General features: G+C 56.3%; 2 protein-coding genes across 2 annotated transcripts; one reads left to right on the top strand and one right to left on the bottom strand.

The window, feature by feature from the left end:
- Window positions 1-940: 940 nt before the first annotated feature.
- Window positions 941-33,051, bottom strand: LOC140192311 (uncharacterized). The gene is made up of 8 exons (XM_072249975.1): window positions 32,733-33,051; window positions 20,939-21,120; window positions 8,275-8,781; window positions 6,850-6,889; window positions 6,243-6,722; window positions 4,347-6,198; window positions 3,993-4,122; window positions 941-1,547 (listed from the first exon to the last, which is right to left on the bottom strand). The coding sequence occupies exons 3-8, from the start codon at window positions 8,283-8,285 to the stop codon at window positions 941-943; spliced, it is 3,120 nt and encodes a 1,039-aa protein (XP_072106076.1). The 5' UTR covers window positions 8,286-8,781; window positions 20,939-21,120; window positions 32,733-33,051.
- Window positions 33,052-33,902: 851 nt separating this feature from the next.
- On the top strand, window positions 33,903-46,642 carry LOC140192310 (FACT complex subunit SSRP1-like). The gene is made up of 7 exons (XM_072249974.1): window positions 33,903-34,009; window positions 36,882-37,067; window positions 42,357-42,462; window positions 42,627-42,817; window positions 45,047-45,277; window positions 45,890-45,993; window positions 46,482-46,642. Exons 1-7 carry the CDS (start codon window positions 33,950-33,952, stop codon window positions 46,612-46,614), a joined length of 1,011 nt encoding a protein of 336 aa, XP_072106075.1. The 5' UTR covers window positions 33,903-33,949; the 3' UTR covers window positions 46,615-46,642.
- Window positions 46,643-55,099: the final 8,457 nt, after the last annotated feature.

Below are 55,099 nucleotides of genomic sequence, written 5' to 3'. Positions count from 1 at the left end.
GACAGATACATGGATGGGAGGTGTATGGAGGGATATGGTCCGTGTGCAGGTCAGTGGGACTAGGCAGAAAATGGTTCGGCACAGCCAAGAAGGGCCAAAAGGCCTGTTTCTGTGCTGTAGTTTCTATGGTTCTATGGTAAGGAGTTCTCTCCCTCTCTCTCTGCTTGTTTGGGTTATATTATTGATAAGAGAGAGAACAAACCAATTGGGATAGAGGTTATTCTTCCTCGTGTGTCTGTAAGCAATTGTGTTGCACGGGGCTTTGGGGCAGAAGGCGCGAGGGGGGACAGGAAGAGGGGACGCGATGCTGTGAGCTGGGCGGCGGGACGGAACCCCGAGTCCAGAACCAGAGGCCACAGTTTAAGAATAAGGGGTCGGCCATTTAGAACGGAGTTGAAAAAAACTTTTTCACCCAGGGAGTGGTGGATATATGGAATGCTCTGCCCTAGAAGCTGTGGAGGCCAAATCTCTGGATGCTTTCAAGAAAGAGATGATAGAGCTCTTAAAGATAGCGGAGTGAAGGGATACGGGGATAAGGCAGGAACTGGATACTGATTGTGGATGATCAGCCAGGATCACAGTGAATGGCGGTGCTGGCTCGAAGGGGCCGAATGGCCTCCTCCTGCACCTGTTGTCTGTTGTCCCGCCGGACTCTGTGTGGAAAATAAACTGCCCCCCCCCCCCCCACACATCCCCTCTCACCTTAATCGCGTGCACTCTGGTATTAAGACTGTTCCACCCCGGCAGGGTAACCGTCTGCTCTAATCACACCTCCCGCGCTCTTACAAGCCCCCAGCAGATCTCCCTCAGCCCCCGCCACGGCAGAGACAGAACAACCCGGGTCTGCCTGACCCCCTCTCTGATCCAGGCAGCACCAAGCCAAACCACTCCTGCACGCCCCGGCGCCTCGTCCCGCCCCCACCTCCCTCCCCCTCCCCACTCACCTCCAGGAAGTTGAGGTCGACCAACCTCCCGCTCTGGGGCGCGCCCGCCGCCCCTTCCTCGCCGGCCGCCGGGCCAGGGTGGGGGGGCTCCTCCCCCTCACCCCCCTCGCTCCGGGATCCCTCCGCCGCCTCCGCCCCGCCCTCCGAGGGTGGGATCGGCCTGGCGGGCTCTGCCTCGCCCTCCGAGGGTGGGATTGGCCTCGCGGGCTCTGCCTCACCTCCGAGGGTGGGATCGGCCTGGCGGGCTCTGCCTCGCCCTCCAAGGGTGGGATCGGCCTCGCAGGCCCGCCTCGCCCTCCGAGGGTGGGATCTGCCTGGCGGGCTCTGCCTCGCCCTCCGAGGGTGGGATCTGCCTGGCGGGCTCCGCCTCGCCCTCCGAGGGTGGGATCGGCCTGGCGGGCTCTGCCTGCGCCCTCCAAGGGTGGGATCGGCCTCGCGGGCTCTGCCTCGCCCTCCGAGGGTGGGGTCTGCCTGGCGGGCTCCGCCTCGCCCTCCGAGGGTGGGATCTGCCTGGCGGGCTCCGCCTCGCCCTCCGAGGGTGGGGTCTGCCTGGCGGGCTCTGCCTTGGGGGGCGGCAGCTCACCGTCGGCCGTGGCGGGTTGGCTGAGGAGGGAGGCAGGTGTTAGTTACTCCAGAAACTGACGGTATAACGCCCTCTCTACACCCGGCTCCCCAGCTGTATCACACCCCCTGTAACCATTGACAGTACATCTCTCTCTCTCACCACACTCCTGGTGGTATAACACCCTCTCTAGCCCCTGGTCCCCAACACCCGCTCCACACCGGACTCCCCAGTTCTATCACTCTCTCCAACGTGGGCACGTGCCAAGTGGTTAAGGCATTGGACTAGCGACCGGAAGGTCGGGAGTTCGAGCCCCAGCCGAGGCAGCGTGTTGTGTCCTCCAGCAAGGCACTTAACCACACGTTGCTCTGCGACGACACGGTGCCGAGCTGTGTGGGTCCTAAGGAGCTGGTGGTAGACCTGAGGAGATCTAAGGTACCGGTGACCCCTGTTTCCATCCAGGGGGTCAGTGTGGACATGGGGGAGGATTACAAATACCTGGGGATACGAATTGACAATAAACTGGGCTGGTCAAAGAACACGGAGGCTGTCTACAAGAAGGGTCAGAGCCGTCTCTATTTCCTGAGGAGACTGAGGTCCTTTAACATCTGCCGGACGGTGCTGAGGATGTTCTACGAGTCTGTGGTGGCCAGTGCGATCATGTTTGCTGTTGTGTGCTGGGGCAGCAGGCTGAGGGTGGCAGACACCAACAGAATCAACAAACTCATTCGTAAGGCCAGTGATGTTGTGGGGATGGAACTGGACTCTCTCACGGTGGGGTCTGAAAAGAGGATGCTGTCCAAGTTGCATGTCATCTTGGACAATGTCTCCCATCCACTACATAATGTACTGGGTGGGCACAGGAGTACATTCAGCCAGAGACTCATTCCACCGAGATGCAGCACAGAGCGTCATAGGAAGTCATTCCTGCCTGTGGCATCAAACTTTACAACTCCTCCCTTGGAGGGTCAGACACCCTGAGCCAATAGGCTGGTCCTGGACTTATTAACATATTACTATTTAACTATTTATGGTTCTATTACTATTATTTATGGTGCAACTGTAACGAAAAACAATTTCCCCCAGGGTCAATAAAGTATGACTATGACTAATGCCCTTCCCTTGGACAACATCGGTGTCGTGGAGAGGGGAGACTTGCAGCTTGGGCAACTGCTGGTCTTCCATACAACCTTGCCCAGGCCTGTGCCCTGGAGAGTGGAGGACTTTCCGGGCGCGGATCCGTGGTCTCACAAGACTAACAGATGCCTTAAAAAATCGCCCTCTCTCTAGTCCGTGGTCACTGACAGTATAGCTCTCTCTCTAACCCGGACTTCTACCCGTACAACACCCTCTCTAACCAGTGTTCCCCATCAGTATGTACGGGGTCTTTCATTTTTGCATGTTGAATTTAAAATGGCTGCTTTGTTATGTTATACTTGGGAATGCTTCTTTGTTATCTTAAATGCTGAGAAAGTCTCCAACTAGACATTTGCTTGGGTTAATACAGATAGCAGGGTGCTATTAGCCAATGAGTGTTCCTGTATCATTTTTTTTTCCGGATGATAATGCTGTATCATATGACTGGAGACGGGGCTTTTGGCGGGGAGTCAGAGGAGAGACAGGGAGGACGGCGGACGTGCGGAAAGGATCCGGGTGGTCCTCAGGAATCGACTGAGTTCCAACGGTTGCGCGCGAAGAACTTGGACTTTGATAAGTCTTGGCGCCTCTTTTTTTTCCATTACTTCCTTTTCTGTGTGGAATTTATATTAATGTCGTAGCCTTAGTAATATCTATAAAGTGTACTTGGTAAAACGTACTGGGAATGCTGGTTGATGATTGAGGTTTGGGATTGATTCGTGCGGCAACCAACTCTGTGGGCAGTGTTGAGGCAGGTGCTGGGAACATAGAAACATAGAAAATAGGTGCAGGAGTAGGCCATTCGGCCCTTCGAGCCTGCACCGCCATTCAGTATGATCATGGCTGATCATCCAACTCAGAACCCTGTACCTTCCTTCCCTCCATACCCCGTGATCCCCGTAGCCACAAGGGCCATATCTAACTCCCTCTTAAATATAACCAACGAACTGGCCTCAACTGTTTCCTGTGGCAGAGAATTCCACAGATTCACCACTCTCTGTGTGAAGAAGTTTTTCCTCATCTCGGTCCTAAAAGGCTTCCCCTCTATCCTTAAACTGTCACCCCTCGTTCTGGGTTGGATTTCCCCCTAGACCTATACGAGCCAATATAACTCAGCGTTACAAGTAAAACACCCTCACTAGCCCGGATTCCCCAAATGTATCACACGCTCTCTAGTCCGTTATCACTGACCATGTAGCTCTCTCTCCAAATGGGCTCCCGCCAGGATAACGCCCTCTCAAAGCTGTTCCTGGGTGGTACAAGGGCCTCTCCAACAGGGTAACGGCCTCCCCCCCCCCCCGGGGCAGGCAGGCAGGGAGAGGGACTGCCCAGGAGAACAGGCTGCCTACCATTGCCCACCGTCCCCAGCATCGAGGGGCTCGGGCTGACTGGAACGCCGCTTCAAACTCCGGAGGAGCAGGTCCATCGGGCCAGGCTTGCTCGGAGCCCTCTCCGTCCCAGCAGGTCCGGGCCGTGGAGCTGGAACGGGGGGGGGGGGGGGGGGAGTTGGGAGACAGAAGGTCACAGGTCAGGCGTGAAGGTGGGGGGGGGGCGAGGGAGTACAGGGGGGGAAGGGACGCAAGTGAGAGGGCGAGTTAAAGGGGCGGTCGCGCCGTCAGACTTAAAGGGGCGGTCGCGCCGTCAAGACTTAAAGGGGCGGTCGCGCCGTCAGACTTAAAAGGGGCGGTCTGGAGCCAACTCACCTGGCCACCATTTTCCAGATCGCCCGCAGCCTCGCTCGCACCACCGGCCAGCAGGCTCCCGTCCCCTCGCTGCCCTCTTCCTGCTCCATCTGCCCGCCCGTCTCCTCGCTGCCTGGCGTTGGGCCTCTTCCTGTTCCGTCTGCATCTCCGCGCCGTCCTGCAGCCCGGCCTCTTCCTGCTCCTTGTCACCACCGGTCCGGCACCCGACTTCTCCCCCTCCCGTCTGCCCGTCTGTCCCCCTGTCGTCCCGGCGTCTGGCCTCTTCCCCTCCGCCGCCCTGCGGCCGGTCACCTTGTGGGGAGACGGCCCGTCTGAGTCTCTCCGCAGCCCCTGGGCTCGACCACTCGAAAGACTCAGACAGGCTCCAGTCGGAGGTCACCGAGACGTCGGCCAGATGGCCGGCTGGGTCTTGCTGACTCTCCGAGGAACTCTCCCCACCCGCCAGCCGAGCCGCCTCATCCAGACGTTCCCTCCCCAGGACACTCGGCCTCCAGACGCTCCCTTTCCTGGGACTCGGCCTCCAGATGACCCTTCTCCAGCGTCTCGTTCTCCAGACGTTCCTTCTCCAGCCTCTCGGCCTCCAGACGTTCCCGCTCCAGCGTTTCGGCCTCCAGACGTTCCGCTCCAGCGTCTCGGCCTCCAGACGTTCCCTCTCCAGCGTCTCGGCTTCCAGACGTTCCCTCTCCAGCCTCTCGGCCTCCAGACGTTCCCTCTCCAGCCTCTCGGCCTCCAGACGTTCCCTCTCCAGCTTCTCGGCCTCCAGTCGCTCTCTCTCCAGGGACTCAGCCTCCAGACGTTCCCTCTCCAGCCTCTTGGCCTCCAGATGTTCCTTCTCCAGCGTCTCATTCTCCAGACGTTCCTTCTCCAGCCTATCGGCGTCCAGACGTTCCTTCTCCAGCCTCTTGGCCTCCAGACGTTCCTTCTCCAGCGTCTCATTCTCCAGACGTTCCTTCTCCAGCCTATCGGCGTCCAGACGTTCCTTCTCCAGTCTCTCGGCCTCCAGACGTTCCCTCTCCAGCGTCTCGGCCTCCAGACGCTCCCTCTCCAGCGTCTCGGCCTCCAGACGCTCCCTCTCCAGCCTCTCGGCCTCCAGACGCTCCCTCTCCAGCCTCTCGGCCTCCAGACGCTCCCTCTCCAGCCTCTCGGCCTCCAGACGTTCCCTCTCCAGCCTCTCGGCCTCCAGACGTTCCCTCTCCAGCCTCTCGGCCTCCAGACGTTCCCTCTCCAGCATCTCGGCCTCCAGACGTTCCCTCTCCAGCCTCTCGGCCTCCAGATGTTCCCTCTCCAGCTTCTCGGCCTCCAGACATTCCCTCTCCAGCGTTTCGGCCTCCAGAAGTTCCTTCTCTAGCCTCACGGCCTCCAGACCTTTCCTCTCCAGCGCCTCGGCCTCCAGACGTTCCCTCTCCTGCGTCTCGGCCTCCAGACGTTCCCTCTCCAGCCTCTCGGCCTCCAGACGTTCCCTCTCCAGCCTCTCGACCTCCAGACGTTCCCTCTCCAGCCTCTCGGCCTCCAGACGTTCCCTCTCCTGCATCTCGGCCTCCAGACGTTCCCTCTCCAGCCTCTCGGCCTCCAGACGTTCCCTCTCCAGCCCCTCGGCCTCCAGACGTTCCCTCTCCAGCCTCTCGGCCTCCAGACGTTCCCTCTCCAGCCTCTCGGCCTCCAGACGTTCCGTCTCCAGCCTCTCGGCCTCCAGACGTTCCCTCTCCTGCATCTCGGCCTCCAGACGTTCCCTCTCCAGCCTCTCGGCCTCCAGACGTTCCCTCTCCAGCCTCTCGGCCTCCAGACGTTCCCTCTCCAGCCTCTCCGCCTCCAGACGTTCCCTCTCCTGCGTCTCGGCCTCCAGAAGTTCCCTCTCCTGCGTCTCGGCCTCCGAAGTTCCCTCTCCTGCGTCTCGGCCTCCAGACGTTCCCTCTCCAGCGTCTCGGCCTCCAGACGATCCCTCTCCAGCATCTCGGCCTCCAGACGTTCCCTCTCCAGCCTCTCGGCCTCCAGGCGTTCCCTCTCCTGCATCTCGGCCTCCAGGCGTTCCCTCTCCAGCCTCTCGGCCTCCAGACACTCCCTCTCCAGCCTCTCGGCCTCCAGACGCTCCCTCTCCAGCCTCTCGGCCTCCAGACGCTCCCTCTCCAGCCTCTCGGCCTCCAGACGCCCGGTTTCCAGACGCTCACTCTCCAGGTGCTCGTCCTCCCTGACCTTCGCCCTCTCCACCAGGGCCCAGAGACGGGGGCTGAGCTCACTCGGGGAGGACATGGAGGGCCGGGGCTCGCCGGTGGGAGACGAGGAAGGGGGAGCTGGGGTCACCATCTCTTCGGCCTGGCCGGCATCGGACGGTGAGGGGCCGTCCCCCGACCATCGCCTCTGTCCCGGGCGTGCGGAGACCTGCAAAGGACCAGGGGAGGGGAAGAGAGACGAGACGCTCAGTGCCACGACCCCTGACGTCCGACCCCGCACTGCCGTGACCTCTCCCGGCCTGAATCACCACCCCTCCACCGACAGGGTTACTCACCAGGCCTTCCTGTGGAGTGACCACTGACTCTTCGAAAACCCTACGAGAGGGAGAGAGGGAGAGGGAGAGAGGGGGGGAGAGGGGAGGGAGGGGAGAGGGAGAGGGAGAGGGAGAGGGAGGGGGAGAGGAGAGGGGGAGGGGAGAGGGGGGGAGGGGAGGGGGGAGGGGAGGGGGGAGGGGGAGGGGAGGGGGGGGGGGAGGGGGAGGGGGAGGGGGAGGGGAGGGGGAGGGGGAGGGGGAGGGGGAGGGGAGGGGGAGGGGGAGGGGGAGGGGGAGGGGAGGGGGAGGGGAGGGAGAGATAGAGATAGAGATAGAGAGATAGAGATAGAGAGAGAGAGAGATCGTCACTCAAAGTCTAAGTACGAGGGAACCTCCCTCTATCTGAGTGTGTGACGGGACGGTGCGGAGGGAGATTCACTCTGTGTCTGACCCCGGGAGTCTGTGACGGGACAGTGCGGAGGGAGATTCACTCTGTGTCTGACCCCGGGAGTGTGTGATGGGACGGTGCGGAGGGAGATTAACTCTGTGTCTGACCCCGGGAGTGTGTGTGATGGGACGATGCGGAGGGAGATTCACTCTGTGTCTGACCCCGGGAGTGTGTGATCGGACAGAGTGGAGGGAGATTCACTCTGTGTCTGACCCCGGGAGTGTGTGATGGGACGGTGCGGAGGGAGATTCACTCTGTGCCCGACCCCCGGGAGTGTGTGACGGGACAGTGCGGAGGGAGATTCACTCTGTGTCTGACCCCGGGAGTGTGCGATGGGACGGTGCGGAGGGAGATTCACTCTGTGTTTGACCCCGGGAGTGTGTGATGGGACGGTGGGGAGAGTGATTCACTCTGTGTTGACCCCGGGAGTGTGTGACGGGGACAGTGTGGGGGAAGATTCACTCTGTGTCTGACTCCGGGAGTGTGTGATGGGACGGTGCAGAGGGAGATTCACTCTGTGTTTGACCCCGGGAGTGTGTGACGGGACGGTGCGGAGGGAGATTCACTCTGTCCTGACCCCGGGAGTGTGCGATGGGACGGTGCGGAGGGAGATTCACTCTGTATTTGACCCCGGGAGTGTGTGATGGGACGGTGCGGAGGGAGATTCACTCTGTGTCTGACCCCGGGAGTGTGTGATGGGACAGTGGGGAGAGTGATTCACTCTGTGTCTGACCCCGGGAGTGTGTGATGGGAGGGTGCGGAGGGAGATTCACTCTGTGTGTCTGACCCCGGGAGTGTGTGACGGGACGATGCAGAGGGAGATTCACTCTGTGTCTGACCCCGGGAGTGTGTGATGGGACGGTGCGGAGGGAGATTCACTCTGTGTCTGACCCCGGGAGTGTGTGATGGGACGGTGCGGAGGGAGATTCACTCTGTGTCTGACCCCCGGGAGTGTGTGATGGGACGGTGCGGAGGGAGGTTCACTCTCTGTCACTTACCCATCCTCCATCTTGCCTGTCTCGCTGGTGTTCCCTCCGTCCTCTCCCTCGTTCCTCGCCCTCCGCTTCCCTCCGCCCTCCGGGTCTCTGTGGAAGAAGGAAAACGTCGTGGACCCGAAGCGGGGCCGCCCATCGCTCTCGCTGCTCCCCCTCCTCCTCGCCGCCCCGTCCTGGGCTCCGCGCCCCCTCCTCCCTCGCCCCCTCCACCCTCGCCAGCACCTCCTCCACCGTCGCCCCAGGGAACCTCCCGGCAGGCTCCCTCACTGGCACGGGCCGGACCCGGGAAGTGAGGGAGGTCGCCACGAGGGGAGGCGGGCGAGGTGGACGAGGAGGTGGAGGACGAGGTGGACGGCCGGCGGACGTAAGGCCGTGGCCCGGCGAGGGAGCTGACCTTCCCCACCGAGAGGAGGGGCTGGAGGGGCGGAGGAGGCTGCTTCCCCAGGCAGGCCGGGCGAGAAGGCTTCGGGGGGACGCTGGGCTTGGGCCGATGGGCTGGCGTCAGGAGACCTGTTGGGGGGTAGGACGGGGAGGGTTGAGGAGGAGGGGTGAGTGGGTGTCGAGGGGAGAGGAGGGGTTGAGGGAAGGGAGGGTGTCAAGAGGAGTGGTGAGGGGGTGAGGGGGAGAGGAGGGGGTGAGGGGGAGAGGAGGGGGTCAAGGAGGAGAGGAGGGGTCGAGGGGAGAGGAGGGGGTTGAGGGGAGAGGAGGGGAGTTGAGGGGAAGAGGAAAGGTTGAGGAGAGGAGGGGTCGGGGAGAGGAGGGGGTCGAGGGGGAGAGGAGGGGAGTTGAGGGGAAGAGGAGGGATTGAGGGGGAAGGGTAGGGGTTGAGGGGGGAGAGGAGGGGTTGAGGGAAGAGGAGAGGAGTTGAGGGGAGAGGGAGGAGAGGAGTTGAGGAGAGGAGAGTTGAGGGGGAGAGGAGGGTTGAGGGGAAGGGAGGGGGGTCAAGAGGAGTGGAGGGGATGAGGGTGAGAGGAGGGGTTCGAGAGGAGAGAAGGGGGTGAGGTAGAGGAGGGGGTCGAGGGGGAGAGGAGGGGGTCGAGGGGAGAGAGGGGTTGAGGGGGAAGGGTAGGGGTTGAGGGGGAGAGGAAGGGTTGAGGGAAGAGAGAGGAGTTGAGGGGAAGAGGATTGGAGTTGAGGGGGAGAGGAGTTGAGGGGGAAGAGGAGAGGTTGAGGAGAGGAGAGGTTGAGGGGAGAGGAGGGGTTGAGGGGAAGGGGAGGGGGTCAAGAGGAGTGGAGGGGATGAGGGTGAGAGGAGGGGGTCGAGAGGAGAGGAGGGGGGTGAGGTAGAGGAGGGGGTCGAGGGGGAGAGGAGGGGGGTCGAGGGGAGGAGGGGGTCGAGGGGAGTGAGGGGAAGAGGAGGGGTTGAGGGGGAAGAGGAGGGGTTGAGGGGGAAGAGGGTAGGGGAGTTGAGGGGAAGAGGAGGAGTTGAGGGGGAGAGGAGGAGTTGAGGGGAAGAGGAGGGGTTGAGGGGAAGGGGAGGGGGTTGAGGGGAAGGGGAGGGGGTTAAGGGGAGGGGGTTGAGAGGAGGGGGTGAGGTAGAGCAGGGTTGAGGGGGAGAGGAGGGGTTGAGGAAGAGAGGATGAGAAGAGAGTTTGGGTTAGAGAACGTTGCCTAATAGTGAAGTGATTCTCCCCTCTCCCCCACCGTCTGATTGGGCTTGACAAAACAGGGACGTCACCAGCAACAACCTCTCCAGAACTGAGGCACGCCGGATTACCGGGCCCTGCGGTGAGGTCCCCACGCCTGCCCCACGAATCCACCGAGGCCGGGGAATTCATTGTGCACTCCGGACGGGAAAGTCGAGGGAACACACACCAGCTGTCACCAGACCATCAGACACAGGCAGGGGCAGAATTCGGCGTCTGGCCCATCGAGTCTGCTCCACCATTCAATCAAGGCCGATCCTTTTAGCCCCTCCTCAGCCCCACTCCCCGGCCTTCTCCCTGTAATCTTTGATGCCATATCACTCAAGAACCTATCAATCTCTGCCTTAAATACACCCAATGACCTGGCCTCCACAGCTCCATGTGGCAACAAATCCCACAAATTCACCACCCTCTCCACATCTCTGCTTTGAAAGGGCGCCCCTCTATCCTGAGGCTGTGCCCTCTTGTCCCTAGACTCCCCACCATGGAAATGTACTTTCCACGTCTACTCTGTCTGGGCCTTTCAACATTCAAAAGGTTTCAATGAGATCCCCCTCATCCTTCTGAATTCCAGCGAGTACAGACCCAGAGCCATCAATGTTCCTCGTATGATAACCCTTTCATTCCTGGAATCTTCCTCGTGAACCTCCTCTGGACCCTCTCCAACGCCAGCACATCTTTTCTCAGATGAGGGGCCCAAAACTGTTCACAGTACTCAAGGTGAGGCCTCACCAGTGCCTTATAAAGGCTCAGCATCACATCTCTGCTCTTGTATTCCAGACCTCTTGAAATGAAATGAATGCTAACCTGCACCACCGACTCGACCTGCAAGTTAACCTTCAGGGTGTTCTGCAGAAGGACTCCCAGCTCCCTCTGCACCTCAGATTTCTGGATTTCCTCCCCATTTAGAAAATAGTCCGTACATTTATTTCTACCAAAGTGCACGACCATGCATTTTCAACATTGTATTTCATTTGCCATTTTCTTGCCCATTCTCCTAATCTGTCTAAGTCCTTCTGCAGCCTACCTGTCTCCTCAACACTACCTGTCCCTCCATCAATCTTCGTATCATCTGCACACTTGGCAACAAAGCCATCTATTCCATCATCTAAATCATTGATATACAGCATAAAAAGAAGTGGTCCAACACCGACCCCTGTGGAACACCACTGGTCACTGGCAGCCAACTGGACAAGGATCCTTTTATTCCCACTCACTGCCTCCTACCGTATCAGCCAATGCTCTAACCATGTTCTTAACTTTCCTGTAATACCCATGGACTCTTAACTTGGTAAGCAGCCTCATGTGTGACTCTGAAAGTCCAAATATACAACATCCACTGCATCTACCAAATCTCCTCAAAGCATTCCACAGGTTCATAAGGCAGGATTTTCCTTGAAGGAAACCATGCTGACTTTGTCCTGTCTTGTCCTGTGTCACCAAGTACTCCATCACCTCATCCTTACAATTGACTCCAACATCTTCCCCAATCACTGAGGTCAGGCTAACTGGTCTATAATTTCCTTTCTGCTGCCTTCCTCCTTTCTTAAAGAGTGGACAGACATTTGCAATTTTCCAGTCCTCTGTCACCATGCAAAGCTCCAATGATCTTTTGAAAGGTAGAACACAGAACATAGAATAGTACAGCACAGTACAGGCCCTTCGGCCCACAATGTTGTGCCGACCCACAAACCCTGCCTCCCATATAAGCCCCGACCTTAAATTCCTCCATATACCTGTCCTTAAACTTCACGAGTGTATCTGCATTCACCACTGACTCAGGCAGTGCATTCCACGCACCAACCACTCTCTGAGTAAAAACCTTCCTCTAATATCCCCCTTGAACTTCCCACCCCTTACCCTTAAAGCCATGTCCTCTTGTATTGAGCAGTGGTGCCCTGGGGAAGAGGCGCTGGCTATCCACTCTATCTATTCCTCTTATTATCTTGTACACCTCTATCATGTCTCCTCTCATCCTCCTTCTCTGCAAAGAGTAAAGCCTAGCTCCCTTAATCCTCTGATCATAATGCATACTCTCTAAACCAGGCAGCATCCTGGTAAATGTCCTCTGTACCCCTTTCCAATGCTTCCACATCCTTCCTATAGTGCGGTGACCAGAACTGGACTCAATACTCCAAGTGTGGCCTAACCAGGGTTTTATAGAGCTGCATCATTACATCGCGACTCCTGAAACTCTATCCCTCGACTTATGAAAGCTAACACCCCATAAGCTTTCTTAACTACCCTATCCACCTGTGAGGCAACTTTCAGGGATCTGTGGACATGTACCCCGAGATCCCTCTGCTCCTCCACACTACCAAGTATCCTGCCATTTACTTTGTACTCTGCCTTGGAGTTCGTCCTTCCGAGTGTACCACCTCACACTTCTCCGGGTTAAACTCCATCTGCCACTTCTCAGCCCACTTCTGCATCCTATCAATGTCTCTCTGCAATCTTCGACAATCCTCTACACTATCTACAACACCACCAACCTTTGTGTTGTCTGCAAACTTGCCAACCCACCCTTCTACCCCCACATCCAGGTCGTTAATAAAAATCACGAACAGTAGAGGTCCCAGAACAGATCCTTGTGGGACACCATTACTCACAACCCTCCAATCTGAATGTATTCCTCCACCAGGACCCTCTGCCTTCTGCAGGCAAGCCAATTCTGAATCCACCTGGCTAAACTTCCCTGGATCCCATGCCTTCTAACTTCCTGAATAAGCCTACCATGTGGAACCTTGTCAAATGCCTTACTAAAATCCATATAGATCACATCCACGCACTACCTCATCTACTATGCCTGGTCACCACCTCAAAGATCTCTATCAGGCTTGTTGGACACGATCTGCCCTTCACAAGGCCATGCAAAGATCATTACTAATGCCTCCACAATCTCTAACGTCACCTCTTTCAAACCCCCGGGGTGCAGTTTATCTGGTCCGGGTGACTAATGTACCCTGAGGTCTTTCAGCATTTCCAGCACCTTCTCTCTTGTAACAGTAACTGCACCCACTTCTCTTCCTTCACACACTACAACATCAGGCATATTGCTAGTGTCCTCCACAGTGAAGACTGATGCAAGATACTCATTTAGTTCATCTGCCATCTCCTTGGCCCCCGTTATTGTTTCTCCTGCCTGATTTTCTAACGGTCCTATATCCACTCTCGTGTGGGCACGTGGCCAAGTGGTTAAGGCATTGGACTAGCGACCGTAAGGTCGTGAGTTCGAGCCCCAGCCGAGGCAGCGTGTTGTGTCCTCCAGCAAGGCACCTAATCACACATGCTCTGCGATGCCAAGCTGTATGGGTCCTAATGCCCTTCCCTTGGTCAACATCGGTGTCGTGGAGAGGGGAGACTTGCAGCATGGGCAACTGCTGGTCTTCCATACAACCCTGCCCAGAGTGAAGACTTTCCAGGCGCAGATCCATGGTCTCGCATGACTAACGTGGTGCCTTTATATGCACTCTCATCTCTCTACAGAACATAGAAATCTGCAGCCCATTACAGCCTTTCTGTTGTGCCAACCATGTAGCCTACTCTCGAAACGGCCTAGAATTTCCCTAGTGCATAGCCCTCTATTTTTCTAAGCTCCATGTACCTATCTAAGAGGCTCTTAAAAGACCCTATTGTATCCGTCTCCACCACCGTCGCTGGCAGTGCATTCCACGCACCCACCACTCTCTGCGTGAATAACAGAGAGGGAGACAGCTTTTGCAAAAAAAGCTTACACTATCCACTTCCATGTCGCTTGCTGGCTTACTTTCAGATTTCATCTTTTCCCTCCTAATAGTTCTTCTACTTGCTCTCTGTAGGGTTTTAAAAGCTCCTCAATCCTCTGCCTTCTCACTAATTCCCCTTTGCCGTTCGCCCCCTCTGACGGTGACCTGAGTTTTGATTTCCTTGTCGGCCACGGTTGGACTATCTTGCCATCTGTTTCTCAAGTACCTATTTCCTGCACCCTCCTCATTTTTCCAAGCACCTCGCACCATTGTTGTTCTGCTTACATCACTGCCAGCACCTCCTTCCGATTAGCCTTGGCAACTCTCTCTCGTACCAGTGAAGTTTCCCTCAGTACTCCACTGCAATACTGCGACGTCGGACTTTACTTTCTCCCATCAGATTTCAAGTTGAACTCAATCATATTGTGATCACTGGCTCCTCCGGGTTCCTTTACCTTAAGCTCCTTAATCGCCTCCGGTTCATTACATAACACCCAACCCAGTATAGCTGATCCCTAGTAGGCTCAACGACAAACTGCTCTAAAAAGCCAAATCTCTAGGCATTCAACAAACTCACTCTCTTGAGATCCATTACCAACCTGATTTTCCCAATCGACCAGTATGTTAAAATCTCCCATGACTACTGTACGGGGTCTTTCATTTTTGCATGTTGAATTTAAAATGGCTGCTTTGTTATGTTATACTTGGGAATGCTCTTTGTTATCTTAAATGCTGAGAAAGTCTCCAACTAGACATTTGCTTGGGTTAATACAGATAGCAGGGTGCTATTAGCCAATGAGTGTTCCTGTATCATTTTTTTTTCCGGATGATAATGCTGTATCAATGACTGGAGACGGGGCTTTTGGCGGGGAGTCAGAGGAGAGACAGGGAGGACGGCGGACGTGCGGAAAGGATCAGGGTGGTCCTCAGGAATCGACTGAGCTCCAACGGTTGCGCGCGAAGAACTTGGACTTTGATAAGTCTTGGCGCCTCTTTTTTTTCCATTACTTCCTTTTCTGTGTGGAATTTATATTAATGTCGTAGCCTTAGTAATATCTATAAAGTGTACTTGGTAAAACGTACTGGGAATGCTGGTTGATGATTGAGGTTTGGGACTGATTTGGGCGGCAACCGACTCCATGGAAAGCGTTGAGGCAGGTGTGGGGTGGGATTTCCCCTAGACATATACGAGCCAATATAAATGAGCATTACACTACCATAACATTGCCCTTTTCAAGTCAAGTCAAGTCACTTTTAACGTCACTTATTGTCATTTCAACCATAACTGCTGGTACAGTCATCTACCAGTGGAAACAGCTTTCCTGTCTCTACCTATCTATCCTTTCAGATGTTCCGCTCAGATCTTCTCTCATTATAGACAATAGGTGCAGGAGGAGGCCATTCAGCCCTTCGAGCCAGCACTGCCATTCACTGTGATCATGGCTGATCATCCACAATCAGTATCCAGTTCCTGCCTTATCCCCATAACCATTGATTCCGCTATCTTTAGAGCTCTATCCATCTCTTTCTTGAAAACATCCAGCGATTTGGCCTCCACAGCCTCCTGGGGCAGAGCATTCCACAGATCCACCACTCTCTGGGTGAAAAAGTTTTTCAACTCCGTTCTAAATGGCCGACCCCTTATTCTTAAACTGTGGCCTCTGGTTCTGGACTCACCCATCAGCGGGAACATGTTCCTGCCCCTAGCGTGTCCAATCCCTTAATAATCTTATATGTTTCAATAAGATCCCTCTCATCCTCTAAATTCCAGTGTATACAAGTCCAGTCGCTCCAATCTTTCAACATATGACAGTCCCACCATCCCGGGAATTGACCTCGTGAACCTACGCTGCACTCCCTCAATAGCAAGAATGTCCTTCCTCAAATTTGGAGACAAAAACTGCACACAGTACTCCAGGTGTGATCTCACCAGGGCCCTGTACAGCTGCAGAAGGGCCTCTTTGCTCCTGTACTCAATCCCCCGTGTTACGAAGGCCAGCATGAAATTCATCCTTCTGAATTTCAGTGAGTACAATCCCAGGTGACTCAATCTTTCCTCCATAGTCTAACCCCCTCATCTCTGAATTAACCTCCTCTGCACTGCCTCCAAAGCCAGATATCCCTCCTCAAGTAAGGAGACCCAGAACTGCACACAGTCCTCAGGTGCGGCCTCACCAGTACCCTGTATAGTTGCTGCATGACCTCCCCGCTCTTAAAATTCAATTCCTGAGCAAAGGAGGCAACATCCCCATTTGCCTTCTCGACAGCCTGCTGCACCTGCAAACCAGCCTTTTGTGATTCGTGCACAGGCACTCCCAAGTTCCTCTGCATAGCAGCATGCTGCAACCCATTTAAATAATAATCTGCTCTTCCATTTTTCCTTCCAGAGTGGATGACCTGGCATCTGGGACATTCAGGATCGAGGACGTCTTTGAGAAGGCGAGATCCATCCCTGAGGGTTAGGGTCATGTCCTCTTGTCTTTGCTCCCGTCGGGGAGGGGGGGTACAGGAGCCTGAAGGCACACACACTCAGCGATTCAGGAACAGCTCCTTCCCCCTCCGCCGTCCGATATCCGAACGGACACTGGGCCCGCGAACACTACCTCATCTTCACTTTTTGAAAACTATTGGCCCTTCCAGGCGAGGCGAGGCTTCACGCCTGCCGATCCGCTGGGTCGCCTGTCACGCCCGGTGCTCCGACGCGGGCCTCCTCTGCGTCGGCGACACCTGTCGTAAATTGGCAGGGGGGGGAGCGGGGAGGGGACACCGGCTTCACCAAGTGACTCCAGTCCCTCTGCCGAGATCAGAACTTCCTGGCGACCGAATGTTTTAATTCCGACTCCCATTCCTGTTCTGACATGTCAGTCCGCGGCCTCCTCCTGTGGCACGACGAGGCCCCCCAGGGTGGGAGCAATGCCTCATATTCCGTCTAGGAAGCCTCCAACCTGATGGCATAGCCATCGATTTCTTCTTCCAGTGGAAAAAAATCCCTCCCCCCTTCCCTCTTCTTCTGTCACGCCCGGTTCCCTCCGCCTTCCCCGTCTCCTACGGCCCACTCTCCTCTCCGATCAGATTCCTTCCCCTCCAGCCCCTCGCCTCTCCCCACCCACCTGGCTCCACACGCCACCTGAGAAGATGAGGAACGGGAGCAGGAGTCGGCCATCTTGCCCGTCGAGCCCGTGCAGCCATTCGATAAGATCGCGGCTGATCTGACCACGGACTCATAGAAACATAGAAAATAGGTGCAGGAGTAGGCCATTCGGCCCTTTGAGCCTGCAACGCCATTCAGTATGATCATGGCTGATCATCCAACTCAGTACCGCCCCAGCCTTCCCTCCATACCCCCGATCCCTTTAGCCACAAGGGCCATATCTAACTCCCTCTTAAATATAGCCAACGAACTGGCCTCAACTGTTTCCTGTGGCAGAGAATTCCACAGATTCACCACTCTCTGTGTGAAGAAGTTTTTCCTAATCTCGGTCCTAAAACGCTTTCCCTCTATCCTTAAACTGTGACCCCTCGTTCTGGACTTCCCCAACATCAGGAATAATCTTCCTGCATCTAGGCCTGTCCAATCCCTTTAGGATCTTATACGTTTCAATCAGATCCCCCATCAATCTTCTAAATTCCAACGAGTACAAGCCCAGTTCATCCAGTCTTTCTTCATATGAAAGTCCTGCCATCCCAGGAATCAATCTGGTGAACCTTCTTTGTACTCCCTCTATGGCAAGGATGTCTTTCCTCAGATTAGGGGACCAAAACTGCACACAATACTCCAGGTGTGGTCTCACCAAGGCCTTGTACAACTGCAGTAGTACCTCCCTGCTCCTGTACTCGAATCCTCTCGCTATAAATGCCAGCATACCATTTCCCACCTCCCCGCACCCACCCCCATCGCCCTTACCTTAATTCCCCAACTCTGCCAAAACCTACCCAGTCTCGTCCGAAATATAGAAGTTGCTGGGGAACGCAGCAACTTTGAAGTGTTGTTGCTTGGAATTCCAGCCATCTGCAGATTTCCTCGCGTTTGCGTCGTCTTAAGTCTATTTACCGAGGCGGCCTCCACTGCTTCATTGGGGCAGAGAATTCCGCAGATTCACCACTCTCTGGGAAAAGCAGTCCCTCCTCATCTCCGTCCCAAATCCACCCCCGCTGAATCTCCAGGCTACGTCCCCTAGTTCTAGTCTCACCCACCAGTGGGAACGACCTTCCTGCCTCGATCTTACCTATCCCTTCCATCATTTTATATGTTTCTATCAGATCCCCTGTCATTCTGCTGAATTCCAGTGCGTTCAGTCCCAGGTGACTCGATCCCTCGTAGGTTAACCCCTTCATCTCTGGAATCAACCACCTCTGCGCCAGCTCCAGAGACACTATATCCTTCCTCGAATAATTTCCAGCTATCCTCCTCCTTTCCACCCCCTGCACCTTTTCATTCCGGCATCTTCCCCCCTTCTTTTCCCGTCGTGAGGAGGGGTCTGCACCTCCTCCACGGTCCCCCCCCCCCCCCGGACACCTTTCCAGTAATGGGACAATCGGAACTGCACACAGCAGCCCGACCGGAGTTTCATACAGCTGCAGTCCTGATTAACCACGTACTTTGCATCTGATAAGCATTTACAGCCCTCCCCTCAGCCTCCGCCCGTTCCAGAGGAAACGACCTGCCTCCTCCCACAGCCGGCTCCGGGTCGTTCCAGCCGGGGCTAGGGGGGGGTTACTGTACTGGGGACAAGCTCCCGCCGGCGTGCGTCTCAAACAGCCCGGCTCCCGGCCACGACGGAGCCCCGGGGGGACCGTCTCTACTGACAGGGAGAAGGGGCGGAGGTGGGTTACTGGCGCCTTAAAAGACCGCTGCTCCGGGCAGACGGTGGGTCTGTCAGCCGTGGTCGGCCGCTCATCCGGGAGGAGGAAAAACTCTGATCTCAATCTCGCTGCCTTGCGGCCGGACCCACTAATGGGGAAGGCTTCGAGGTAAACCCGGAGGAAAAATCCGGGGCTGGAGTCCCTTAGGACTGATTTATACTCGTGCCTCAAATCGACGCTGTGGGTACGGCGTAGCCGCGAACCCTGTGCGGATCCCTACGCCACAGCCTGACGCGCACCTCTCCCAAAACGTAACTGCGCGTCACGGTGACGCAGACGGCCACAGCTGTGATGGGTCCGCTTGGTAGCATCGCATTTCCTCCGACGCTCCAGTAGATTCCGACTGGGCGACTGAAGGGCAGGGAAGGAACTCGGCTGAGCGGTGCTTTCCGTAAAGCTTCACAGACTCCGAAATTACGGCGGACACATTTCTCTTTTCCGACAACAGACGCTCGCTTGTGAATTGCTCACCCCGGGGGAAGACTACCATGACCACGACGTGCGAAAACGTGACGTGCAGATGCGTGCACGTGCCCGAATCGCAGAGCAACGCAGGGCACGCCAGCGCACGAGTATAAATGCTCGCAGACGGCGTAGGCTACGGCGCGAGCTCGGTACGCACAGGTACAAGTCAGCCTTCAGGCAGTCCCGGCGTCGGGTTCAACACTGACTGGCGACTCCCGGTGCGAACCGGGTGGGTCTCCGCCGTTCCTCGGGCTCGTCGGCTGCGTGGTGGGGGGAGTCTGCTGGGCGGCGACAGCCTGCTCTCCGTGTCGTACTGCCCCGGGCTTGGGTAGGAGTCCAATGTCCATTCAGAAATCAGTCAAGTCACTTCATATTGTCATTTCGACCGTAACGCTGGTACAGTAGAGTTAAAAACAGAGACAATGTTTTTCAGGACCATGAAATACAAAAACTACACTGAACTACGTAAAACAACACAAAACTACACTAGACTACAGACCTACCCAGGACTGCATAAAGTGCAGGCATTACAATAAACACGACAATAGGCACAGTGGAGGGGCGGCAGGTTGCTGTCAGTCCAGGCTCTGGGTATTGAGGAGTCTGATGGCTCGGGGAAGAAACTGTTACATAGTCTGGTCGCGAGAGCCCGAATGCTTCGGTGCCTTTTGCCAGAGGGCCGGAGGGAGAAGGGTTTCGTACCAGAGCGAGGGGGCGTGGGGTCCTTCCCAATGCTGCTTGCTTTGCGAATGCGACGCGTGGCGGTAAATCGGACGGCAGAGCTGCTCCTGAATCGTTGAGTGTGTGTGTGTGTGTGTCTTCGGGCTCCTGTACGCCCCTCCCCGACCGGTAGCAGTGAGAGAGGGCAGGTCTGGGAGGTGGGCGGGGTCCTTAATGATGGACGCTGGCCTTTCCGAGGCATGGCCTTTTGAGGACGCCCTCGACACTGCTGTGTGTGTGTGTGTGTTCGCTTGTCTTCCTCTCCCTGAAGCCAACAATCAATTCCTCACTCCCTCCCACCCCTAATCACCAACTTCCTTCCCACTCTGCCCCCCTCCCTGTCTCCCTCCCCCTCCCTCTCTCCCTACCTATCCCACTCATTCTCCCTCCCCCTCCTCTCTCCCTACCCCACCCCACTCATTCTCCCTCCCCCCTCTCTCCCTCCCCTTCCCTCTCCTCTCCCTACCTATCCCACTCATTCTCCTCCCCCTCCCTCTCTCCTTCCCCCACCCCACTCATTCTCCCTCCCCCTCCCTCCTCTCCCTCCTCCTCCCTACCCACCCCACTCATTCTCCCTCCCCCCCTCTCTCTCCCTCCCCTTCCCTCTCCTCTCCCTCCCCCTCCCTCTCTCCCTACCCACCCCACTCATTCTCCCTCCCCCCTCTCCCTCCCCTTCCCTCTCTCCCTACCCCACCCACTCATTCTCCCTCCCCCTCCCTCTCTCCCTCCTCCTCCCTACCCACCCCACTCATTCTCCCTCCCCCCTCTCTCCCTCCCCTTCCTTCTCCTCTCCCTACCTATCCCACTCATTCTCCCTCCCCCTCCCTCTCTCCCTCCTCCTCCCTACCCACCCCACTCATTCTCCCTCCCCCTTCCCTCTCCTCTCCCTACCTATCCCACTCATTCTCCCTCCCCCTCCCTCTCTCCCTACCCACCCCACTCATTCTCCCTCCCCCTCCCTCTCATCCCTCCTCTTCCCTACCCACCCCACTCATTCTCCCTCCCCCCTCTCCCTCCCCTTCCCTCTCTCCCTACCCACCCCACTCATTCTCCCTCCCCCTCCCTCTCTCCCTACCCACCCCACTCATTCTCCCTCCCCCCTCTCCCTCCCCTTCCCTCTCTCCCTACCCACCCCACTCATTCTCCTTCCCCCATTCCCCGTCTTTCCCCAATTCCCTCTCCTCCCCTGCTCCCCCTCTCCCTTCCTCCGTCCGTCCCTCTTGCCCCCCCACCCCCCGGCCCACTCACCGGATCCTGGACCCGAGTTGTTCGAGGCTCCCTGCAGCGGCGCCAGGGCTTACGGTCGCCGGCAGCTCGACCAGACCAGGCCTCGCAGGCGAGATCCGTGCCTCCGTCATCGTCCTGTGGCGGCAGAGGGGTGGGGGAGAAGAGAGGACGGGGGCAGGGGTCGCAGGGCACAGGCGAGGTTCCTGATTCGGGGTGGGGAGGGAGGGGAGGAGGGGGTTTGGGACAGGAGAGAGACGGGACAACGTCAGGGCTGATTCAGCACACCCCGGGGTCCGCTTGGGTCTGTTTAAATCGATCCGTTCCATCTGGGTGCGTTAACTTACTAATTCTCCACCCTGTCCACCCATCACGGACCCCCACGTGGTTAAAACATTGTCTCCACCCATCCGGGGACCCCCACCTGGTTTTAAACACTGTGTCCACCCGTCACGGACCCCCACGTGGTTTAAAACATCGTCTCCACCCGTCACGGACCCCCACGTGGTTTTAAACGCCGTCTCCGCCCGTCACGGACCCCCACGTGGTTTAAAACATTGTCTCCACCCATCCGGGGACCCCCACCTGGTTTTAAACACTGTGTCCACCCGTCACGGACCCCACGTGGTTCAAAACATCGTCTCCGCCCGTCACGGACCCCCACGTGGTTTAAAACATCGTCTCCACCCGTCACGGACCCCCACGTGGTTTTAAACGCCGTCTCCGCCCGTCACGGACCCCCACGTGGTTTAAAAACATTGTCTCCACCCATCCGGGGACCCCCACCTGGTTTTAAACACTGTGTCCACCCGTCACGGACCCCCACGTGGTTTAAAACATCGTCTCCGCCCGTCACGGACCCCCACGTGGTTTAAAACATCGTCTCCGCCCGTCACGGACCCCCGCGTGGTTTAAAACATCGTCTCCGCCCATCACGGACCCCCACGTGGTTTAAAACACCGTCTCCACCCGTCACGGACCCCCACGTGGTTTAAAACATTGTCTCCACCCATCGGGGACCCCCCACCTGGTTTTAAACACTGTGTCCACCCGTCACGGACCCCCACGTGGTTTAAAACATCGTCTCCGCCCGTCACGGACCCCCACGTGGTTTAAAACATCGTCTCCGCCCGTCACGGACCCCCGCGTGGTTTAAAACATCGTCTCCGCCCGTCACGGACCCCCACGTGGTTTAAAACATCGTCTCCGCCCGTCACGGACCCCCACGTGGTTTAAAAACCGTCTCCGCCCGTCACGGACCCCCACAGTGGTTTAAAACACCGTCTCCGCCCGTCACGGACCCCCACGTGGTTTAAAACACCGTCTCCGCCCGTCACGGACCCCCACGTGGTTTAAAACATCGTCTCCGCCCGTCACGGACCCCCGCGTGGTTTAAAACACCGTCTCCGCCCGTCACGGACCCCCGCGTGGTTTTAAACATCGTCTCCGCCCGTCACGGACCCCCGCGTGGTTTAAAACATCGTCTCCGCCCGTCACGGACCCCCGCGTGGTTTAAAACACCGTCTCCGCCCGTCACGGACCCCCGCGTGGTTTTAAACACCGTCTCCGCCCGTCACGGACCCCCAAGTGGTTTAAAACACCGTCTCCACCCGTCACGGACCCCCACGTGGTTTAAAACATCGTCTCCGCCCGTCACGGACCCTCACGTGGTTTAAAACATCGTCTCCGCCCGTCACGGACCCCCACGTGGATTTAAACATCGTCTCCGCCCGTCACGGACCCCCACGTGGTTTAAGACATCGTCTCCGCCCGTCACGGACTCCCATGTGGTTTAAAACATCGTCTCCGCCCGTCACAGACCCCCACGTGGTTTGAAACACCGTCTCCACCCGTCACGGACCCCTGCGTGGTTTTAAACATCATCTCCGCCCGTCACGAACCCCCACGTGGTTTAAAACACCGTCTCCGCCCGTCACGGACCCCCACGTGGTTTAAAACACCGTCTCCACCCGTCACGGACCCCCACGTGGTTTTAAACATCGTCTCTGCCCGTCACGGACCCCCACATGGTTTTAAACATCGTCTCCGCCCATCACGGACTCCCACGTGGTTTTAAACATCGTCTCTGCCCGTCACGGACCCCCACGTGGTTTTAAACATCGTCTCCGCCCGTCACGGACTCCCATGTGGTTTAAAACATCGTCTCCGCCCCGTCACGGACCCCCAAGTGGATTTAAACATCGTCTCCGCCCGTCACGGACCCCCACGTGGTTTTAAACATCGTCTCCGCCCGTCACGGACCCCCACATGGTTTAAAACATCGTCTCCGCCCGTCACGGACCCCCACGTGGATTTAAACATCGTCTCCGCCCGACACAGACCCCCACGTGGATTTAAACATCGTCTCCGCCCTTCACAGACCCCCACGTGGTTTAAAACATCGTCTCCGCCCGTCACGGACTCCCATGTGGTTTAAAACATCGTGTCCGCCCGTCACGGACCCCCACGTGGATTTAAACATCGTCTCTGCCCGTCACGGACCCCCACGTGGTTTAAAACACCGTCTCCACCCGTCACGGACCCCCACGTGGTTTAAAACATCATCTCCACCCGTCACGGACCCCCGCGTGGATTTAAACAGCGTCTCCATCTGTCGGGGACCCCCACGTGGTTTAAAACACCGTCTCCACCCGTCACGGACCCCCACGTGGTTTAAAACATCGTCTCCACCCGTCACGGACCCCCACGTGGTTTAAAACACCATCTCCACCCGTCACGGACCCCCACGTGGTTTAAAACATCGTCTCCACCCGTCACGGACCCCCACGTGGTTTAAAACATCGTCTCCACCCGTCACGGACCCCCACTTGGTTTTAAACACCATTTCCACCCGTCACGGACCCCCACGTGGTTTAAAACATCGTCTCCGCCCGTCACGAACCCCCATGTGGTTTAAAACATCGTCTCCACCCGTCACGGACCCTCACGTGGTTTTAAAACACTGTCTCCGCCCTGCCTGCCTGTAGGGGGCCCTCGCGTGGTCTGGCAACCCCCCTCGCATTTAACTGCGTCTGCTGTCTCTCTGCCCGGATCCACAACCGATCCTTGGGCTGACCCCCTCAAGGCCACCGATCTTTGAGGTGGGGTGGGGGGGGGGTTGTGAGCGCAGGAGGGAGGGTTTGCCTCAGCACAGAGTGAGGGTCTACGTGTGGAGAGAGAGATCGCGGGGGCCTCAGTCCACGGTCTCCACCACCCCCCCCCCCACCGAAAGCGGCCGCACGGGGAGACCGTGAAGTAAAAGCAGTGCCCGGCATGCCTGGCTCTGTCGGTGGGGGCGCTGGTGCGGGACGGCGAAGCCATGATGAAACTCGCGGGTGGACTGAGTGCGGCTGGGGTCACCCCGTTACCGGGAGGGTGCGGGGTGTGGGGGGGGGGGGGCTGCTGCCCCGGTTGGAGGGCCCCAGGCGAACTGGGGTCGTTTTCATCGCGGCGTCCGAGGCCGAGGAAGAGATGTACACGTTTCTGAGAGGCGCAGGCAGAAACATGGAAAACCGACAGCACATTACAGGCCCTTCGGCCCACAAAGCTGTGCCGGACACGTCCCTGCTTTAGAAATTACCCAGGCCCACTCATACCCCTCTACATTTCTAAGGTGCGTGTACCTATCTAAGAGGCTCTTAAAAGACCCTATCATATCCGCCTCCATCACTGTTGCTGGCAGCCCATTCCACACACTCACCACTCTCTGAGTTAAAAAACTTACCCCTGACATCTCCTCTGTACCTACCTCCCAGCACCTTAAAGCTGTGCCCTCTCGTGCTGGCCACTTCAGCCCTGGGGGAAAACGCCCCTGACTATCCACACCATCAATGCCTCTCGTCATCCTGTGCCCCTATAAGGTCGGGCAGACGCCCGGTGGGGGGGGACATCTCACACCTAGAGGGCCTGCGTTCGAGGTGAGGCTCGCAGAGACGCACAGCAGACGAGCAGAGACGGGTGGCGTCCCCACACGGCCGGCCGGAGAACTGAGAGTTAATTGGCAGCAGTCCGGCTGTGCAGAGGGAGGTGGAGCGAGGAGGGAAGGAGCGAGGGAGGGAGAGAGAGAGAGAGGGAGGGAGGGAGGGAGGGAGGAGCGGCAGCAGGCGTTCGCGTTGAGAGCCGACAGAGACACTGACATCACAGGGCCAGATTCCATCAGCTTTGCCAACTCAACGATTCAAACCAGCTGTGGTGACATCTGGGAAAGAGAAAGAGAGAGAGAGAGAGAGAAAGAAACAGAGAGAGAGAGAGAGAAAGAAACAGAGAGAGAGAGAGAGAGAGAGAAACAGAGAGAGAGAGAAACAGAGACAGAGAGAGAGAGACAGAGAGAGAGACAGAGAGAGAGAAACAGAGAGAGAGAGAGACAGAGACAGAGAGAGAGGGGGGGAGGGAGAGAGACACAGAGGGAGAGAAACAGAGAGAGAGAGAGACAGAGAGACAGAGAGAGACAGAGAGACAGAGAGAGAGAGAGGGGGGGAGGGAGAGAGATTGGGGAGGAGGGAGAGAGAGGGGGAGGGAGAGAGAGGGGGAGGGAGAGAGAGGGGGATAGAGGGAGGAGGGAGAGAGAGTGTGGAGAGAGATGGGGAGACGGGGGCGAGGGAGAAGCAGACGAGATGCAGGAGGGGGGAAGAATGGGAGAGGCTGGGGTAGGGCAGGGGGGAGAGAGAGGGGAGATGGAGGCGAGAGGTTGAGGAGGAGGGTGTGTGGGTGGAGTGAGGGAAAGGAGGGAGACTTTACGGCGGGAGATTGGCGGGGGCAGAGGGAGGGTGAGAGAGGTGGCGGCTGGGGACACGGACAGGGAGCCTGGTTTACATTGTTTACGCTGGAGCACTGCCAAATGCATCAGCCGGCACTCCCTCAACAGTCAACGGCTAAACTGCTCAAACCCTTTCACATCTCAGCTCTAGAACTGCTCTCCCATGGGAGGGAGCCTCACCCTGTGCGTCTCACCCCGGGACTGTGTGGAAGGAGATTCACTCTGTGTCTGACCCCGGGAGAGTGTGACGGGACGGTGCAGAGGGAGATTCACTCTGTGTCTGACCCCGGGAGTGTGTGATGGGACGGTGCGGGGGGAGATTCACTCTGTGTCTGACCCCGGGAGTGTGTGATGGGACGGTGCGGAGGGAGATTCACTCTGTGTCTGACCCCGGGAGAGTGTGACGGGACGGTGCGGAGGGAGATTCACTCTGTGTCTGACCCCGGGAGTGTGTGATGGGATGGTGTGGAGGGAGATTCACTCTGTGTCTGACCCCGGGAGTGTGTGATGGGACGGTGCGGAGGGAGATTCACTCTGTGTCTGACCCCGGGAGTGTGTGATGGGACGGTGCGGAGGGAGATTCACTCTGTGTCTGACCCCGGGAGTGTGTGATGGGACGGTGCGGAGGGAGATTCACTCTGTGTCTGACCCCGGGAGTGTGTGACGGGACGGTGCGGAGGGAGATTCACTCTGTGTCTGACCCCGGGAGTGTGTGATGGGACGGTGTGGAGGGAGATTCACTCTGTGTCTGACCCCTGGGAGTGTGTGACGGGACGGTGTGGAGGGAGATTCACTCTGTGTCTGACCCCGAGAGTGTGTGACGGGACGGTGTGGAGGGAGATTCACTCTGTGTCTGACCCCGGGAGTGTGTGATGGGACGGTGCGGAGGGAGACTCACTCTGTGTCTGACCCCGGGAGTGTGTGATGGGACGGTGCGGAGGGAGGTTCACTCTGTGTCTGACCCCGGGAGTGTGTGACGGGACGGTGTGGAGGGAGATTCACTCTGTGTCTGACCCCGGGAGTGTGTGATGGGACGGTGCGGAGGGAGACTCACTCTGTGTCTGACCCTCGGGAATGTGTGATGGGACGGTGCGGAGGGAGATTCACTCTGTGTCTGACCCCCGGGAATGTGCGATGGGACGGTGCGGAGGGAGATTCACTCTGTGTCTGACCCCGGGAGTGTGTGACGGGACGGTGCGGAGGGAGATTCACTCTGTGTCTGACCCCGGGGAGTGTCTGATGGGACGGTGTGGAGGGAGATTCACTCTGTGTCTGACCCCCGGGAATGTGCGATGGGACGGTGCAGAGGGAGACTCACTCTGTGTCTGACCCCCGGGAGTGTGTGATGGGACGGTGCGGAGGGAGACTCACTCTGTGTCTGACCCTCGGGAATGTGTGATGGGACGGTGCGGAGGGAGATTCACTCTGTGTCTGACCCCGGGAGTGTGTGACGGGACGGTGTGGAGGGAGATTCACTCTGTGTCTGACCACGGGAGTGTGTGATGGGACGGCGTGGAGGGAGATTCACTCTGTGTGTCTGACCCCGGGAGTGTGTGATGGGACGGTGTGGACGGAGATTCACTCTGTGTCTGACCCCGGGAGTGTGTGATGGGACGGAGTGGAGGGAGATTCGCTCTGTGTCTGACCCCGGGAGTGTGTGATGGGACGGTGCGGAGGGAGATTCGCTCTGTGTCTGACCCCGGGAGTGTGTGATGGGACGGTGCGGAGGGAGATTCACTCTGTGTCTGACCCCGGGAGTGTGTGATGGGACGGTGTGGAGGGAGATTCACTCTGTGTCTGACCACGGGAGTGTGTGATGGGACGGTGTGGAGGGAGATTCGCTCTGTGTCTGACCCCTGGGAATGTGCGATGGGACGGTGTGGAGGGAGACTCACTCTGTGTCTGACCCCCGGGAGTGTGTGATGGGACGGTGTGGAGCGATGACGACTGTGAGATATTGAGTTAAGGTTGAGCAGTTGAAAAAAAAAACTTGTTCAGCCTGAAAGTCCAGCCATCGTTGCCAAATTATCTGACCAAAACTCCCAGTTTCAACTTAAATTTCCAGCATATGAGTCACTCACAGGGATGTGTTACACTTTGCATAACCAGGCAGAGAGCTGGAACGTTCCCAGCCTGCACAGCACTTCCCAAACACCAGTCATTCCAAACTACAACACCCTCACACCAAACCCCCTGACTGATTGAGGGATGTAACCCACTCCCGGGGATCTGTTATTCTATCTATAAACCCACCCCGAACCCCCGGATTAGATCCCAGCCTGTAACCCACTCCCGGGGATCTGTTGTTCTATATATAAACCCCCTCGTACCCCTGGATCAGATCTCAGTCTGTAACCCACTCCCGGGGATCTGTTATTCTATATATAAACCCCCCTGAGCCCCTGGATTAGATCCCAGTCTGTAACCCACTCCCGGGGATCTGTTGTTCTATATATAAACCCCCGAACCCCTGGATTAGATCCCAGTCTGTAACCCACTCCCGGGGATCTGCTATTCTATATATAAACCCCCCCCCGAACCCCTGGATTAGATCCCAGTCTGTAACCCACTCCCAGGGATCTGTTATTCTATATATAAACCCCCCGAACCCCTGGATTAGATCCCAGTCTGTAACCCACTCCCGGGGATCTGTTATTCTATATATAAACCCCCCCGAACCCCTGGATTAGATCCCAGCCTGTAACCCACTCCCGGGGATCTGTTATTCTATATATAAACCCCCTCGAACCCCTGGATCAGATCTCAGTCTGTCACCCACTCCCAGGGTCCTGCTATTTTATACACAGTGAATTCCAGTTAACTTGGCCGTCGGTTTATTTGGGACAACTCTTAAAAGAACAAAAACTAATGGAGAAAGTAGCTGGGATTCTCTTCGCTTATTCGGGATGCTGTGCCGCTTAATCGGGTCAGGAGACTGCCGCCAAACAGGTTCCAACGAGCGTTGCTTGTATTTGTGTGATCATCAGAGCGTGCTCTGAACTGTGCTCAGAGCAAACAGTTTTGAAAAAGTCTCAGTTACAGGTATTTGTGTTCAAAAAGCAGTGATTTTTGTCACTGATAGTTGGTGAGAAGTCAGTAGTAAGATAACTTTGCTCACCGCAGTTTCAAATATTCGGGCTTGGTGATGCCAGGAACGACCGGGAGTGAAAATGAAATGATTTCACTAATTCAACAAGTCAGCAACTACGAATAGTTTGAAGGTAACGTCAATCACCTTGAATGTTCCAATGAAAAGGAAGATTTGGAGGGTGCCGTCGTCGAAAGCATTGAAGGGAGGCAGAGCATTATCGGTACAGGGCGCCTGCGCTAATTGAGTTCATTCACAGTCAGTCAAAAGAACACAACGGCGTACTCTGTGTGAATTCCTCTGTCGATAACCGTCAGGAACCAATGCACAGTTTTCTGGTACTGCGGTAGTATTGACAGTGGTCTGATTTGTTCGGTATTTCATCTTAAAATGGGATTTATTCCTCAGCTTGACCTTTCTAACTGTGAAACTTCCACGACCTGGGCAAGCCGCTTAATTGGGCCAATATGTACCAACCCTGTGACCCAATGAACCTGAATCCACGGGGTACATATATAACCCCCGCCCCCCCCCCCGAACCCCTGGATTAGATCCCAGTCTGTAACCTACTCCCAGGGATCTGTTCGTCTATATAAAAACCCCGAGAACCCCTGGATTAGATCCCAGTTTGTAACCCACTGCCGGGAATCTGTTATTCTATATATAAACCCCCTGAACCCCTGGATCAGATACCAGCCTGTAATGGAGGGCAACAGAACTTCCTGTTCACCCCCACTGTCTGCACTCAGATATGCCCCCACCTGTGGTTTCACTCCCTGTGGGAGCACACACACTCTCCCCACCATTTCCTCTGCTGACTGATCCCAAATCTCTCTGGAACGGTTTTGCGATGAGAATTCACTGAGTCACATCGAGCATGAGAGACAGAGAGAGAGAGAGAGAGGGAGAGAGAGAGAGCGAGAGAGAGTGAGAGAGAGAGAGAGCGAGAGAGAGAGCGCACACTCAAAGACACACCCGAGATTTAGGATTTGCAAATGTGAACCAGACTCAACACAAGAAAAAGTCCTTCCGCCCCACCAAACTGTGGCAGAACAGCAAAACTGATCTGTCTGTATCCCTCTAAACCTTTCCTATCTGTGTCCCTGTCCAAGTGTCGTTAATGTACCTGCCTTGACCACTTCCTCTGGCAGCTCGGACCACAGACGGACTACCACCTGGGTGAAAAAGATTCCTTCCCCCCCCCCCACCCCCCCATCTTAAACCTGTGCCCTCTGGTTCCTGATTCTCCGACCCTGGGGAAAAGTCTGTGCACACTGACCCTATCTGTGCCCCTCGTGGTTTAACACACCTCTGTAAGGTCACCCCTGCACTCCAGGGAATAAAGTCCCAACCTGCCCGACCTCTCTCCGTAACTCAGTCCCTCGAGTCCCGGCGTCATCCTCCTAAATCTCCCTCTGCACTCTTCCCAGCTCGACGGCATCTCTCCCACAGCAGAACAACCAAAACCGAACACAGTACTCCAAGTGCGGCCTCACCGACGTCTTGTACAACTGTGACGTGACCTCCCGTCTCCTGTACTCGGTGCCCTGACCGACGAAGGCCGGCGTGACAAACGTCTTCTTCACCGGCCTGTCTACCTGTGACCCCACTTTCAGAGAACTGTGTCCCCGTACCCCGAGGTCCCTCTGTTCTACAACACTCCCCAGGGTCCCTGTCTACCTGTGACCCCACTTTCAGAGAACTGTGTCCCCGTACCCCTGGGTCCGTCTGTTCTACAGCACTCACTGGGGTCCCTGTCTACCTGTGACCCCACTTTCAGAGAACTGTGTCCCTGTACCCCGAGGTCCCTCTGTTCTACAACACTCCCCAGGGTCCCTGTCTACCTGTGACCCCACTTTCAGAGAACTGTGTCCCCGTACCCCGAGGTCTCTCTGTTCTACAACACTCCCCAGGGTCCCCGTCTACCTGTGACCCCACTTTCAGAGAACTGTGTCCCCGTACCCCTGGGTCCGTCTGTTCTACAACACTCCCCAGGGTCCCTGTCTACCTGTGACCCCACTTTCAGAGAACTGTGTCCCTGTACCCCGAGGTCCCTCTGTTCTACAACACTCCCCAGGGTCCCTGTCTACCTGTGACTCCACTTTCAGAGAACTGTGTCCCCGTACCCCGAGGTCTCTCTGTTCTACAACACTCCCCAGGGTCCCTGTCTACCTGTGACTCCACTTTCAGAGAACTGTGTCCCTGTACCCCGAGGTCTCTCTGTTCTACAACACTCCCCAGGGTCCTACTGTGCACTGTTAAATTCACATCCTGGATCTGACTTCCCCAAACACAACACCTCACACTCATCTGAATTAAACTGTGTTTGCCGTATCTTGGCCCAGCTGATCGCGGTTCCCCCTCCCCCCCCCCCCCCCAGTAAATCACGATAATCGTCCTCACTGGAAATGACATCAGCTGTTGTGGAGACATCTGCTAACTGATTAATTGCAGCTTCTTTTCCACCCTGTCTACCTCTCGGTAGGACAACCAGGTTTTATGGACAACTCTCACTATTTAACTGCATTTGCCACCTTTCTCCCTGGATCTGCAGCCCACCGTGTCCTTGGGGGGTGGGGGGGGGAAGAGAGGTACCTGAACTGTCCACAGCACCACCAACCACCCATCTTCCAGTGCATGATAGAGGACTGAGGCCAGACTGCGTACGTGCAAATATCTGCACGAGTCTGTGTGTGTGCACACCTGTGTTCATGAGCACGCGCGTCTGTCTGTGTGCATGAGCACATCTGTGTCTGCATGTGTGCGCGTTTGAGTGCATGCGTGTGCATGTCCGTCTGCGCGCGTGTGCATGCCTGAGTGTGTGGGTCCGTGCGTGCCTCTTTCTGTTTCTGTACTGCACATGGCCTCTGTGAACAAATCCAGTCCGGCGTTTAATAATTAACTGTTATCTCCGAATTGTGTGAGAGTGCCTGTGTGTAAACCGCTGTACGAAAGTCCACTGCTCTCAAACCCCATCGTCAGCTCTTCTTCCCTCCCCCCATCCGGCTCTCCCAGGCTCCAAGTCCACTCTGCCCCCTCCCTGCCTCCTATCCCCCCGCCGGTGAGAGTTTTCTGCCGTCTCAGTGTCACGCCCCCCCCCCCCCCACCGTCTCTGTTTGGAGTGAACCTGGGGCTGGGAGGGACAGAGAGAGACAGATGGGAAGGAGAGGGAGAGGAAAAGGGAGAGACAATCAGATGGGGAAGAGAGGGAGGGAGGGGAGACACATAGAGATGTGGGGGAGAGGCATAGTCATTGTCATACTTAACTGATCCCGGGGGAAATTGGTTAAATTTCCAATTTCCAGAAGCATCAGATGACCAGACAGGGTCACCCTCCCCCCCACCCCTTCCTGGGGCTGGGATCTTTCTGTGTCTAGCCAGACAAGTAGAGTTGGCAAACGCTGACCTCAGCAAAACCTCCACCCTCGCCCCACCGGAAGGGCAACGGACAGGAAATGATTCGGGAAAAAGGCTGCCAAGCGAGGGCATGCCTGGATTTGGGGGACAACGTGGGCAATTGGGACAGGTCCAGGGCGGCCAGCACAGCCAGGTCAGGCTGAGTGGCCTCATTTCCGTGCGGAGTGACCCTTTCTCTGCCCTCCTCCTCCTCCATTTCCCTCTCCCAGTCCATTCCTTCCAGGTCACTCACCTCTCCAAGTCCTCTTGCCCTCCCTCCCATCCTCCTTCTCCCTTCCTCCCGCCCTCCACCTCCTCACTCAACCCCTTCGCCCGTCCACCTCCCTCACCCTCCCTCCCCACTCAGTCACTGCCACCCCTCAATCCCTCTGAACCCCTCCCCATCCCTCTCCCTCCCTCACCTTTCAATCCCCTCCTTAATTCTTCCCCTCTCCCTGTTCTTCACTCCCTCCAGCTTTCTCCTTCCTCTCCACCTCCTCCCACGCTCCCCCTGCCCTCTCTCCCAGTTACCGCACCCCTCACCCGCCCCGACTCCGAGGCAACTTCGCCCCTCTCACCTCCTCGCCCCCCTCCGCCGATGTCCTATCCGGGACGGACCAGCCGCCCTGCCGATGGCTTGCTCCGGCCGGCGTCCACTCGGCCCGTCCTTGCCCTGCAGGCGGAGCCCGGGCGCTCCCTCGGGCGGCGGAGCGGGCACACTCACACACAGACACGGGACGGGGTGGGAGGGGTGGAGGCGCTCCCTCGGCCGGCGGAGCGGACACACACAGACACACGGCGCTCCCTCGGCTGCTGGACGGCGGCGCAACTCCGGGGCTCCGGGACGGGACGGGACGGGAGCCGCCCCGCCTAGCCGGGGGGGCGTGGCCACGCCCTTCATTTGCATAGCACCGCCCACCTCATCTGCATCCTCACCGCCCACCGCTGACGTGCCTCGGCTCCCTTCTCTTGCCCGCCCCCCCCCCCACCCCGGAGCGGCCTATTTGCATGTGCCCGCCCCCCCAACACTTTCACTGGCCACACCCCCTCCGTGGGCCGCGTCACCGACGCCACTCTCCGCCCCGCCCCCATATGACGTCACCGGCGACGCACCGCCCAGCCCGGGGGTGGAAACGTCATCACGCCAGCCAAGCCCCGCCTACCCTGAACCAAAAACAGGTTCTTCTGCACGCAAATATGATTCTCTGCCCAAAGGAACAACAAACACGACAAGGCGCAGGGACGGGGGCCCCAAACCCCCGCTGGACAAGGCGGGAAGAGACACTCCTCCCTGCATCCGCCAGCACCCTTCCCGGCGGGGTGCAGATCCGGGAAGGATTAAGAGAATTAAAAAAGCCCCCTGAACAAGGCGGCGTGCGTCATTACGTCAGGAGGCGTGCGTCATTCCGTCAGGCGGGCGATGACGTCACCGCCTCCTAACCGGCCCCACCAGGGGTTGGAGAGACAACTAACAGCGAAAAAAAAACAAACACGCAAAGCTGGCAGCGCAAAGCAAAAAAAATATTTTTAAAAAATCACCTCGGATAAAGCGGCTGGAGGGGGGGAAGCGAGCGCCGTGACGTCACGCCCAGCAACGACCCCTGACCCCGCCACCCCAGGATTGGAGGAGGAGGGGGTGTTAACAGAAAAGGAGAGCGGGGCTTTTCCAAAAACGCCCCGTTTTGTGTGTGAAATCGGAGAGAGAGCGGGTGGGCGGGGGGGGAAGAAAATCAGAGGTCAAGGCTGTGGCGGGCGGCCGGGCGACGTCACTTCCGGTGGCGGGGGGAGGGACAAGATGGCGGCGGCCGACGTGCTGGAGTACAACGAGGTGTTCCTGGAGCAGAAAGGCAGCCTGGTGCGGCCCGGCCGGGACCCCGCTGGCCCCGGGGCCGTCCGTCCGTCCGTCTGTGTCCGGGTCCCCCTGGGGCCGTCCGTCCGTCTGTGTCCGGGTCCCCCGGGGGCCGTCCGTCCGTCCGTGTCCGGGGGGGTCCGTCCGTCCGTGTCCGGGTCCCCCAGGTCCGTCCGTCTGTGTCCGGGTCCCCCCGGGTCCGTCCGTCTGTGTCCGGGTCCCCCGGGTCCGTCCGTCTGTGTCCGGGTCCCCCTGGGGCCGTCCGTCCGTCCGTGTCCGGGGGGGTCCGTCCGTCCGTCTGTGTCCGGGTCCCCCAGGTCCGTCCGTCTGTGTCCGGGTCCCCCGGGGGCCGTCCGTCCGTCCGTGTCCGGGGGGGTCCGTCCGTCCGTGTCCGGGTCCCCCAGGTCCGTCCGTCTGTGTCCGGGTCCCCCCGGGTCCGTCCGTCTGTGTCCGGGTCCCCCGGGTCCGTCCGTCTGTGTCCGGGTCCCCTCGGGGCCGTCTGTCTGTGTCCGGGTCCCCCGGGGGCCGTCCGTCCGTCCGTGTCCGGGGGGGTCCGTCCGTCCGTGTCCGGGTCCCCCAGGTCCGTCCGTCTGTGTCCGGGTCCCCCCGGGGCCGTCCGTCTGTGTCCGGGTCCCCCGGGGCCGTCCGTCTGTGTCCGGGTCCCCCGGGTCCGTCCGTCTGTGTCCGGGTCCCCCGGGTCCGTCCGTCTGTGTCCGGGTCCCCCTGGGGCCGTCCGTCCGTCCGTGTCCGGGGGGGTCCGTCCGTCCGTCTGTGTCCGGGTCCCCCAGGTCCGTCCGTCTGTGTCCGGGTCCCCTCGGGGCCGTCTGTCTGTGTCCGGGTCCCCCAGGTCCGTCCGTCTGTGTCCGGGTCCCCCGGGTCCGTCTGTCTGTGTCCGGGTCCCCCGGGTCCGTGTGTCCGTCCGTCTGTGTCCGAGTCCCCCGGGTCCGTCCGTCTGTGTCCGGGTCCCCCGGGGGCGTCTGTCTGTGTCCGGGTCCCCCGGGGGTCCGTCCATCCGTCTGTGTCCGGGTCCCCCCGGGTCCGTCCGTCTGTGTCCGGGTCCCCCGGGTCCGTCCGTCTGTGTCCGGGTCCCCCGGGGCCGTCTGTCTGTGTCCGGGTCCCCCGGGGGCCGTCCGTCCGTCCGTGTCCGGGGGGGTCCGTCCGTCCGTCTGTGTCCGGGTCCCCCTGGGGCCGTCCGTCCGTCCGTGTCCGGGGGGGTCCGTCCGTCCGTCTGTGTCCGGGTCCCCCAGGTCCGTCCGTCTGTGTCCGGGTCCCCTCGGGGCCGTCTGTCTGTGTCCGGGTCCCCCGGGTCCGTCCGTCTGTGTCCGGGTCCCCCGGGTCCGTCTGTCTGTGTCCGGGTCCCCCGGGTCCGTCCGTCCGTCCGTGTCCGTCCGTCTGTGTCCGAGTCCCCCGGGTCCGTCCGTCTGTCCGTGTCCGGGTCCGTCCGTCTGTGTCCGGGTCCCCCGGGGGCCGTCCGTCCGTCCGTGTCCGGGGGGGTCCGTCCATCCGTCTGTGTCCGGGTCCCCCAGGTCCGTCCGTCTGTGTCCGGGTCCCCCCGGGTCCGTCCGTCTGTGTCCGGGTCCCCCGGGTCCGTCCGTCTGTGTCCGGGTCCCCCGGGTCCGTCCGTCTGTGTCCGGGTCCCCCGGGGCCGTCTGTCTGTGTCCGGGTCCCCCGGGGGCCGTCCGTCCGTCCGTGTCCGGGGGGGTCCGTCCGTCCGTCTGTGTCCGGGTCCCCTCGGGGCCGTCTGTCTGTGTCCGGGTCCCCCGGGGGCCGTCCGTCTGTGTCCGGGTCCCCTCGGGGCCGTCTGTCTGTGTCCGGGTCCCCCGGGGGCCGTCCGTCCGTCCGTGTCCGGGTCCCCCGGGTCCGTCCGTCTGTGTCCGGGTCCCTCCGGGGCCGTCCGTCTGTGTCCGGGTCCCCCGGGTCCGTCCGTCTGTGTCCGGGTCCCTCCGGGGCCGTCCGTCTGTGTCCGGGTCCCCCGGGGCCGTCTGTCTGTGTCCGGGTCCCCCCGGGTCCGTCCGTCTGTGTCCGGGTCCCCCTGGGGCCGTCCGTCCGTCCGTGTCCGGGGGGGTCCGTCTGTCCGTGTCCGGGTCCGTCCGTCTGTGTCTGGGTCCCCCAGGGCCGTCCATCTGGGTCCCCCCGGGGCCGTCTGTCTGTGTCTGGGTCCCCCCCCCCGGGGCCGTCTGTCCGTCTGTGTCTGGGGGGGGGTGTCTGGGTCTCCATGGCCGGGTTCAGCTCGCCCCAGGGCCGTCAGTCTGTGTCTGGGTCTCCCTCATCACTCAGTCTGTGTCTGGGGGGAGTGGGTCGGTGTCTGGGTTCCCCTGGTGCGGCCCGGCTGGGTTCAGCTCGCCCCGGGGCCGCTCAGTCTGTGTGTGTTGGAAAGACCCCTCTCACCGTGAGGAGGGGTGTCAGTGTTATAGATTTGTGTGTGTGTGTGAGAGACAGGGACTGTTCAGTGTGTGTGACCCCTGTCACTGTGAGGAGGGTGTCTGGGTCACTCTGACAGTGTGTCGTCAGTGTTACAGATCCGTGTGTGAGTGAGTCTGTGTTTCTGGGAGGTGGTGTTCATCGTAGAAACGCCGTTCAGAAACCTGGCGGAGGGGAAGAAGCCATGCCTGAATCGTTGAGTGTGTGTGTGTATTCAGGCTCCTGAGCCTTCTCCCTGATATTAGCTGTGAGAAGAGGCATGGCCTGGGTGATGGGGGTCCTTAATGGTGGCACCATGGTGAGGTGGTGTGTGTTTGTTTTCGAGTGTGTCTGGGGACAGGATGTGAATCTGTGCAGTCAGTTTTCTGATGTGTTTCTCTCTCTGTCTCTCTCTCTCTCGCTGCGACGGTTTCTTTGCGTCCCGGTCGTCCCCCCCGCCCCACTGGCTGCGATTCAGGTGGACGGACGTCTGCGTCTCAGCCGCCAGAACATAGTCTTCAAGAACAGCAAGACGGGGAAGGTGGACAGCGTCCCCGCGTCCGAGGTCCGCGACGGGGTCTGGAGGAGGGTGGCCCGCGGGTACGGCCTGAAACTCCAGCTGCACAGCGGAGGCCTCTACAAATACGATGGCTTCCGCGAGTCGGTGAGCAAGGGGAGGAGAGGCCGCCACGGGCGCTGTGGGATGCGGGACGAGTACGGGGAGGGCAGAGCCTTTCTAAGCCAGACCGCACTTGCAGTATCGCGAGCAATTTTGGGCCCCCTTATCGACGAAAGACGGATTTCGGAGTGGAGATGCGTCCCTACCAAAGGAGGTGTGAGGCGCATCCTCCCTCCGCAAGCCGGCAGGCCACCCGCGGGCGAGGTGTGGCTCCTGTTTAGCCGCCCGATCAGGGTCACCAGAAGCCGTGGGAGCAGGTGGTGGACGGTCGTATGAGCGGCCGGCGCAGATCACAAGTCCGGGTTGGGCGACCTCTGACCCCAGGCGAACAATCTCCAAAGAGTATTGACAATGGCTGGGGTCACCCGTCTTGTAAAAAAAAAAGTAACTGCCCAGAGGGAGGCAACGGCAAATCACTTCTGTAGAAAAATGTGCCAAGAACAGTCACAATCATGGAAAGATCGTGATCACTTATGTCATATGACACGGCACATAATGACGATGATGAATTGTGTGTGGGGAGAGGCCTGGGGGGGCCACTCAGTCAAACCCATTGCCTATTGAAAGGATTATATAGAATGGATGTGGAGAGGACGTTTCCTGTAGTGGGGGAGTCCAGGACCAGAGGACACAGATAGAGTGGATGTGGAGAGAATGTTTCCTATGCTGGGGGAGTCTAGGACCAGAGGACACAGATAGAGTGGATGTGGAGAGGACGTTTCCTGTAGTGGGGGAGTCCAGGACCAGAGGACACAGATAGAGTGGATGTGGAGAGGATGTTTCCTGTAGTGGGGGAGTCTAGGGCCAGAGGACACAGATAGAGTGGATGTGGAGAGGATGTTTCCTGTAGTGGGGGGGTCTAGGACCAGAGGACACAGATAGAGTGGATGTGGAGAGGATGTTTCCTGTAGTGTGGGAGTCTAGGACCAGAGGACACAGATAGAGTGGATGTGGAGAGGATGTTTCCTGTAGTGGGGGAGTCCAGGACCAGAGGACACAGATAGGGTGGATGTGGAGAGGATGTTTCCTATAGTGGGGGAGTCTAGGATCAGAGGACACAGATAGAGTGGATGTGGAGAGAATGTTTCCTGTAGTGGGGGGGTCTAGGACCAGAGGACACAGATAGAGTGGATGTGGAGAGGATGTTTCCTGTAGTGGGGGAGTCTAGGACCAGAGGACACAGATAGAGTGGATGTGGAGAGGATGTTTCCTGTAGTGGGGGAGCCTAGGACCAGAGGACACAGATAGAGTGGATGTGGAGAGGATGTTTCCTATCATGGGGGAGTCTAGGACCAGAGGACACAGATAGAGTGGATGTGGAGAGGATGTTTCCTGTAGTGGGGGAGTCTAGGACCAGAGGACACAGATAGGGTGGGTGTGGAGAGGATGTTTCCTGTAGTGGGGGAGTCTAGGACCAGAGGACACAGATAGAGTGGATGTGGAGAGGATGTTTCCTGTAGTGGGGGAGTCTCGGACCAGAGGACACAGATAGAGTGGATGTGGAGAGGATGTTTCCTATGGTGGGGGAGTCTAGGACCAGAGGACACAGATAGAGTGGATGTGGAGAGGATGTTTCCTGTAGTGGGGGAGTCAGGGACCAGAGGACACAGATAGAGTGGATGTGGAGAGGATGTTTCCTATGGTGGGGGAGTCTAGGACCAGAGGACACAGATAGAGTGGATGTGGAGAGGATGTTTCCTGTAGTGGGGGAGTCAGGGACCAGAGGACACAGATAGAGTGGATGTGGAGAAGATGTTTCCTATGGTGGGGGAGTCTAGGACCAGAGGACACAGCCTCAGAATAGAGAGGACGTCCGATAGTAAGTTATTTCTATAGCCAGATGGTGGTGAATCTGTGGAATTCGTTGCGACAGGTGGCTGTGGGGGACGAGGCATCGGGTAGAAGGGACGAGGTTGATGATAGATTCTCAATTAGGGTGTCAAACGTTCCCTCTAAACTGTGCGCACGCACATTTTTTACCCAGCGCACAAAGTAAACCAATGTGTGCGCAGGAGGTCAGTTACCTAAAATAATGTCGTCGTTAATAATTATACTTATTGAAAATCTTTTAGCTAACTGTTTCTGTTAACTAGTTAGTCGGTTTTTCAAATACCCCACTGCACGTCACTAATTTATGTCACCTCACCTATCCTGTTCCGGTTTGTACAGCTGCATCACGGCGGCGGCCACGTTTGGCGGACAGTGTTCATATCGTACAGTTTACAAAGGTTCATTTCAAATCCTGTAGATAGCTTACTGAGTTTTTACTAGAAAAAATGTTGATTCACTATGTGGAATTTAAAAGATGTGAAGGGCAAAGGAACTGCAAATTTGTTTAAATTTGAATGGCTTAACAAAATGGTAGAAGCTGTTACACGGAAAGCTCATGAGGTCACGAACGTTCAGCTGCGAGAAATATTTACGTATGATTCGGAATCAGGATACTTGGTAGTGTGGAGGAGCAGAGGGATCTCGGGGTACATGTCCACAGATCCCTGAAAGTTGCCTCACAGGTGGATAGGGTAGTTAAGAAAGCTTATGGGGTGTTAGCTTTCATAAGTCGAGGGACAGAGTTTAAGAGTCACGAGGTAATGATGCAGCTCTATAAAACTCTGGTTAGGCCACACTTGGAGTACTGTGTCCAGTTCTGGTCGCCTCACTATAGGAAGGATGTGGAAGCATTGGAAAGGGTGCAGAGGAGATTTACCAGGATGCTGCCTGGTTTAGAAAGTATGGATTATGATCAGAGATGAAGGGAGCTAGGGCTTTACTCTGGAGAGAAGGAGGATGAGAGGAGACATGATAGAGGTGTACAAGATAATAAGAGGAATAGATAGAGTGGACAGCCAGCGCCTCTTCCCCAGGGCACCACTGCTCAATACAAGAGGACATGGCTTTAAGGTAAGGGGTGGGAAGTTCAAGGGGGATATTAGAGGAAGGTTTTTTACTCAGAGAGTGGTTGGTGCATGGAATGCACTGCCTGAGTCAGTGGTGGAGGCAGATACACTAGTGAAGTTTAAGAGACTAATAGACAGGTATATGGAGGAATTTAAGGTCGGGGCTTATATGGGAGGCAGGGTTTGAGGGTCGGCAGAACATTGTGGGCCGAAGGGCCTGTACTGGGCTGTACTATTCTATGTTCTGTGTTATCTGTTTGTATTGTCGTGATGCGAAAGTTGCTGGAGAATTTGCTAGCGGAAAGAAGTGGGATGATATTTGGAAACTTGACTTTTTGAAGCGTCATTTGGCAAGTAAATCGCATTTGGACGGCGTGCAAAAGCTCAGGCAACAGAACCCATCATTACCCGTTACAGGAGTGCTGCACATATTACGGTTGAGTGCAGATGAATGACAGCGAAAACTATCAAACTCAGAGGACTTCAAAGTTGAGGTACAAGAATGGTCAGCTTTTGATTTCTCTGCAATTACAGATTGTGACTTCACATTTGACGATAAACAAGTTAAGTCATAGTCATACTTTTTAGATCCCGGGGGAAATTGGTTTTCGTTACAGTTGCTCCATAAATAATAAATAGTAATAAAACCATAAATAGTTAAATAGTAATATGTAAATATGTAAATTATGCCAGGAAATAAGTCCAGGACCAGCCTATTGGCTCAGGGTGTCTGACCCTCCAAGGGAGGAGTTGTAAAGTTTGATGGCCACAGGCAGGAATGACTTCCTATGACGCTCTGTGCTGCATCTCGGTGGAATGAGTCTCTGGCTGAATGTACTCCTGTGCCCACCCAGTACATTATGTAGTGGACGGGAGACATTGTCCAAGATGACATGCAACTTGGACAGCACCCTCTTTTCAGACACCACCGTCAGAGAGTCCAGGTCCATCCCCACAACATCACTGGCCTTATGAATGAGTTTGTTGATTCTGTTGGTGTCTGCTACCCTCAGCCTGCTGCCCCAGCACACAACAGCAAACATGATCGCACTGGCCACCACAGACTCGTAGAACATCCTCAGCACCGTCCGGCAGATGTTAAAGGACCTCAGTCTCCTCAGGAAATAGAGACGGCTCTGACCCTTCTTGTAGACAGCCTCAGTGTTCTTTGACCACTGAGTTAATGCCTTATAATGATTTTCAAATATTGTAATAGTTAGTTTAATGATTTCAACTTTTCCGTGCAAGAAAAAATTAAATCCAAACCGATTTCAAACTTTGCTCAAATGGTGGCATTTGTACTTCAAAATGAACAGTTTGGCGACCTCGCACAGTTGATGGAGATTGGGGGAACCTTTCTTGGCGTCTCGTGCAGACTGTGAGCGAGGTTTTAGCCTGATGAATCAACTGAAAAACAAGCTGAGAAACCGTTTCGGTGAATGTTATTTGGATATGTTAATGAGAATCAAAAGCTATCAATACGATGGACGTTCTATTAGTTGAGATGGAGTTTACAAAGAATGGGTAAATGCCAAAGACAGGAGAGAGAGAAGATAACTGAGTGACTGAAATATGATAAAAATTAAAATAAATAAATAAATAAATATCTCCAACCTGATGGCATGAACATTGACTTCTCTAACTTCCACTAATGCCTCTTCGTACCCCAACCCTTATTTATTTATGTATTATTATTGTGTTTTTTTTCTTTCCCCTTTTTTTTCTCCCTCTGTCCCTCTCACTATAACTTCTTGCCCATCCTCTGGGCTTCCCCTCCCTCCCCTTTTCTTTCTCCCTAGGCCCTCCCGTCTCATGATCCTCTCCCTTCTCCAGCCCCATATCCCTTTTGCCGATCAACTTTCCTGCTCTTGGCTCTATCCCGTCCCCCTCCTGTCTTCTCCTATCATTTCGGATCTCCCCCTCTCCCTCCTACTTTCAAATCTCTTACTAGCTCTTCTTTCAGTTAGTCCTGACGAAGGGTCTCGGCCTGAAACGTCGACTGTACCTCTTCCTAGAGATGCTGCCTGGCCTGCTGCGTTCACCAGCAACTTTTTTGTGTGTGTGACTTAAATGTGTTATTTTGTTGTTGTTCTGCGCAGTTTATGTCAAGTATTTTGTAAACCTACGTAAACTGTCCCACGTGTGCATTCAGTGCGCACATACATTTCTCGCAGGAAAAAAAATTGCACGGCATAAGATTTTTGCGCACACTGACTAAAAATTAGCGGGAGCATTGGTGTCAAAGGTTATGGGGGGGCAGGCAGGAGGATGGGGTTGAGAGGGACAGTGAATGAGCCACTGTGGGATCTTGCAGTGAGTTAAATGGGCCGAACGGCTGAGTTAAGTTCCTGTGTCTCATGGTCGTCTCCCGCCGCAGGATTTTGACCGGATGGCAGAGTTTTTCCGGAGCAATTACCAGCTGGAACTGCAGGAGAAGGACATGTGTGTGAAGGGGTGGAACTGGGGGACTGCGCGCTTCAGCGGTAAGGCCGGGGACAGGGGACGGGGTCGGGAGAGGGTGGGGGGTGACGGGGAGGAGACAGATGTGTGTGTGTGGTGCGTGAAGGGGTGGAACTGGGGGGGGGCTCCGCCGTTTCCGGTATCTGACTCTTTCCCCCCCCCCCCCCCCCGCCCACCACCTCCGCAGGGCAGCTGCTGTCGTTCGACATCGGCGACCAGACCGCCTTCGAGATCCCCCTGACCAACGTCTCGCAGTGCACCACGGGCAAGAACGAGGTGACCCTGGAATTCCACCAGAGCGACGATGCGCAGGTCTCCCTCATGGAGGTCCGCTTCTACGTCCCCCCGTCACAGGAGGACGGCGTGGACCCCGTCGAGGTGAGGCGGGGCGGGCGGTCTGCGGGGGACAGAGCGTGCGAGGGAGGTAAGGGGGGGGCGGGTGGGAATGAGGGTGAGAGTTGCAGAGCTGAGTGAGGGGGCAGGAGATTAGGAACAGCAGAGGAATTGTACTCAGCTGGGCCGACAAGTGGCAGATGCAGTTTAATTCACACAAGTTCTGCAAAGGCAGATCCGATTTCACAGTGAACGGTGGGAGTCACAGGTAGACAGGGACCCTGGGGAGTGTTGTAGGACAGAGGGATCCAGGGGTACAGGGACACAGTTCTCTGAAAGTGGAGTCACAGGTAGACAGGGACCCTGGCGAGTGTTGTAGAACAGAGAGACCTCGAGGTACAGGGACACAGTTCTCTGAAAGTGGTGTCACAGGTAGACAGGGACCCTGGGGAGTGTTGTAGAACAGAGGGATCTCGGGGTACAGGGACACAGTTTTCTGAAAGTGGAGTCACAGGTAGACAGGGACCCTGGGGAGTGTTGTAGAACAGAGAGACCTCGGGGTACAGGGACACAGTTCTCTGAAAGTGGAGTCACAGGTAGACAGGGACCCTGGGGAGTGTTGTAGAACAGAGAGACCCAGGGGTACGGGGACACAGTTCTCTGAAAGTGGAGTCACAGGTAGACAGGGACCCTGGGGAGTGTTGTAGAACAGAGAGACCCAGGGGTACGGGGACACAGTTCTCTGAAAGTGGAGTCACAGGTAGACAGGGACCCTGGGGAGTGTTGTAGAACAGAGAGACCCAGGGGTACGGGGACACAGTTCTCTGAAAGTGGAGTCACAGGTAGGCATGGACCCTGGGGAGTGTTGTAGAACAGAGAGACCTCGGGTACAGGGACACAGTTCTCTGAAAGTGGAGTCACAGGTAGACAGGGACCCTGGGGAGTGTTGTAGAACAGAGAGACCCAGGGGTACGGGGACACAGTTCTCTGAAAGTGGGTTCACAGGTAGACAGGGACCCCGGGGAGTGTTGTAGAACAGAGAGATCTCGGGGTACAGGGACACAGTTCTCTGAAAGTGGAGTCACAGGTAGACAGGGACCCTGGGGAGTGTTGTAGTCCTCGGGGTACGGGGACACAGTTCTCTGAAAGTGGAGTCACAGGTAGACAGGGACCCTGGGGAGTGTTGTAGAACAGAGAGACCCAGGGGTACGGGGACACAGTTCTCTGAAAGTGGAGTCACAGGTAGGCATGGACCCTGGGGAGTGTTGTAGAACAGAGAGACCTCGGGGTACAGGGACACAGTTCTCTGAAAGTGGAGTCACAGGTAGACAGGGACCCTGGGGAGTGTTGTAGAACAGAGAGATCTCGGGGTACAGGGACACAGTTCTCTGAAAGTGGAGTCACAGGTAGACAGGGACCCTGGGGAGTGTTGTAGTCCTCGGGGTACAGGGACACAGTTCTCTGAAAGTGGGGTCACAGGTAGACAGGGACCCTGGGGAGTGTTGTAGAACAGACGGACCCAGGGGTATGGGGACACAGTTCTCTGAAAGTGGGGTCACAGGTAGACAGGCCGGTGAAGAAGACGTTTGTCACGCCGGCCTTCGTCGGTCAGGGCACCGAGTACAGGAGACGGGAGGTCACGTCACAGTTGTACAAGACGTCGGTGAGGCCGCACTTGGAGTACTGTGTTCGGTTTTGGTCGTCCTGCTGTGGGAGAGATGCCGTCGAGCTGGGAAGAGTGCAGAGGGAGATTTAGGAGGATGTCGCCGGGACTCGAGGGACTGAGTTACAGAGAGAGTTCGGGCAGGTTGGGACTTTATTCCCTGGAGTGCAGGGGTGACCTTACAGAGGTGTGTAAAACCACGAGGGGCACAGATAGGGTGAATGTGCACAGACTTTTTCCCCCAGGGTCAGGGAATCAGGAACCAGAGGGCACAGGAGACGGAGAAAGAGATTTGATAGGGGACCAAGAGGAAACTTTTTCACCCAGATGGTAGTTCGTCTATGGAACAAGCTGCCAGAGGAAGTAGTCGAGGCAGGTACATTAACAACACTCGGACAGGGACACGGACAGGGAAGGTTTAGACATAGAGGGGGATATGGGACAGGCTTAGATGGGAATTTACTGTTGCTGGGATACGCTTGGGACAAAGTGTCTGTGTAGTGAGTGAGGGAGACACAGAGAACTGGACCTCTGCAGCGGAGGGAAGGTGAGATCCTCTCACTCACCCCACCCCCTCCTCCTGTGTCACTCTTGGCCTTCTCCTCCCACAGGCCTTCTCCCAGAACGTCCTGTCACAGGCCGACATCATCCAGGCGACGGGAGACGCCCTCTGCATCTTCCGGGAGCTCCAGTGCCTGACCCCTCGTGGCCGGTACGACATCCGAATCTATCCCACCTTCCTGCACCTTCACGGAAAGACCTTCGACTACAAGATCCCCTACACGACCGTCCTTCGCCTCTTCCTGCTCCCACACAAGGACCAGAGGCAGATGTTCTTTGTGGTGAGTCTGGGGTCAGACAGAGTGAGGCTCCCTCCGCATCGTCCCAACACACACTCCCGGGGTCAGACACAGAGTGAATCTCCCTCCGCACCGTCCCATCACACACTCCCGGGGTCAGACACGGGGTGAATCTCCCTCCGTACCGTCCCATCACACACTCCCGGGGTCAGACACGGGGTGAATCTCCCTCCGTACCGTCCCATCACACACTCCCGGGGTCAGACACAGAGTGAATCTCCGTCCACACCGTCCCGTCACACACTCCCGGGGTCAGACACCGAGCGAATCTCCCTCCACACCGTCCCATCACACACTCCCGGGGTCAGACACAGAGTGAAGCTCCCTCTACACCGTCCCATCACACACTCCCGGGGTCAGACACAGAGTGAATCTCCCTCCGCACCGTCCCATCACACACTCCCGGGGTCAGACACAGAGCGAATCTCCCTCCGCACCGTCCCATCACACACTCCCGGGGTCAGACACAGAGTGAATCTCCCTCCGCACCGTCCCATCACACACTCCCGGGGTCAGACACGGAGCGAATCTCCCTCCGCACCGTCCCATCACACACTGCCATCCTGCGATCCAATTGGCTGTCTTGCATTACAGATCAGTCTGGATCCTCCAATCAAACAAGGACAGACCCGGTATCACTTCCTGATTCTGCTTTTCTCCAAGGATGATGAGCTGAGCCTGACGTTGAACATGAGCGAGTGAGTGTGGGCGAGAGGGACTGTGGGTGATGGCTGTAACACAGCGTGAACGGTGGGGAGCGTAAAGGGACAGGGGGACCTCGGCGTACGAGGGTGGGACACGCACCGTGAAAGCTGGGGAGTGTTGAGGGATGGAGGGAACTCGGTTTACGGTAGTAGGGGAGATTACGCAAGATGCCATTAAGCTGGAAAGAGTGCAGAGTGAGATTCAGTAGGAGATCTGAAGGCAATTTTGTCCACTTGGAGGGTGGTCTGTCTGTGGAACGAGTTGCCAGAGGGAGTGGTCGAGGCAGGTACATTGACGACACTCGGACAGGGACACGGGTAGGAAAGGTTTAGACATGGAGAACACGCAAGCTGAAAGGACTGGCTGAGCTGCCCACTGTCGACTGTAAAGTTGACCCGGGGGGGGCCTGTTTCTGTGGTGTGGGATGGCTGGGGAGGGGGCTTTGTTTCGGGACCCCTCACGGCCCCACTTCCTTTCCCAGAGAGGAGGTGGCGAAGAAGTTCGACGGGAAGCTGAGCCGGGATATGGCGGGACCCCTGTACGAGGTGGTGAGTCGCATAATGAAGTCGCTGGTCAGCCGCAAGATCACCGTCCCCGGGAACTTCGTGGGGTGAGTGACGGGGTGCCCGGTCGGCGCGGTGGGGGAGTGGAGGGTGGACGCCCGCGAGGGATCGGCCGCAGGCCGACACGACCACCGTAGTCCGCGCTCTGTGGCTGATGTGAGGGGCAGATATCACCCCGGCAGTGAGTCTGTGTCCTCACCGCTCTCTGTTTTAAACAATTCAGTCTCCGTCACCCCGGCAGTGAGTCTGTGTCCTCACCGCTCTCTGTTTTAAACAATTCAGTCTCCGTCACCCCGGCAGTGAGTCTGTGTCCTCACCGCTCTCTGTTTTAAACAATTCAGTCTCCGTCACCCGGCAGTCAGTCTGTGTCCTCACCGCTCTCTGTTTTAAACAATTCAGTCTCCGTCACCCCGGCAGTGAGTCTGTCTCCTCACCGCTCTCTGTTTTAAACAATTCAGTCTCTCTCACCCCGGCAGTGAGTCTGTGTCCTCACCGCTCTCTGTTTTAAACAATTCAGTCTCTCTCACCCCGGCAGTGAGTCTGTGTCCTCACCGCTCTCTGTTTTAAACAATTCAGTCTCCGTCACCCCGGCAGTAAGTCTGTGTCCTCACCGCTCTCTTTTTTAAACAATTCAGTCTCCGTCACCCCGGCAGTCAGTCTGTGTCCTCACCGCTCTCTGTTTTAAACAATTCAGTCTCTCTCACCCCGGCAGTGAGTCTGTGTCCTCACCGCTCTCTGTTTTAAACAATTCAGTCTCCGTCACCCCGGCAGTGAGTCTGTGTCCTCACCGCTCTCTGTTTTAAACAATTCAGTCTCCGTCACCCCGGCAGTAAGTCTGTGTCCTCACCGCTCTCTGTTTTAAACAATTCAGTCTCCGTCACCCCGGCAGTCAGTCTGTGTCCTCACCGCTCTCTGTTTTAAACAATTCAGTCTCTCTCACCCCGGCAGTGAGTCTGTGTCCTCACCGCTCTCTGTTTTAAACAATTCAGTCTCCGTCACCCCGGCAGTCAGTCTGTGTCCTCACCGCTCTCTGTTTTAAACAATTCAGTCTCCGTCACCCCAGCAGTGAGTCTGTCTCCTCACCGCTCTCTGTTTTAAACAATTCAGTCTCTCTCACCCCGGCAGTGAGTCTGTGTCCTCACCGCTCTCTGTTTTAAACAATTCAGTCTCCGTCACCCCGGCAGTCAGTCTGTGTCCTCACCGCTCTCTGTTTTAAACAATTCAGTCTCCGTCACCCCGGCAGTCAGTCTGTGTCCTCACCGCTCTCTGTTTTAAACAATTCAGTCTCTCTCACCCCGGCAGTGAGTCTGTGTCCTCACCGCTCTCTGTTTTAAACAATTCAGTCTCTCTCACCCCGGCAGTGAGTCTGTGTCCTCACTGCTCTCTGTTTTAAACAATTCAGTCTCCGTCACCCCGGCAGTGAGTCTGTGTCCTCACCGCTCTCTGTTTTAAACAATTCAGTCTCCGTCACCCCGGCAGTGAGTCTGTGTCCTCACCGCTCTCTGTTTTAAACAATTCAGTCTCCGTCACCCCGGCAGTGAGTCTGTGTCCTCACCGCTCTCTGTTTTAAACAATTCAGTCTCTCTCACCCCGGCAGTCAGTCTGTGTCCTCACCGCTCTCTGTTTTAAACAATTCAGTCTCCGTCACCCCGGCAGTGAGTCTGTGTCCTCACCGCTCTCTGTTTTAAACAATTCAGTCTCCGTCACCCCGGCAGTGAGTCTGTGTCCTCACCGCTCTCTGTTTTAAACAATTCAGTCTCCGTCACCCCGGCAGTGAGTCTGTGTCCTCACCGCTCTCTGTTTTAAACAATTCAGTCTCTCTCACCCCGGCAGTGAGTCTGTGTCCTCACCGCTCTCTGTTTTAAACAATTCAGTCTCCGTCACCCCGGCAGTGAGTCTGTGTCCTCACCGCTCTCTGTTTTAAACAATTCAGTCTCCGTCACCCCGGCAGTCAGTCTGTGTCCTCACCGCTCTCTGTTTTAAACAATTCAGTCTCTCTCACCCCGGCAGTGAGTCTGTGTCCTCACCGCTCTCTGTTTTAAACAATTCAGTCTCCGTCACCCCGGCAGTCAGTCTGTGTCCTCACCGCTCTCTGTTTTAAACAATTCAGTCTCTCTCACCCCGGCAGTGAGTCTGTGTCCTCACCGCTCTCTGTTTTAAACAATTCAGTCTCTCTCACCCCGGCAGTGAGTCTGTGTCCTCACCGCTCTCTGTTTTAAACAATTCAGTCTCCGTCACCCCGGCAGTGAGTCTGTGTCCTCACCGCTCTCTGTTTTAAACAATTCAGTCTCTCTCACCCCGGCAGTGAGTCTGTGTCCTCACCGCTCTCTGTTTTAAACAATTCAGTCTCTCTCACCCCGGCAGTGAGTCTGTGTCCTCACCGCTCTCTGTTTTAAACAATTCAGTCTCTCTCACCCCGGCAGTCAGTCTGTGTCCTCACCGCTCTCTGTTTTAAACAATTCAGTCTCCGTCACCCCGGCAGTCAGTCTGTGTCCTCACCGCTCTCTGTTTTAAACAATTCAGTCTCCGTCACCCCGGCAGTCAGTCTGTGTCCTCACCGCTCTCTGTTTTAAACAATTCAGTCTCTCTCACCCCGGCAGTCAGTCTGTGTCCTCACCGCTCTCTGTTTTAAACAATTCAGTCTCTCTCACCCCGGCAGTGAGTCTGTGTCCTCACCGCTCTCTGTTTTAAACAATTCAGTCTCCGTCACCCCGGCAGTGAGTCTGTGTCCTCACCGCTCTCTGTTTTAAACAATTCAGTCTCCGTCACCCCGGCAGTGAGTCTGTGTCCTCACCGCTCTCTGTTTTAAACAATTCAGTCTCCGTCACCCCGGCAGTGAGTCTGTGTCCTCACCGCTCTCTGTTTTAAACAATTCAGTCTCCGTCACCCCGGCAGTGAGTCTGTGTCCTCACCGCTCTCTGTTTTAAACAATTCAGTCTCCGTCATCCCGGCAGTGAGTCTGTGTCCTCACCGCTCTCTGTTTTAAACAATTCAGTCTCTCTCACCCCGGCAGTGAGTCTGTGTCCTCACCGCTCTCTGTTTTAAACAATTCAGTCTCTCTCACCCCGGCAGTGAGTCTGTGTCCTCACTGCTCTCTGTTTTAAACAATTCAGTCTCTCTCACCCCGGCAGTGAGTCTGTGTCCTCACCGCTCTCTGTTTTAAACAATTCAGTCTCCGTCACCCCGGCAGTGAGTCTGTGTCCTCACCGCTCTCTGTTTTAAACAATTCAGTCTCCGTCACCCCGGCAGTAAGTCTGTGTCCTCACCGCTCTCTGTTTTAAACAATTCAGTCTCTCTCACCCCGGCAGTGAGTCTGTGTCCTCACCGCTCTCTGTTTTAAACAATTCAGTCTCCGTCACCCCGGCAGTCAGTCTGTGTCCTCACCGCTCTCTGTTTTAAACAATTCAGTCTCTCTCACCCCGGCAGTCAGTCTGTGTCCTCACCGCTCTCTGTTTTAAACAATTCAGTCTCTCTCACCCCGGCAGTGAGTCTGTGTCCTCACTGCTCTCTGTTTTAAACAATTCAGTCTCCGTCACCCCGGCAGTGAGTCTGTGTCCTCACCGCTCTCTGTTTTAAACAATTCAGTCTCCGTCACCCCGGCAGTGAGTCTGTGTCCTCACCGCTCTCTGTTTTAAACAATTCAGTCTCCGTCACCCCAGCAGTGAGTCTGTGTCCTCACCGCTCTCTGTTTTAAACAATTCAGTCTCCGTCACCCCGGCAGTGAGTCTGTGTCCTCACCGCTCTCTGTTTTAAACAATTCAGTCTCTCTCACCCCGGCAGTGAGTCTGTGTCCTCACCGCTCTCTGTTTTAAACAATTCAGTCTCCGTCACCCCGGCAGTCAGTCTGTGTCCTCACCGCTCTCTGTTTTAAACAATTCAGTCTCCGTCACCCCGGCAGTCAGTCTGTGTCCTCACCGCTCTCTGTTTTAAACAATTCAGTCTCTCTCACCCCGGCAGTGAGTCTGTGTCCTCACTGCTCTCTGTTTTAAACAATACAGTCTCCGTCACCCCGGCAGTGAGTCTGTGTCCTCACCGCTCTCTGTTTTAAACAATTCAGTCTCCGTCACCCCGGCAGTGAGTCTGTGTCCTCACCGCTCTCTGTTTTAAACAATTCAGTCTCCGTCACCCCGGCAGTCAGTCTGTGTCCTCACCGCTCTCTGTTTTAAACAATTCAGTCTCTCTCACCCCGGCAGTGAGTCTGTGTCCTCACCGCTCTCTGTTTTAAACAATTCAGTCTCCGTCACCCCGGCAGTGAGTCTGTGTCCTCACCGCTCTCTGTTTTAAACAATTCAGTCTCCGTCACCCCGGCAGTGAGTCTGTGTCCTCACCGCTCTCTGTTTTAAACAATTCAGTCTCCGTCACCCCGGCAGTCAGTCTGTGTCCTCACCGCTCTCTGTTTTAAACAATTCAGTCTCTCTCACCCCGGCAGTGAGTCTGTGTCCTCACCGCTCTCTGTTTTAAACAATTCAGTCTCTCTCACCCCGGCAGTGAGTCTGTGTCCTCACCGCTCTCTGTTTTAAACAATTCAGTCTCCGTCACCCCGGCAGTGAGTCTGTGTCCTCACCGCTCTCTGTTTTAAACAATTCAGTCTCTCTCACCCCGGCAGTGAGTCTGTGTCCTCACCGCTCTCTGTTTTAAACAATTCAGTCTCCGTCACCCCGGCAGTCAGTCTGTGTCCTCACCGCTCTCTGTTTTAAACAATTCAGTCTCCGTCACCTCGGCAGTCAGTCTGTGTCCTCACCGCTCTCTGTTTTAAACAATTCAGTCTCTCTCACCCCGGCAGTCAGTCTGTGTCCTCACTGCTCTCTGTTTTAAACAATTCAGTCTCTCTCACCCCGGCAGTGAGTCTGTGTCCTCACCGCTCTCTGTTTTAAACAATTCAGTCTCCCTCACCCCGGCAGTGAGTCTGTGTCCTCACCGCTCTCTGTTTTAAACAATTCAGTCTCCGTCACCCCGGCAGTGAGTCTGTGTCCTCACCGCTCTCTGTTTTAAACAATTCAGTCTCCGTCACCCCGGCAGTGAGTCTGTGTCCTCACTGCTCTCTGTTTTAAACAATTCAGTCTCTGTCACCCCGGCAGTCAGTCTGTGTCCTCACCGCTCTCTGTTTTAAACAATTCAGTCTCCGTCATCCCGGCAGTGAGTCTGTGTCCTCACCGCTCTCTGTTTTAAACAATTCAGTCTCTCTCACCCCGGCAGTGAGTCTGTGTCCTCACCGCTCTCTGTTTTAAACAATTCAGTCTCTCTCACCCCGGCAGTGAGTCTGTGTCCTCACCGCTCTCTGTTTTAAACAATTCAGTCTCCGTCACCCCGGCAGTGAGTCTGTGTCCTCACCGCTCTCTGTTTTAAACAATTCAGTCTCTCTCACCCCGGCAGTGAGTCTGTGTCCTCACCGCTCTCTGTTTTAAACAATTCAGTCTCTCTCACCCCGGCAGTCAGTCTGTGTCCTCACCGCTCTCTGTTTTAAACAATTCAGTCTCCGTCACCCCGGCAGTGAGTCTGTGTCCTCACCGCTCTCTGTTTTAAACAATTCAGTCTCCGTCACCCCGGCAGTGAGTCTGTGTCCTCACCGCTCTCTGTTTTAAACAATTCAGTCTCTCTCACCCCGGCCGTGAGTCTGTGTCCTCACCGCTCTCTGTTTTAAACAATTCAGTCTCCGTCACCCCGGCAGTCAGTCTGTGTCCTCACCGCTCTCTGTTTTAAACAATTCAGTCTCTCTCACCCCGGCAGTGAGTCTGTGTCCTCACCGCTCTCTGTTTTAAACAATTCAGTCTCTCTCACCCCGGCAGTGAGTCTGTGTCCTCACCGCTCTCTGTTTTAAACAATTCAGTCTCCGTCACCCCCGGCAGTCAGTCTGTGTCCTCACCGCTCTCTGTTTTAAACAATTCAGTCTCCGTCATCCCGGCAGTGAGTCTGTGTCCTCACCGCTCTCTGTTTTAAACAATTCAGTCTCTCTCACCCCGGCAGTGAGTCTGTGTCCTCACCGCTCTCTGTTTTAAACAATTCAGTCTCTCTCACCCCGGCAGTGAGTCTGTGTCCTCACTGCTCTCTGTTTTAAACAATTCAGTCTCTCTCACCCCGGCAGTGAGTCTGTGTCCTCACCGCTCTCTGTTTTAAACAATTCAGTCTCCGTCACCCCGGCAGTGAGTCTGTGTCCTCACCGCTCTCTGTTTTAAACAATTCAGTCTCCGTCACCCCGGCAGTGAGTCTGTGTCCTCACCGCTCTCTGTTTTAAACAATTCAGTCTCTCTCACCCCGGCAGTGAGTCTGTGTCCTCACCGCTCTCTGTTTTAAACAATTCAGTCTCTCTCACCCCGGCAGTGAGTCTGTGTCCTCACCGCTCTCTGTTTTAAACAATTCAGTCTCCGTCACCCCGGCAGTCAGTCTGTGTCCTCACCGCTCTCTGTTTTAAACAATTCAGTCTCCGTCACCCCGGCAGTGAGTCTGTCTCCTCACCGCTCTCTGTTTTAAACAATTCAGTCTCTCTCACCCCGGCAGTGAGTCTGTGTCCTCACCGCTCTCTGTTTTAAACAATTCAGTCTCCGTCACCCCGGCAGTCAGTCTGTGTCCTCACCGCTCTCTGTTTTAAACAATTCAGTCTCCGTCACCCCGGCAGTGAGTCTGTCTCCTCACCGCTCTCTGTTTTAAACAATTCAGTCTCTCTCACCCCGGCAGTGAGTCTGTGTCCTCACCGCTCTCTGTTTTAAACAATTCAGTCTCTCTCACCCCGGCAGTGAGTCTGTGTCCTCACCGCTCTCTGTTTTAAACAATTCAGTCTCCGTCACCCCGGCAGTCAGTCTGTGTCCTCACCGCTCTCTGTTTTAACAATTCAGTCTCCGTCACCCCGGCAGTGAGTCTGTGTCCTCACCGCTCTCTGTTTTAAACAATTCAGTCTCTCTCACCCCGGCAGTGAGTCTGTGTCCTCACCGCTCTCTGTTTTAAACAATTCAGTCTCTCTCACCCCGGCAGTCAGTCTGTGTCCTCACCGCTCTCTGTTTTAAACAATTCAGTCTCCGTCACCCCGGCAGTGAGTCTGTGTCCTCACCGCTCTCTGTCTTAAACAATTCAGTCTCTCTCACCCCGGCAGTGAGTCTGTGTCCTCACCGCTCTCTGTTTTAAACAGTTCAGTCTCCGTCACCCCGGCAGTGAGTCTGTGTCCTCACCGCTCTCTGTTTTAAACAATTCAGTCTCTCTCACCCTGGCAGTGAGTCTGTGTCCTCACCGCTCTCTGTTTTAAACAATTCAGTCTCCGTCACCCCGGCAGTCAGTCTGTGTCCTCACCGCTCTCTGTTTTAAACAATTCAGTCTCTCTCACCCCGGCAGTCAGTCTGTGTCCTCACTGCTCTCTGTTTTAAACAATTCAGTCTCTCTCACCCCGGCAGTGAGTCTGTGTCCTCACTGCTCTCTGTTTTAAACAATTCAGTCTCCGTCACCCCGGCAGTGAGTCTGTGTCCTCACCGCTCTCTGTTTTAAACAATTCAGTCTCCGTCACCCCGGCAGTGAGTCTGTGTCCTCACCGCTCTCTGTTTTAAACAATTCAGTCTCCGTCACCCCGGCAGTCAGTCTGTGTCCTCACCGCTCTCTTTTTTAAACAATTCAGTCTCCGTCACCCCGGCAGTCAGTCTGTGTCCTCACCGCTCTCTGTTTTAAACAATTCAGTCTCCGTCACCCCGGCAGTGAGTCTGTGTCCTCACCGCTCTCTGTTTTAAACAATTCAGTCTCTCTCACCCCGGCAGTGAGTCTGTGTCCTCACCGCTCTCTGTTTTAAACAATTCAGTCTCTCTCACCCCGGCAGTGAGTCTGTGTCCTCACTGCTCTCTGTTTTAAACAATTCAGTCTCCGTCACCCCGGCAGTGAGTCTGTGTCCTCACCGCTCTCTGTTTTAAACAATTCAGTCTCTCTCACCCCGGCAGTCAGTCTGTGTCCTCACCGCTCTCTGTTTTAAACAATTCACTCTCTCTCACCCCGGCAGTGAGTCTGTGTCCTCACCGCTCTCTGTTTTAAACAATTCAGTCTCTCTCACCCCGGCAGTGAGTCTGTGTCCTCACTGCTCTCTGTTTTAAACAATTCAGTCTCCGTCACCCCGGCAGTGAGTCTGTGTCCTCACCGCTCTCTGTTTTAAACAATTCAGTCTCTCTCACCCCGGCAGTGAGTCTGTGTCCTCACCGCTCTCTGTTTTAAACAATTCAGTCTCCGTCACCCCGGCAGTCAGTCTGTGTCCTCACCGCTCTCTTTTTTAAACAATTCAGTCTCCGTCACCCCGGCAGTCAGTCTGTGTCCTCACCGCTCTCTGTTTTAAACAATTCAGTCTCCGTCATCCCGGCAGTGAGTCTGTGTCCTCACCGCTCTCTGTTTTAAACAATTCAGTCTCTCTCACCCCGGCAGTGAGTCTGTGTCCTCACCGCTCTCTGTTTTAAACAATTCAGTCTCTCTCACCCCGGCAGTGAGTCTGTGTCCTCACCGCTCTCTGTTTTAAACAATTCAGTCTCCGTCACCCCGGCAGTCAGTCTGTGTCCTCACCGCTCTCTGTTTTAAACAA

Source organism: Mobula birostris, unplaced genomic scaffold (genome assembly GCF_030028105.1).
Source record: "Mobula birostris isolate sMobBir1 unplaced genomic scaffold, sMobBir1.hap1 scaffold_1153, whole genome shotgun sequence".
Taxonomy (NCBI): Eukaryota; Metazoa; Chordata; class Chondrichthyes; order Myliobatiformes; family Myliobatidae; genus Mobula; species Mobula birostris.
The sequence above is the reverse complement of the archived record's forward strand: the minus strand, read 5'-3'. Positions and strand labels throughout refer to the sequence as shown.

Coding starts and splice junctions, on each gene's coding strand:
- LOC140192311 (XM_072249975.1), bottom strand. Junction 6,199..6,242: donor TGGAGAGGGAACGTCTGGAG/GCCGAGACGCAG, acceptor GAGACGCAGGAG/AGGGAACTTCTGGAGGCCGA. Junction 4,123..4,346: donor ATCTGGAAAATGGTGGCCAG/GTGAGTTGGCTC, acceptor CCCCCGTTCCAG/CTCCACGGCCCGGACCTGCT.
- LOC140192310 (XM_072249974.1), top strand. CDS start 33,950: ATGGCGGCGGCCGACGTGCTGGAGTACAACGAGGTGTTCCTGGAGCAG. Junction 37,068..42,356: donor ACGATGGCTTCCGCGAGTCG/GTGAGCAAGGGG, acceptor CTCCCGCCGCAG/GATTTTGACCGGATGGCAGA. Junction 42,818..45,046: donor ACGGCGTGGACCCCGTCGAG/GTGAGGCGGGGC, acceptor CTCCTCCCACAG/GCCTTCTCCCAGAACGTCCT.